Genomic DNA, 53,484 nt, shown 5'->3' on the forward strand with positions numbered 1-53,484 from the left:
TATGGCAGCATCCTCTTCCTCACCTGCTTGGCTGTGTTTCGGTATGTGGCTGTGGTGCACCCGATGCAAGCGGCAAGGGTTAAGAAAAAGCGATGGGGCCTGATTGCATCTGCAATCACCTGGATTCTGGCAGCTGCACAAGTGGTGCCCATGTTTAATTTGATCTACATCGTGGAGCAGGACAACACCACCTTCTGCCTCGACCTGGCCAGCAACAACCCACAACAAGTGTGGTGGTACAGCTGGATGCTAACGGCCCTGGGCTTTCTACTACCTTTACTAGTGGTGTCTGTGTGTTACACATGCATAGTAAAACAGCTAGCCACGGGGCCACACACTCAGAGCTGGAGCCATATTAGGGCAAGGAGGCTCATAGCACTAGTAATAGTATGTTTTGTGGTTTGCTTTTTACCCTATCACATATTACGCACACTCAGAATATACACAAGGCGCACACCTGATTGTTCCTGCATGATGATGAAGTGTGTACAGGCAGCTTATGTAGTCACAAGGCCAGTGGCTGCACTCAATTCTATCTTCAACCTTGGTCTATACACACTGGCAGGTGATCGCTTCAAGCAGGCACTTAAGTCTCTTTTGAGCAAGAAGGGAGACAACAACCCTGGCAACAAATGACCCAGTCACTTGTACTACACAGAGATCACTCGTACAACACAGAGATCAACCGAGCCCTTACAACAAAAACCATACATGTCCATTTACAGTTATTCCACATTCTACAAAACAACAGTTTAAAGCATTTGGGCAATTCTTATTTTTAAATGCCCATATGAATGACTTAAGGTAAGTCAATATAAAGCATATTTAGTATTTTAATGTAAAGGTTGTACGAATGTTTTATTGAGAATATTTCTCACATTATCTCACATTCTCACATAAGGCAGCTCTTCAATACATGTAAATATATTTTTATCCTAATTGCCTATAGAAGAATTTCTTGAACTCAAGAAATTTACACACGCATCTTTTAAAATACAAACCAGTGGGTGACCTTACCTGTCTCACTCTCCCAGACCCTGCTGGAGTACTTGGCCTTCATACACTTACTCAGAACACCAATGCAGTTTTCCTTCTCATCTATGGCTTCACAATGTCTTCATGATGGACTTGATCTGATACGTGTCATGATCTAATGTGTCTACGTTCTGATTCAGCCATAGAAAAATAGACAGTGTATAAAAACTTTATTATCTTTTAATTTTTTTATTATTGTATTATTTATTATTACATGTTATTACATGTTTTTGATGGACTTTGATATAAATATATCAAATATAATATATGATTTGGCTATTTTCTTATTTTTTTATTTGTGTCTTTGGGTTTCATGTCTAACCTGAAAAGGGTTAAAAAAAAGTCAAACTGATTTGGGGAAAATCACCTTTTTAAAAGCATATATGCACATTCCTGTGTTCTTTTTTTGTATCACACAACTTCTAGTAAAAAAGAAAAGAAATTAAGAGTTTTAGATATTGATTCTGGACTATAAGGGTTCATCTACTGTTTTGGTTTTCATTCAGGGGAGCTTAATTTAACAGAAGTATCAAATGGGTTCAGTGTTATCTCTCTTACAATAGTGTCTATTAAAAAATAAATTAAAAACAGATGAAAAATAGGTTTCAACTAATAAAAGGTTACATTATGATAGAAAAATCAAACGTCAAAGAAAAAACATTTAAAATATTATATAAATCATTCAGTGTTTAATGACGTTTCACATTTCTCCTGGTACCGGGGTGTTCACTATGGACGCTGGTGTTTTCTGTAACCTACCATACCTGATCTGTTTCTTACCCAACCCAACGGTTGAACAGGATTTCCTATAGTAGGGTTGAGACTAAACCCTGTGACACTATGGCACCTCAAGGCTGGAAATTGTCACCCTAGAATTTGGTAAGTGTAAAATGTTTTGTAGTAATGTGGCTACTCTGCCCTTTCTGTGCAGTCCTTTCCATTATGTTCTATCATGACAACACATGACACATGACATGTTTAAATCCAGTTGGGCATAAAGTAAAATCAGAAACATTATCTGTATAACAAAGGACACTATCAAAGTTACTATCACAGTTGGGCATGTAAAAAAAGCAAGAAACTTTCTTATCTGTATGTGGGAACTATCTTTTGCATACCATACCCATATACTACGCTTGGTTTTTGAAAAGAAAGAGGAAATAGTCTTGATTTACTGGAAACAGTATCACCCAAAGGAGTGTCTGCAGACATTTACTAAGGTTTGGTTCTTGGAATACCCTGAACAATACCTTGCAGAAAATTACTGGTGTATTTGATTCTGCAAACTGCTAAGGGAAAATTTTTTATGGCCATTTTACCTTGAGTCAGCTTAGTTTGCGTAATAGCATATAGTATAGCATATTTATTTACAATGTAGTGTAATAGTAACAACAACAGTAATTATAGCAATTTTGCTTATCGTATATATTAAAATGCATCTCATTACAACGAAGTTAAAAAACAGTCCACTTGAAAAAAGTTTGGAAATTGAAGAGATCACATTCAGATATAATGATTTTTTTGCCCATTTAATTATTATTATTTTTTAATCAGGTCTAAATGTCATCTTGAAAAAATATTATAACACAACATATATCATATATGCTATATATCAAGTACTACTATATCAATAACATACATCGTGTAACATATATCAAATACTAATACTAATGTCTGAAGAAGAATCCAGGTGAGAAACTGCCATCAAAACTGGGGAACACAAGGAGAAACAGGAGAAAAATACTGTGTTTCTCTGGAAACTGTGTATCATAAAAATCGCACTGTAGTACACAAGGTTTGCAGATATGTATATATATGATAAGTAGAAATATTAAAAATTGTAGTGAAGCACACAGAGTTTCCATAGAAACAGGATGTTTCGGAGAGGGCCCTCATCAGCTGTGCAAGCAAAGTGCTTCTGAATTGGTAAAAGTTCTGAATTCAGTGCTACTAATTCATCAGCCCTTTGTATGTTTCTGTTTCTCTGGAAACTGTGTACTTTACTACAATTTTTAATATCTCTGCTTACCTTGAATCTTCTTCAGATTTTATATATATATATATATATATATATATATATATATATATATATATATATATATATATATATATATATATATATATATATATATACGCACACACACACACACACACACACACACACTTTTTTTTACTGAGCATATTATGTATCCTTGCAACCGATGCCAACAAGGGAAATATATATTATATAATGCTTTCCTTAGTATATTGCTTTCCAAATACAAGGTGAAAATAATTACTCCACATAATGTTCATATGCAGGTTAAACGAATTCCCCAAGGAACAAGTGTACTATTACATGACAATCATGTTGTAGTATAGCATTTTATAAATCTAGAAAAAAATCATTTGCTTCAAAGAAATTTGTATTGTATGTGCACAAATCACTGTTGTTGTTTACTGACATGGTAACAAGGAAGTATTTTTTTTTTATCAACATGCAATTGCTCAAAGCCAGCTCACAATACTCATTTAGAAACTAGTATAGTTGTCATAGAATTTTAATACCATAGAGACAAAATAGTCTATTAAGTGATCATGAAGTTATAATACAATGTGAGGAAAGGTAAAAAGTGAAAACGATAGGCCTAAAATGTTGTATGGGTCCTATTCTGAGAAAAATCCCTACAGCAAGCAATCAGATCTCAGCAGGAAGAGGCCTTGGGAGCAACTTATTCTTAGGTATGTAAGTTATCATCAACTTCAGCCCCACACCCTCATGAAGAAACAGAAAAAACTATTTTAGACTAGCAGTGCTCAAGATCCTTTTACTTCTGGCATTAATTTAGCATTTAAAAAGTGTCAGCTAAATGCTGAAAAGGAAAATTTAATATTTGAAAAAGAAATTCTTTGCTTGTTTAATTCTTTAATTGTTTTTTAGTAAAGTGAGCAATGATATCAATAAAGATTTTGTATTTCAGTTTGGCACCTTCTGCATGTCATTAATGAAAAGTAATAGCATTTGTATACAGCATTTTGCATTCCTCATTATCATGGTTCTTTTATAATGCTGGCATGGAATCTGCTGCAACCCTTAAAGCTGAAGACCCTACTTGGGGTGACTCATTTCCATTCAAGTCATATATAAGATGGAGGTATTCCCATTGAAAACTGTTCTCATTTTAAACAGACAGAAGCAAATCCTGTTTTTATTTTTGGTTGATAGTTTTTTTTTTTACCCAAGTTTTCTTCCAGTGTTAGTATTCCATTGTATACTTTTTCAGTTTTTCAGTTGGTTTGAAAAGATAAGTTCTCTGTGGCTTCAGATTGCATCATTGAGTCACTGAGAATCCTGTTGTTTCTTAAAACCCCATTATACTTGTCATGTTACGGCCCCTCTCCCCAAACGTCTCCCTGTGTGTGCGTGTGTGTTCGTGCATGACCACACCCTCCTTGCGGTTCACACCTGTCGTTAGCGTGTATGTATATAAGTACTTTGTCTACATACTAGTTTTGTCATTGTTTGAACCAGGTTAGCTTGCTAACCACATCTTTGTCTATGTATATAATAAAATGTTTCGTTGTGTCAGACACAGCTCGTCCCCGCATCCTGCTTTGCCTCCGAACGTCACAATACTTCTGCACATGCCACAGGTGGTAAGGAGACATCTGTATAACATCTGGATACATTCATTGTTCTCATTTACTTGTCACATTTACTAAATGCTACAATACAGCCACCTACTGAATGATCTTAATAACTACATGTCATACTGAAGTGTTTGACACCAAAGCTTACTCATAGCAAAGAAGATACAAAGAACAGTTTACTTATAAAAAAAAGTAACATTTTCAATGTAATTTTAAAGATGATAGAAATATAAAACATTGAATTTACTTGGTGATTATCACTGATATCAATAACCTTGTAGACTCTGGATATAGTGTCATGTGAACAGATACAGTAAGCAATTTTGTTGCTGCGCTGGTTTAATCTTAGTCAAGCAGTTATCCTAATTTTGTTTTTTTTTTTGCTGAAGAGTAGGGTGGTTGTTGGTTAACTGAAAATAGCTAGCTATAATATATACAATACGATGTGTCAGCATTCACCAGTGGGATTAAAAAAACATATCAACCCACCCTTATAAACCACTATCATTAAATGTAATTAGTGAAAGTAACACTGTTGCTACTGAATTTGGTTTTTAGAAATAGATGAAGACAAGCTTCTACTAATTTCTGAAATAAATTTTATCAGGCAAATTTGACCCAATATCATAATGTTACTAGATGACAAATGGACTCAAATAGCTATTGTTAGTTAGATAGGCAAAAAGTTAAAGTTTACATGTTAATTAAACTAAGGTACCCTACATATAAAGCATGTAAATGTTATCTTAGGCCAGCTGGGTTTGTTGTACTTCACCAAGTACTTCGCTGATAACCTTTTTTTTTTTTTTTTTTTTTTTTTTCTTTTTTCTTTTTTTTTTTTTTTTTACGAAGAAGGTAATAGCCTCCCTAGTAGAGATTTAACTTGTATTAGGGTGGGTGATGAGGAGACCATTAAAATGTGCCTGGGGTTCATTTTGTGCATTGAAAACTCATTACTGCTGTCAAACCTCAACTTTATACCTACCTTCAGAGTGAAAATATTCTTGGCCCTGATTGTCAAATATCCAAGGAAGATCTGAATAATCTCTATTACCATTTAAGGGGTTAGTATGACTAATTGTGACATTTCAGCAAAGTCAGGAGAGCAAGACATGAGCAGTTGAGAAACTGAATCAAGGAAGGAAGAAACAAGGGGAAGAAATTAAATGGGAACTGAGGAGTCAGCAAACTGAGTACACAAATGCCTACTTATTTCTTCTTGGTAATTTTAAAATATATCAATAAATTCTTCATTCTCAGGGCAGTAGTAGCTTAGTGGTTAAGGTTAGGGTATTTGACTTGTAATAAGAAGATTGTTGGTTCAAGCCAACTGCTGCCAAGTTGCCACTGTTGGACCCCTGTCTAAGGCCCTTAACCCAAAATCAGCCACTTCAGAAAGTAGTTCACATCATAAATTATGCCTATGCTTGCTACATATGTGACTGGTGATGTAGATTAGCTAGCTGATGCAGATAACAGATCAGAATGCCTTGGTTTATTTATATAGAATCTGTTGTAACCAGTTCTCCTCCTTGCCTAGAGAAGTCTCTCACCAGAGTTTTAATTTGCTCTGCCTCCACTGTGATGTTTCCCTTATACATAAGGATAGTGCTATCTGCCCTTCATCGGCAAACATGAGTACACATATTGGCTAGGAGTAAATGGTTGTGGGTGGAGAAACAGAGACGTCTCCTGAACATGGACCCAGTACATTTGGAAGAATCTATAGCATGTTATGAACAATGGATGGAGGAGATACTTCATTTTTTTTGCAAGAGTTACTGATCCATTTTAACCCTCTAGCTCTGGAGGCTCAACAAACTATTTCCTCGGCATCCTTGACCTTAGCCCTAGCAGCAATCCCTGACACCACCCCTGCTCACCTCACTGTAAGCATAAGCTTACCTGAAAGGAATTATGGTTCACTGACAACTGCAGTGATTTTTTTTTTAATTAAATCAAGCAGTTCAGGTCTGAAGTGAATAAAATCAATTTTGGTTTATCTCTACTAGGTAAGTAGAACTAAACAGTGGGCTACCACTGTACCACTTTGTGGTCCGAAAGCAGAAGCTTTAAAGTCTGAAACTTAGTCTCTAAAATTGTGTTTGATTACTGAATGGTGGGAAAACGTTATCAGTTCATGGCTATGTGAGATTAAGCATAGCCAGCCCTTGGCCTTAGTATTCCTCGCACTTACTACTGGGACTGGATGGAGCAAGCCTGCCTTGCTTACAGTCTACAAGAGAGGATTGAAAAATTACCTTTGAGTAGAAGTGTTGTGTAGGGGAGAAGCTTTGAACGTTCAGTTCACACTAGTTCCTTCAAACCTGCTTCTTCCAAGGAAGAACTTTTGGTCACTGAACCCAATCAAGTTCATACTAGAAGTACCTGGCTGAAAGTGGAGGATGAACAAAGGAGTGTCTATGTCTCTACTGTGGTCAAGCTGGTCACAAGCATATCCCAGCTCTGCTAGGAGATGTAGTAGTACCAACACTCCGGGACTTGTGGGGCTTTGAAAATCATATATTTAATCTGGTGTAATGGGAGGCATTTGCTTCATTTGAAGAATGTTCTTGGGTTCTTGCTAGCAACATAGTAGACCATTCTTTGATTGTTGACAGATCCACAGGCAGGGGATGTGGGGCATCGTATGCTACCTGTTCAGGGGAGTGTTCTGTAGCATTTGTAGCAGCCAGTTCTTCTCCTCACCCACAGAGGTCTCTCTCCCCAAAGTTTTAATTTGTTCTTACCTGTATAAATTTCTCTACTTTTTATCTGTCAAACCTACCGTAAAAGTGTTTCTTTCTAGCAATAATCCCAGAATCCTGAAAAAGTGACTTAGAAAAAAACGTAGTTCTATATTTTATTATTATTAGTTACATTTATATAGCACCTTTTTCAAACTCAAGGATGCTTTACAGACAACTTTTACAATCGCTCACATACTCCGATGAGAAGCAGTAGCCAATTTTTGCACAGCGTTCTCTCAATCAAAAACCACAGCCTCCTGGGGGACTGCAGAGAATGGGAGGAGGTTAAGACCAGGACAGAGCACAAACATACAGACACTGGACATACATACAACACACATTCCATTCACATAGGACAATTTTAGAGTATCTAATCAACCTAACCTTGCTGGGAAGGCCTAGTGGAGAAGATGTGAATGATGACGAGGCTTGGGGTTGAAGATTGGAGCAGAGAAAACAGTGGATAGTAAAGAAATGAAAGTAATGTGCACAAGGGACACTGCTCGAAGGTCCACCGGCTGTGGGAGGTGGGCAGTGAAGGAAGGCCTGGGTGAGGTTGTGTATTGTGTCCGGGCGGGGCATCAGACTGTCGGTGTCCATAGGGACTAGCTCACTTTCACTGGCCAGGTGAGACTGTGGTGGTCCAGAAACCTTAACAGACTGTTGAGGTGCTCCGAGGGGACGGCCTTGAGAGCAGGCTAGTGGTGTCCTCTACCAAATGACTGTTGCAGATCAAAGTTGGTGGTACATGGTCCCTGCATACTTCAGGTCAGGTCGATATCAGTCCACATGAGAGTCCAATCAATAATGCCACAAAATCTCTCCTTCTAGCTGTCACCAAGTCATTTCTGCCACTTTAATTAAACTTCCTGGATCAATTATTAGATGAAAAAACAACCAATTAATCTGTTACTTTTAACCACATGTCCAGTCTGTGCCTACAAGCTCACACTGACACTCTAGTTTGTTGCATGACTTGCTTCTAGCAAGTGACTTGCTCAGATTCATAAAAGCTTTCTTAACTCTGAGTTGCAAGTTGTACCAAGACAAAATATTTGCCAGTAATATATCTGATGAAAAATTAATATTCTCTGTGTAAAACGTCTCATCAATGTTTAATCCAAATGCTTTCAAAAAGGCAGGTGCCCCTATTGAAAGTCTGCCCAACAGATGCTTCTGAATAGAATTTGTAAGTTTGGCACACATACAGGATTACCTCTTGTCCTCCTTATAGCATCTGATGATCCCTGTGCTGGAGCCGAAAAGCTGGTCTTCCCGCCCTCTGAGAAATCTTAGGCAGTCAGCCATCTTTACTCTACGTTCTTCTAGAAGGATGACTGTCCTTTGCAGTGATTCCTCCATTATGTTGACATGAAATGCTGAGACTCATGAATGTTTATACATCCTCTGGGGTCCAGGGATATTAAAAACAAACTGCCATGCTGCCATACTGTCATAGTCTGTACCCTGAACAAATGACATTAGATGGAGGATTTTGTGTTTTAAAGGAGGATGACTAAGATGCAATTAGTCATACTCTGAAACACTCTGGTCATACAGTATCGGGCCTTTTCCTGGCATGCCTTCAAAACCAGCTAGGCACTTGACATGACCTTGAGCTACTGGTTGAAGACTTCATTGACAATAGGCAATAGCATGTGGTCTACATCAAAGTAAAATATTTTTATTACAAGAAAAAGTGCACATATCACTCTTGTTGTGAATGTGAATCTGAAAGAAGGCTAGTTAGCTTTAATATTCAGAGGTTTGCCTATTTAATATGCCCAGGATGTTACACATTATAGGGGAAATACTTTTTTGCTTGTTTACACCAAAACTAATTTTTTATTAGTTGAAATCAGTTCAAATCACTTTATCCCGATAAAATAAAAGTTTTTCAATAACAAATCCTTAGCAGTTTAAATAAACATTTTAACTTGGCTTTGAAATTTTTAGAATCTTCGTAATGTTTGCAATGTTTACATATTTGTGTTTTTTTGTGTTTCCCATTTTATCTTTTCTTAATTATTATGCTTATTTTAACCGTTTCTTGTTATTGCATTTTATGGTCACGTCCACCAATTAAAGCACTATTGAGACTGTGATCTCAAATGAGATCTGCTGCCGTACACATAGGGCTTATAAACCATCATCCTTGCTATACCTTAGCTAGCTCATGCAGCCTAAAAATGAGTGCATGCCTATTATAATTTTTTATTGCTGCACCAGTGTAGTTAGCTACTCATCAAATCTAATGTGCTGCAGTACAGAAAATGCAATAAGACAACATACACCCCCCCCCCAAATGGATAAGAAATACTTACTATAACTACACGAGCTGTGTCATAGAAAAACAAATCTAATTGCAACTTCAGAAAAAGAAACATACACAATTTAAACTCATCTGTGCCTGCTGGCACTCATAATAAACTCCAAAATACTGTACAATGACAAAATACAATTTTGCAAATTCTAAAAAAAGTGCAATTAAAAGTAATTGGGGGAAAAGTGCCTTTAGAGGAATTTGATCTGGCCATACAATAACCCAAGTTGTATGAGGCACAACTGCAATCTCGCCATCCATTAACCATCGATCTATTGGTGAATGTTTTCAAAATGCTCTTAGTAAGATACCTACTAGGTTAGCTATGTTAGTTACTATGTGTCCATCAAACAGTATGCTAGCCAGTCAGAACGGGAGGTATTCAGCCTAGTAATGAAGGCCTCTTTAAATGATCTGTTTTGTTGTGGCTCCAATCCCACCTAAACCAAGTAACTTATGTTCTCCAGATCCAGATATCTTGAGAGCTCTGTATTAAGCACTGCATTGAATACCTCACATTTACTCCGTTGATCATACTAACTTATCAGTGCACTGTTTGTGTCATGGCACATGGGCAGAAATATCACTTTTAAAACCACATATGTTTAAATATGTTCAGTTAGTGTCATGTCTTATAAAATGATCAATCACATTGTAGCACCACATTTAATAAATTCATAGTAGTAATAAAACCTGGAGACAAATCTGTCCTTTGGAGCTAAATGTTATGTTGCATCCTTGTTCAGTATACTTGTTCATTATACACTTGGTCATTATACATTTTCTTCCTAATAGAAACTTTTGTAGTAGGTCCATTGTTCTCCTTGGGAGTACTGATTGGTTCAGTTATATGTGTATCAATCTATCTCCAGGTCCATGAGCTTGACACGAGAGCGTGGAGAGTGTGTGGTGTCTCTGAGGCAGCACTGTGCACAGATGAGTCCCAGAATGAGGGAGAAGAGTCCTACAAAGAGGGATGCACATGCTCCATACAGCAATGGGAACTTCATTGAATCCCAAACTGAAAAAAAAATCCAGACAGAATCAGTGCCACGCTAAAATTTCAATTTCAAATGGAACATTACCTGAGCATGATCTTGCAAATGTATATGACTGCTGCAGTCTACAGATGCTAAATACAAGTAGGTTTTTGTGGTGACATTCTAGCTGCAGGTATGAATGTGTGCTATTCCTCTGATCACAAAACATCCTGGTCCAAATCAGAAAAACCAGTGCATTAAACCAAAATGCCAACAACAAATGGGGGTGGGGGGAGGACACAACACTACTTACATGCAAACTTGACATGAAGGAAGACCCTCTTGGAGGTGACATCGAGCTCCCTGCTCCAGACCCCTGTCGTGGTTGATCGCATCCAAGGGGAAGCAGTGCAGAAGTACTCGCCGGCATCACTCTCTTGTGTGCCGTGAATGTTGAGGACAAACATTTCAGCTCTCAGTCGCTCCAAACTGCAGTCGCTGCTGTCGTTACGAGGGCTCTTCTTCACCACGCCCCAGCGATCCATACTGGCAAGCAAAGTGACGGTGTCGGATCCCCATGACTGATACCACCGTATTTCATATGCCACATCCTCTGTGCAAAGAAAGTGAGATTCATGAGAGATAAATGAAAAACACAATATGAGAACCATAATGTTCAATATATGTGTGAAGATACAGTACTGTGGTACAATTAATAAAAGGCTTCTTCCTCGAATACAATTCTATTATTTTAAGGTATGTAAATTTAAAATGTAAAAAAGTATCCAGCTAACACCTGCCATTTGGTTAATAACTAATTTATTCATGAAAGAGGTAGAAAAAGGTTGTATATAGGCTAAAGGGGCAATCAACTCACTTCAGAGTAAAATAACTTACAGCTGACCCTAAAATGCATGAAAAGCTATTGGGTACAAACGTTATAGTATGCAGAGCAAAAAAGTAATGAATCAGTGAAGTTAGCTGAAACGAGAGGTATTCATCATTAATCAGCATAATTAAATGTAGCAAACTTGGAGAAATATTTCACAGCAAAATAAACAACTGAGCATGTTGGGCTTCTCAGCAGAGGCAATGCTATCCAAGGCTATCCAAACCTATAATTTTTATTCTGCTGGAAGCTCTGGATTTCAGTTTTATGGGTTATGCCAGTTCTGAGCCTATATAAAGACAAATATGATTGAACATACCCTGTTATGAATAAAGAGATTAACTACAACATGATATTTTGATACATGGCCATGCAATGACATTAAGGTCAAAGTAACTTAAACATATTTTATTCCAATTTCAAATCTCAAAGTATAAGGAGAGGGAAAACAGCATGCTACCACAGTATGGTGTCAGTAATGAGGGTGATATAATATTTGTAATTGTGATGCTGCCCTCCATCCCTGCTACCACGGCCTCCTAACTCCCAGAATAGTCCAGAGAACCACCAGAGATCACCGTCTACAGAAAATTGATGATCTACACGTTCTTGTTTTAATTAGTGTATTTAATCAGGTTTCCAATACTTCCTCTTTTTGAGGTATTGCCATGTTTTTGATTGTGTAATAAACATTGTTTCTAGATTAGTCCCTCTGTCGCTTTGTTTTCGGACTGACAACTGACTGAATATGTTAACCCTCTGGAATATCTCGATACTGGATTTGACCTTCACCTGTTTTTCAGTTATGATTGGTTCCTTTCAAGGCTTCTTCCTTATGCTCTGGGGAGTTTTTCCTTGCCACTGTTGCCCTTGGCTTGCTCACTGGGAGCTGGGACTCTGACATTTGTTAAGCAGCTTTGCGACATCTGTTGTAAAAAGTGCTATATACATAAATTTGACTTGATTTGACCTCTAACATCAGTAAAACCCTTTGTCTTAAACTCATCCACATGAATCTGAGTAGTCCTGTCACTTTACAGCAACAAAATCCATATTCTAAATGTATTCTTAAAAGTTACTGCACTAAAAACCAGGCGTTTAAAATTCTTAACTGCTTAAACTAATAACCAATTGTAAATACACAAAATGATATTTGGGGCAAATCAGCTTGTCACAAAAAGGCAAAAAACCTATCATGGTTCAATATCCTTATGTGCTAATAGTCCTAGGGAGGTGTAAGACTCTTTCAGGCTTGTGATAAAGGAGTTGTTAACCATATTGATCTGCAGTGAAAATCATTTCCAAGAGAACCTTGACATTTACCACTTTGTAAAGCTTTTGGCATAAATCTGGGAGAATTTCCTAATCATTGTTTAGTTCAGTGGTACAAGCAATTTCCTAATTTTTTTTTCTTTGATGTCACATGTGAAATGATAATTTGGCTTTAAAAGTCTATAACAGAAGAGGAAACTCCAGTGATTAACACTGGTTTCAATTTCAAAAATCTTTGGAGGGAAAGAAAATGAGCAGTCTTCATTAGCAAGTAGGAGAAAGCTAAACTGTCATGAGAAATAAGAATAAATACTTATAGTTCAGCTCATGTAATAGCGAGAGCTGAACTATAAAGAGAGGGGCGTGAGATCACAGATTTATATGCAGTGGTGTGTCTAAGATTTGCCTGAAAAAAAATTAGTGATAAAATTGCTCTGCAGACCCTCCCCTCAGTGTACTGTAATAGGAAGCTAAGCTGGTGTCCATATTATGCAGGTAATTGAGTATTTTGTTACATTTCATTCCAGCTACTGATTCTTCCACTGGCACAAGCACATTAGCCACAAGCTCCACATTAAAGCAAACGTGCATGTACAAAGTGGTTAAGGTACTCGACTTATAATCAGAAGGTTGCCAGTTCAAGCCCCACCATTGCCAACTTGCTACTGTTGGGTCACTGACCAAGTGCTTACCCCTCAATTGCTCAAGTTGTATTCAGTCATAATTGTAAGTCGCAAAAAATGCTGTAAATGTAATGTACTAAGGCAGAGAAACAAAAGAAAAATACCCTTCAAGCATAAAGAATATCCATACTAGGTGTGCTAAAAGTGCCTCATCAGATGCCTGCCTCACAAAATCTGTGCTTGAGTGATATCATTACTGTAACCCATGGCATCAAGCGACAATTCTAAATGAAAGGTATACAGGAGCAATGTGGTCCAATGACCATCGTGTCCCATGTAACGATTAAAGAAGTCCATGCAACCAACAGGTCATCACAGTTGTGCTGTTCTGTGAGAGCATGGGATCAAATCTATGATGGATTTTTTCATTTATGGTCTGTCTTGCAAATATGACATTTTGGTTGTAATGTAACCCCATGTAATATAGGATGTTTGAAAGTAAAGGTCTGCTTTTGCAGATTTGGATCATTTATGAACATGAATTGAGCATTAAGGCCTATGTTTAAACACAGCCTTTGTGGGACCTTTCGCATAATATAAATATAAATCATAGAAATAAATCTTTGACAGCTGCCCCTGAAGTCTTATTTAACTATTTTTCCTTCATTTTGCGAATTTGGCGATGCAGGATATATAATAAATGAATAAGAAATTAATCTCCTCAGTGCATGTGGGCATGCTGAGACTAGTTAAGAAAACCATCTGCCTGTAACCCCAATCCCCAGAGAAACTGTAATGTCTAGCCCAAATCACACTAGTAAAAAAAACTCACCTGACATTTTTTCCCTTTTAACAGACATCCTGCTTAGGACTGGATCTTACTGCCACACACACACTTGTGCAAACTTGCCCATAGGGTTTGGAACTTCCACTGCTAGGTGTTTGTCATTCTTATCAGGAACAGGTGAAATGTTTCCACACTATCAATTAGTTACACTAAATAACTTGTGAAATTGTCATATGCTGATGGGATTTTTCCAGTGATTGCCAAATCAGAGAGATTCCATATCAATGTAAGTGATCTTAAGTGCCTCTACCAAAGTCTCCATATTTGTCAATTTTTCACAGTTCTTATCTGCTAATTACCTTCTTTATGATACCTCATGACAATTTTTTTCCTTATTTTTTAATTTATTTAAATTGACTAGATAATTGTGGAATCATTTGAAGCTAGTGAGAGTATTCCTTGGATCTCCCTAGAGATGTTTCTCTGCAATGTAGATTACTATATTACTGAGTCCTGTTTTAGAATCTCTTTCCAATAAAAAAAAGTAGAAATCTATGTTGAGAAACCAGCAGTGTTTTTCTGTGCAAAATCTAAAATCGTAAATCTCACTATGATAGAGTTACATGTAGGTCAGCATTGCCTGTTGAAGCACTATGTGTTGTTATAGCCACAGCTAAAGGAAATGGCTGTAAAATTGTGCAATAAATCAAGGTGTCTCAAAGGTGTTCTAGTAATTGAAGTTACTAAACTTAGCAACTGAAATTACTAAGTGTGAAGGGACAATGTACACTAAAACACAGAGACACAGTCAGGAATGTTCATTTTTCCTCCCTAGATAAAACTAGTGCATGCATTGAATATGAAACAGTTTTTTCAAATATTTTAGGTTTTTAAATAATCACACAAGACAAACATTTTGCTTATTTTATATATAGTTTAACTACTTTTGTAATGTGATTACAAAATCTAAACACACACACATAAAACCTATGTATGAGTAGAAAAGCTATAGCCTTTGGAATCACAGCCCTAAAGACTTTTGAATCTATACAATACAATTTTGAATCTCTCTCTCTCTCTCTCTCTCTCTCTCTCTCTCTCTCTGTGTGTCCTTCATCAGCTGTGCATATGTTCTGATTACAGACCCTTTGCATTGCACAGGTGATTCACAGACCTCTGTCTGATTCATCCTGTTTTTCTACTACCGTCTTACTGAGTACACAGACCAATAAACAAATAACTTTGCATGTAGGAACAGCATTTAAATTGATGATCAAAATGCAGCTTACACAAACCACATGGTCTGTAAAATCAGAAATTAACCCTCGTGCACACTTACCTGTGTTGGTAGGTGTGCCTAAAACACTCACAATACATTCCATCTTAACTGTTTCCCAGGGAAGAACACTGGTGGTAAATACATTTATGGACAGATCGAATATAGGTCCTGTGGAGAATAAGTAAATGAGTTAGAGATCAAGGATTGTTGTTTTTCTTTAATGCTTTGACATCATATGGTGGTCAATGGTTCGACAGACTAAAAATGTTTCAGCATTTATCCTGAAACATGTGCATGTTTCAAAAAAGTGAAATGAAAAGCAACCTATACAGACCATCAGTCTAACAACGATCTAGAAGAGATTAATTTCCGATAGAAAGAAATTCTCAAATTACTGAGATAGGCATGTTGCATACCAGGCAATAAGCTTTTTGAAATTTGTATAGATCATTTGCTCACAATCTAGAACCAAAGGTTTAAACATCTCCTGGTTTAAAAGTTCTAATTACACACCTGAATAAGTGCACTTCAACATCTTTGTAAAAAGTAGTCCCACCATTTACATGTAGACTCACACTATCTCTCACTGTGCTTGGCTGCTTCATTAGAGATGCACTCCACCTTGACTGAAAGTAAATGTGTCCTTTTCTATGTGCACATGTTTTATGTGTCCTTCTGACTAGAAATCAGATGCACATTTAAGTGGATTCAGTCATTAGACTTGAAATTAGTGTGTGTGTGTGTGTGTATGTTTGATGTGTAATGAACAGACTCAGTAGGGACAGACATGCATGGATATGATACTATATCAATGGTGGCTTGTAAAACATCTACTGGTGAAAATGTGCAATTTTTGTACTATTGTGCTATTTTTTACTATTGTGCTAAAGTCTCATTAATGAGACATATCTAATCCAAACATGCTTTAGAGCAAATTTCATATTAAGATTAGTGCTCACATACAATCCTCCCCTCCCCCAAAACCCCATTAAAAATCTACTCTAAGACAAGATAAACTTACTTTTGTGTTCGAAGGTTAGCTGAATCTTATTCGAATCTCCTTTCACCACCTCCACCCAGTTACTCCCATTTTGCATGATCCACGCAACGACCTCACAAGAGTAGAACCCGCGGTCAGTCGCCTGCACTCCCCGGATCCGGAACAGGAATTCCTCTCTGCCAGTCTTCACCAGGCTCAAGCTGTCCTGCTTGCTATGCTCGTGCTGGTCCTCCACCTTGAACACCAGGTCGGGACTGATGGAGGCCAACTTGTGGCTGGGTGAGCCCACGCCCTCCTGCATGGAAATGAGCACGGAGAGGGCTACACCCTCCTTGAGGTTTTTGGGCCTGGCTTGGCAGCTCATCTCAAAGGTGGAGCCACTAGATATGGCCTGCCGTACAGTGCGAGCTACCACGCTGAGGCCGGGGCCTGAGGGACAGATGCAGAGACTGTGAAGAGGACGGATACTTACAGAGGGTGGAGAATCAGTTATCAGCTAGCAGCTCATTTTCTTTTGCTCTATGGCTGTTGATATTTATGCTAGGAGATTGATTTTGTATGTACAGACATTTGTAGCTCATTTAGGGAAATTCTGTATTACTATCAGTTTATCAAACTTTACCTTTCAAGTCTGCATGTAAACATTTAATGCAAAATAAGTTGGAACCGTGCTTAAAACAATGACTACATTCTGTTTAAGCTAAGGCCTGTTAACTGCATTTTCTGACATCCTGCCTGGACTTTCCTGTGGAATTAAAGCACTGATATCATCAAGTGTACCATCTATTATTACTGAGAACTGAATAATGCAGCTATGAAAATAAGGACTCACTTTTGGAAGGCAGACTGACTTTCAGTGTGCGACTTCGATGATCTGATGACTTTCTCCAGGTGCCCTGATGAGTGGTTGTCCATGTTGTGATGCTGCAGGCATATTCGCCTGCATCGACATTTGTGGTGTGGAGTAGGCGGAGCTTGAAAGCAATTGGCTCCACCCGGCTCACCACAATAAGCCCCGCCTCAATGGAGCTCTGGTACTTCTCACCGGGCATAAGAGCTCCATTGGCATCCATCGAGGCAATAGCAAGTGGCTCGTTAGTGGATGATGAGTAGAACCAGGAAACACCCAGCCGTTCACCACGCAGGTGGGAAATGTTGCGCACTTGACACACGAGCTCTGTGGGATCACCTGGGTACTGGGCTATGCGTGGAGAGTCCAGAGTCACAGTGAAAGTGGGATCTGAAGAAGACAAGGAGAGAACAATATGGAGTTCCTCGTCTCCTTCTCAAGTTTTTGGTCTGAGATGTGAATTGTTGAAAACGTTCATTAAGGTAACATGAGTGCACCAAGCATGCATGGCATGGAAAGGAGCGTCAAACAATGCTATCATGAATGTAGGCACAAACACACTTGTGGTAATGATTAGGCCATACGCGAAACAATGTCAAGAGTATATGAAAAAATGTGGCCACAAGGAGCATGGTTGGAGGCTGAACCTTAGAAAAGTGGCTCCCTCTGTTAGCCTTTCCTTTGTACAGCTGGGACCTTCATGCATGGTTAAGCAGTGCTAACACACACACACACACATTTGTGAGATGTCTATAAAAGGGACACTACATATTGCACATCTAAATGCCCATAAAACGAGGCAATTGTCTTCACACTTGGAAAGGCAAGAGATCCAATGGAAGTGCACATAAGAACACAGAAACAAAACACTGACTTGCACACTCATGCACACACACACACAGAGCCCCCTGTGCTCCACTGAGCCCCATATGTAGCGATGAGTTTGTGATAGCTTTTGGACGTCATTATCACTGAGTCACTGGAACCATCTGTCTAGTGTGGCTCCAATCCTGACCACTTCCTGCTCGTCTTGAAACCTTTCATCTTCCACCATTTTCTTAGGCATAGTGGGTAAAACTTTAGCATGTGAAATTCATCTCTAAACTGAGCATGTATGATGTGTAAAAACAAACCTGGCTTACAAGATTTTTTATTTAAAAATAAATAATTTTAACAGTCTATACATTTATATCAAAGCAGAATGTAAAAAACATTTAGGGTCTTCATGTCACTCTTCATTTGCATGTGCGCAGCACATATCTGTGATGTCACTGTTTTGTTTCTTTGGCTGCAGGTAGAGTACTGAACATACACAGCAGTCTTTGGCACATAGCACAAAGCATGCAGTGTGCACAGAGATGCACTCAACTGGTACAATTCTGAAATTAAGCAAATACACACACACACACACACATACACACACACAGTCTGAGGAAGCCTTGCAGCAACTGCCCTTAAGCAACCATTTACTTCTACTCAGTAATTCAATAATTTATATAGTAATTGATTCAGTGGGCCTTTCCATTTTTTTCTAGTTCAGAAAAATTTTAAATGATTGTCCATGATAATAAGACAAGTACTTCATATGCAGAAGATAGAGATTAGGTCAGACTCCATTTAAAACAGTGTCAAGAGTAAATTTCTCAAGTACATATTCAACAGTATTGTTCAGCGTGGATGACAGACACTCAGTGAAAAAGAAAGATTGAGAAAGTAAGATGGAGAAAGATAAAAAACAGGATGAGGGAGTGTGTAATATACACTTATTTAGCCAGACAAATGGAACTGACAAGACAAATGTTCTTCAGCTGCCTTTTACACAGTTGCCCAGGACAAGAATGGCACACCCTGGGAACTGAACAAGAGGGCGTTGGGGGGTCTAAGAGTAGGTGTCAGTCAACCTCAGCTACTCTCCAACACTCAGTCCACATTATCAGACAGACAGACCTTCTGGCTCTTCTTTCAGCACTTGATATTCTCTTGACCTGCTGTGTGTGTAAAGAAGCTGTGAGGCTTAAACACAGCCTGACCAGGAGCACAGTGTACCAGACTATTTATCACATACCTTTGAGTAAGTCATAAGAAATAATAACTTTGACTCTTTGTTGGACTTTGACTCTTTTCCATTGCGTGGTTTGCTCAGTGTTAACAAAAAACCTGGATGCCAGATGATTAAAAATCACTAAGAAACTTAACATAGACAACAGAAGTGATTTTGTGGAACCTGAAAGATATACAGTGTTCAAACATTGTGCATAATGTAAAATGAGAGGTATAATTAAAAATGAGAGAACTGTAAAGATTGCATATTATGTAGTCCTGCAAGAATATTATAAATTAATTATTAACTAGGTGGATAGTACTACACAGTAGTATTGCCATGTTACAAGTACCACTGCCATCTTACATAAGCAAAATTCTTTGAACATTATAATATGTGGTGCTAAGTGATAAACATATAGCTAAGAAACAAAATAAACCCTAAAGTATACTAAAAAAAGACAAAAAAGGTACCATCAAGAGTATTGGCCTGCTTGTGCTTATAATGACAAAAATAATCAGAAAACAGCAAGTGCTCTGGATCTTATCACACCAACAGTCTGGTGTAAACAGAAAGACAAAATAAAGTAGAGGAAAAGAAAACAATTCATATCTAGTCTTCACAAAGACACATTTTGACAGACCCTGTTTGTCCGTCTGTCTGCCCTCACACACTATTGGGTTTCAAAGCCAAAACACCAAATAAAGCTTGCTTCCTTTTTTTGATGACTGAAAAAATCTCATTCCAAAGATCAGGTGCTTTTATTCCTTTATTCTTCAACACCAAATGTACCTATTTTTCTCAAGACATTAGGAGCTACATGGAAGAGTACTGGAATTCATTGCTTAGTGGTCCATGCTCTGAGAATCTTCACCTCCAGTCCCCACCAACTGAAGAGGAGCAGAGGAGCATACAGTGAGAAGTCACGGGTGGGAGTATCTAATGAAAACAAGGGTGGGAGTATCTAATGAAAACAAGGGGAATGATTGGAATGGGCGTGCAATCGTGAACAGTGGAGACGACACTGAGCAGCAGAGATAACTGGCTAAATGATGAGACAGAAGACGTGGAGCCATTAACATTCCAGCAATGGTTTCTTTAAAATTTCTTTTTTTTTTTTTTTTTTGGGGGGGGGGGGGGGGGGAGCAGTGATGTCAATGGGAACACTAACCAATCTCTGTGCAGTCTAAACAGAGTTAAATTAATCATAACCTTGAGCTGTAGACATCAGACACCGATTTGTGTTTTTGACAGTGCCTGTCAGTCATTTTAGTAGAGACTCCATAATATTTGATGCTGAGCAGGAAGCTCTTTAGAGGAGGGCTTTTCTCATTGTACACCTACTCAAATCAATACTAGCCTTAGTTAAAATTTTGTCTCTATTAGCTCAACTTTGGTACATTACTAGGAAAAATACTTCTCATTCTAGCTTTTTAGGCAGGGGAAGCAAGGGGATGGAGCACTTAAAATTAGTATTGTAATCGATAGGACTATCTAGTCAGAAACTTATTTTCATTATGAAAACCTTCATTATGAAAAGGCTTTTAAAATGGTACACTGCTGTTTAATGCATATAGGGGAATCACTGTTCCAATATAAGACACCCAAAAGACCACACTTGGTGTATATATGTATAGAAAAAACAAACTGGGAGAGAGATATTCAGTCTATTTTACTATTTATAGGAAAGTCTTTGAAAACAATTTTGAAAGAAACAATAAACAGTATTCACAAGGCCAAGGCATAAAAGGGGATTATTTGTAGTCCTGTATGTTGATATGTTTGTATAGTATACTACATTTTATAGAGAAGAGATTACTATGCCCTAACTCTTGTGACATAAGCTTAATACGATATGGAGACGTATAGTATTTTTAGATCAGGCAGTAGCCTTACTACCATTATAGAGGAGTAATTTTTGATGGTGATACTGCAATAGAAAATTGTATCAGCAGAGTGGGAACTGCTAGATAATTTCCCCATGACTGGTTTAGTCACATCTTCTTTTACTCATTAGTGTTTCCATAACAATGCAATATCAAAGTTTGACCTTTATGTCAGACATTGAGAACAAATTTGGTCCCTCATGACAGGAGCTTGGTTTTGTCTTTCCCAGACATTGGAGACAATACGTAGCAGACCCTGGTGTTACTCTGGGGTGTTGCATGGACTTTAACCATATGAGGAATTCCTTGCCTTCTGTCCTTAACTCACATAAGCATTTCAGTCCTTCCTGAGGATGCTTGAAAAAAGTTTGATGACAATGCAATGAAAAGGAGATGAACATAAGTTCCACTACAAAACAGAACAACAACAACAAAAAAGCATGGCACACCTACACACACTACATAAGTCTCACATAAATCTTACATAAGGCTCTTTCATTTCTACATTTTGCGCAACTGCAGAAGAAAATATTTTCTGGAAGCCTATTCCAGAGTAGGCTTCCAGAATTATTATTTGTTAGTTCTTTGACATTCCTGTGATTCCATTTATCTCAGCTGATGCATCTTTGTTTTTTAGACCATATAGCTCCTAACCTATATGGCCTAAAAACAAAGATGCATCAACTGAGATAAATAAAAAGAACAAACAAATAAGGCAAAAGACTATTAATAAAGTAATGGATGTGAAGTGTAACTACATGCAAAATACTCCACTATTTGGATATTTATGAAGATGCATGGAGCTCAAAGGAACCTGTCTGGGAATGATTTTCCATACACAGTGTGAAGGATATTTTGAAATCTCTAGCTGGATGCATCTTTGAGTCATTAAAGGCCTTATTTCAGTGATTAGTTACATTTATCTGACACTTTTATCTGAAGCAACTCACAATTATGACTGAGTACAACTTGAGCAATTGAGGCTTAAGGGTCTTGCTCAGGAGCCCAAACTGCAACAACTTGGCAGTGGTGGGGCTTGAATCAGCAACCTTCCAATTACAAGTAAAGTACCTTAACCACTAAATTACCAGTGCCCTCCAAAGCAGTAACAACTCTTACAATTATGAATACACCTTGAGAGTTAAGAGCCTTGCACAGCAATGGCAACCTGGTAGTGCGTGTTGAGGCTTGAACTGGTAACCTTCTGGTTACTAGATGAGTACCTTAACCACTGAGCTACTCCTGCACATACTGAGGAAATTTGCTTGTGCTGGGTGGAGTTTGTTCTTTTTTGTGACAGGTCAAGCAGAATCAGACGTTCACGGATATAAAACAGGAGCTTTTTTAGTGTTCAACTTGGTGGTAGCTGAATAAACCAGCCTCAAACCCAAAAGAGCTAAGTAAGGGGAAATCCAAATCATAGAGATAGAACAGTCCATGTCAAAACCAGAAGAGCAATCCAAAACCAGGCAGTGATTCCAAAAAAGGGGCAGGCAAAAATCAGCAACTAGAAATACAAAATTGGGATACACTGGAAGACGAGCATAGAAAACAATGCTTGGTATGCTTAGAAGGCAATACTTCACAATGTATGAGAGCATGAGATGGGCTTATATATGAAATCCTCTGAACACACAGGTGAATTCAATATTCCAGTGATGATTAAATGTCCCTGATTGGCTGGGCGAGTCATTGGCTGGGTGATGAACAGTCTGCTGGGTAGTGTAGTGTGATAGGGGTTGGGCGGTATGACATTTTTATGCTGAATTTCATGTTCTGCACAATGTGACACACATAAAAAGCTACAAAAATCTTATTTGATGCCAGTTTCAAATATGTAGATATATATAAAATAACATTTGTGTCTTGTTTATCTATAGTCTACATTGAAATGCAATTAACAAATATGAAGCATAAAATATATAATGTATTAATTCCATGGTGTAATGGTTAACATGCTGGACTCTGAATCCAGTGAGTCACCTCATGGTGGAACCTGTATAATCATTCCCGACCTCTATCAGGGCAATGGTAACTCAGTGTTTAAGGTTCTTCACTAGTAAGGAAAAGGTAACCAGTTCAAGCTCCACCGCTGCCAGTCTTGGACCCCTGAGCAAGGCACTTGCTTATTATGACTGAACAATTATTCAGTCATTATTGTAAGCTGCTTTTAATAAAAGCATCAGCTAAATGATGTAAATGTGATCTGAATAATGATTGTTTATTTATTTAGGATTAAATGCAAGGGCAAAAACAAAACAAAACTGAAAGTTCTACACAAGAGAAAATTGCATGCCTGATTTCAATTATCTAAATGGACAGCCCAGAAAATCCAGACAAGCAACTATTTAACACAAGTCTGAATATGCACAATTTCCCCTGCATATATGTTGACATACTTTTTTTTGTCTTAAGTCACCAACTTTAAATACAGCCTTAAATTGCCTATTTTTTGAAGACCTGCCAGATGAAAATTTCTACTTTAATCCAAATACAACCATAAATAAAAAAACTAAACTCATTGGAATGTTGATTTAATCAAGGTTCTGTGGTCAGGTGAGACCAGAACTGAGCTTTTTGTTAGAAATGTAGGAAATGCACATTGCATGTCACCAGTCTACTCACCTTTCAGAGTGACCAGCACCTGTATTGGGGTTGAGGTCTTTTCTGCTGCTTGGTACCAGTTTGCCTTGCTGTGTTGTACCCAGGCCCCTACCCTGCATGAGTAGAGTCCCATATCAGATAGCTCAACCCTTTGGATCTCCAGTGTGAAATCGCCTTCTCCAACTTGGCTCATGCTCAACACATTCGAGGTTTTGGTTACTACTCCATCTCGACCGAAGTGGGTAAGAATCTGTGTGGCATTTATCAGCCATGTCACCTCAAGACCTAGGACAGCAAGGTCATCTGCAGAAACCAAGCAGGTGAGGTTCAGAGGATCTCCTTGAGCAAGGATGGTGTTGTCCAGAACTTGTACAGTGAGGGATTTGGCTGAAATCAGACAATAAAGAAACAAATGGGTTAAGAATATTGTATTACTGATTTTACCTCTGTGATTTACAGAGAGGAGAATTGGCTTTCTAGCACAATTTAGAATTTCCCTCTAATATAGTTGTTTACTTAACATTGTTTATTGTTGTAGTGTTTGACTCTGCACAATAATTTACACAGATCTAGCTAATTCAAAATAAAGACTTTTATTCAGTGTGGTAAAGCTATTGGCCATACTGTTGCTTCACTTTCTGGTTGGAACACAGCAGACACAGGCAACCCGTGTTACGACGGATGGAAGAATGCAAGGCAATTATTATGCAATTGACAAAGAAACAAAATCGAGAGGTCCAAAACACATGCAGCATTAGTGACTCAAAATATGTCAACAACAAGAATGACTGCTACAATAAAATGGGGCAAATGAAATGAAAACGTAGGCAAATGGCACTATCGGCGCAGCCAATGGCACATGCGCGGGGCCCACCATAGAACAGCGCCCTCTCATCATCACGGAGAGTGACGTGAGGAGAGTGTTTAAAAGGGTGAATACCAGGAAGGCGATGGGACCAGACGGTATCTGCGGGAGGGTCCTCAAAGCCTGCGCAGATCAGCTAGCCCCAGTATTCACCGACATCTTCAATCTCTCCCTGACGCTCGGTATCGTCCCGTCCAGCTTCAAGCGGTCCACCATCGTCCCCGTCCCGAAGAAACCTCGACCCTCCGACCTCAATGACTACCGCCCTGTTGCCCTCACATCAGTCGTGATGAAGTGCTTTAAAAAGCTAGTCAGAGACTTCATCACATCTTCACTGCCAGCCTCCATGGACCCACTGCAGTTTGCATACCGCCACAACCGCTCCACTGACGATGCAATTGCACATCTGCTCCACACTACACTGACTCACCTGGACGAAGGGAGGGGAAATTATGTTAAAATGCTATTTGTCGACTACAGTTCAGCATTTAACACTATCATCCCCTCCCTACTCACTACTAAGTTGGGGGATCTAGGACTGCATACATCCCTGTGCGACTGGATCTCCAACTTCCTAACAGACAGACCACAATCAGTACGGGTGGGCAACTGCGCCTCATCCACCCTCACCCTCAGCACTGGAGCTCCTCAGGGTTGTGTCCTAAGCCCCCTGCTCTACTCACTGTACACCTACGACTGCACAGCCACTTCCAGCTCCACCATCATTGTCAAGTTTGCTGACGACACCGTTGTCGTGGGTCTGATCTCAGACAATGACGAGAGGGCCTACCTGGAGGAGATTAAACACCTGGAAAACTGGTGCCAGGAAAATAATCTCCTCCTAAACATCAGTAAGACAAAGGAGCTGATCGTGGATTGCAGCAAGAAGCAGGAGCGGCACTACCAACCTGTGAGGATCAGTGGAACCACGGTGGAGAGAGTAGATAGTTTCAGGTACCTTGGTATTCACATCTTGCAGGACCTGTCCTGGTCCCGCCATACCAACTCCCTGGCAAAGAAGGCTCGTCAGCGTCTTTACCACCTCAGACGCCTAAGAGACTTCAGACTGCCCTCCAAAGTACTGGGGAACTTCTACACCTGCACTATCGAGAGCATCCTCACGGGGAACATCACAGTCTGGTTTGGGAATAGCACCAAGCAGGACAGACAAGCACTCCAAAGGGTAGTGCGTTCAGCAGAGCGCATCACTCACACGGAACTTCCTGACCTGCAGACCATCTACTACAAGCGGTGCCAGACCAAGGCCAGGAGAATTGTGAAGGACCCCACCCATCCCAACAATAGACTCTTCTCTCTGTTGAGGTCAGGGAGGCGCTTTCGCTCCCTGAAGACCAAGACAGAGAGGCTGAAGAGGAGCTTCTTCCCACAGGCCATTCGGGCCCTGAATCAGGGAAACTGATAAACTGTGGGGACCACCACCACCATGTAACATAACTGTATATCTGTATAGATATATTTATATTCAATTACCTTGTTACACAACAACTGTAGATATGTTATTATACGAAATGGATCTGTACATTCTGTAGATTGTGTACATATATACACAACCATTTACATTGTACATTGTGTATATAATCATAATATACATATATTGTACATACATTGTTAATATATTTTGTACATACATAGAATATATATATTTATCTTGCATATATATATTTCACATATAGAGAATATCTATATTTCTCTATGCACCCCTGTTTTCTTTTCCTCAGTTTGGACAGAGCACTCTCCACCATTTCACTGCGAGTTATACTGTGTATGACTATGTATGTGACGAATAAACGAAACTTGAACTTGAAATGATACGAGAGGTGCACTCTGCACATGCAAAGATGTGACTGAAGATCAAATGTCTTTTTATAGGGCCAAATGTTGGGAAACATGGAAGTGCAACGAAGGTGTTCAGAACTCTGGTGAGGTGAAGTGAGACAGGTGGATGGAGCTTGGCATGCAGTGAAAAGAGAACACTTCAGTTGGGCTTAAAAAAAACTGGCATATTGGCATCGGATACTCTTTAAGGGTTAAATAACAAACTGAGATCTAGCTATATACGAGTTATAGCAAGTTCAATTATGTTAAATATACTTTTATTAGCTATTCTACCAATTTACAATGTCATTTAAAAGCCTTACATTTAAACCTGGACCAAGCACACAGCTAAACATATATAAACGTTAGAAACCTTTATTTACTACTAAAGGCTGAAAACCACTTTTGTAACAGTGTATCCCTCAAAAATGGTTATCGAAAATACTGTGTGAGTGTTTACTAGACAACAAGCTTCGCCTATGGATCAGGAAACAATGACCAGCAAAACAAGGTGTGTAAAATATTGAATAATCTCTCATTTGTTTCTGTTAGTTGAATACTCTGATAGTTGTATAATGTTAGTTGTGGATTTTATTATTTGTTTTGATTCTTTTTGCTTTAAATGTACAGGGAAATATGAGTATAATGATATGAATGATGCCAAAAATAGTCTGACAGAATGTGTCAGATAACATTAATTTGGCTGACATTTTCAGCATACCCATTTGCTCTCCTATCTCAAAGCTCTGTACTCCCAACAATACAGTCCCAGTTTTAATTAAATGCTGGGAAGAAGCAGTGCCCGTCTACACGGTAGCCTGGGAAGAATATCCCTGGTAACGAAAAGAGAGTTGGGCTTGTGAGAACGTTCTCAGACACTTGGCAAATAGTGTGCAAAAGAAGAGACCCCTGCATTTAACGGCTGTAGATATTAGCATTGAAATGCTGCAACAGACAAACAGTTGTAAAAAAAAAAAAGGAATGTCCTTTAAAATCTGAAATCTGTCTAAACACACACACACACACACACACACACACAAAACAAAAACAACACTAAAGCATCTGTCCCCACCTGTTGGGATGACGGTCACATCCCCCATAACTGCTGTTTTCTCCTGTATCTTTTTCCAGTCTCCTTGTTCTCTGGTCCACTGTCTGGCCGTGCAGACATACATCCCCTGATCTGCGGGCACTGCTCCAGACAGCATCAGGCTGTATGAGCCCTCGCTGTCCAGGTGCAGATGCATTTCATCTTCTGCGTAGCGTCGGCTGAAACTGCTACCAACAGTCACACCCATGTCAGGGCCGAAAGTCAGGAGGTCCTCTTGTAGTACCTCACCCTTTTTAATAGACCAGGTAACCGAGAGGTAAATTCCATCTGTGAAATTCTGGGAGACATTGCAGTGAAGACGGATGGATCTACCCTCCGTGACCAAGTTGACTGGAACTTGAGGGGCCAAGCTCAGTGTATTAGGAATTACTGCAAAGCAAACAATGAAAAGGAAGAGAGTTCAGAACATGCATCCATGCAGACACAGACAGACAGACAGACACACATACACTCACTCACACACACACACACACACACACACACACACACACACACACACAAAACCTTTTACCTGAAGCAGGGATATCCTAAATGCATCACAGATTGGGATGCCCATAATGTTCACATGTGAAATTGGACATATAGTATAAAATAATGCAGTTAATGATGACAACCTAACAACACAGTGACCAAAATTCCCAGATGACTCAATCCTCGAATTAATAAAATGGACATCTGTAAAGGTACATTTGTGTGTCTTGGATATTAAAGCACCTTTAACAGGTTAGAACAGACTTAACTTTATGCATGCAACAAATGGGCTACAATGTCAAACTGTACGCTTATAAAACACACCGCAGGCTATTTAATAAAATTGTCTATGAACATACAGTAGCTGTTTATATTGAATAGTTTCGTGAGTTTATGTTGTTATTGCAACAGTGTCTGCAAAGAAGGAGCGAGAGGCAAGTGAAAAGCCATGAGAATCTTTAGTCGCCATAATACGTGACAGATAGTCCAGCGGTATCGGCTCGATGCGTTGGTTAACGCAGGTACAGGGGTCAGTGCCAGGTGCAGAATGACTGCCAATGTGTAGCATGATGGCAGGTACATGTGGACTTATATGGTAGAGAGTTCAAAAGAGGGCAAACAAGGAACAGGTGTGTGCAGTAACTAATAAGTGGTTGATTGGGACCATGGCAGGTGTGGGGTGTGTGTGTGTTTGTGACCGGGCATGTGCTTGGTGCACCGTGATAGTTATCTGACCTTCAGAACTAAAACAAGTCTTGACAACTAATTAAATTATTCTGAAGCATGAAATGATTTATGTCAGGAGTTTAAATGCAATAATATCAGTACAAAACACTAAAGCACTATTGTGTGCTACAAATCTCTGGTTTTGGATTTCAGGTCAGTGCAGGATTATACAGAAGTCTCTAAAGCACTGAAGTTACTTGGGGCATATTGCCTTCCTAAAATCCTTTGTAAGAGCTCTATGAGAACCAGTAAAGGACTGCATTGGCAATTTTTGGATACAATGGAATTAAACCTTTTGTCCTATTGATAAAGCATACCACTTAAATACACAACACCATAATTCTGGCATTAAATGGACTTTGTTTCTTTCTCTACACTTCCTGCATGTTGCAACTAGTGAAGGCACTGCTGCCAAATTCATCTACGCTTTATGGTACCTGATGAGTCACAATAACTGATTGCTCAATATGATCCATTATAAAATAGACATGAAGAGAGACTTACAACTCTAAAATTTGAAAGTTTAATTGTTTTAATTCTAATTTGAATTGTAAAGCTTCAAACTGTGGAAGAGATTGTTTTCAATGAACTTTTCCTGCTCCGAGTGAGAACATTAGAGTCACTCAATGTTACAGCTTGACTCGATGGTATGATTGCACTTTTAATGGCCATAAGCAGAACTTTATGACGTCATGAAAAATACACAGACTGCCCAAACTAGATGCCAAGCACTGTGATACAGAGGTGACACAGAGTCGGTAGTGTGACAGCATGTGTGTATGTAAAAGACACTTAAGGGGAACTACAGTATATATGTAGTTGTTAATTCTCATTGTCATTGTATATAAATTGAAGAAGAATCTGCACATTTGGAAAAAAAAAAAAGATCAATGAGTAAAACTCATCATCCATCACATGCAGCATCTAATAACAGTGGTAATTTATTAGGTACATATAGGAATATCTATAGCTACACTGTTCAGATACTGCTATAAGCAGTTTATGGCCTCCTTAATCTTCTTCTGATTATGACCATAACCTGAAGGTATGGTATAACTAGAGCTGCATATATATGTTGCCAGTAAAATCCTAGATAATAGGTAATGATTTAGTCAGATGGCAGGAAATGATAACACCACCAATTGTGCAGTTTGTGCATTACACAACTCAAGGATCTTGAATTTACACACTGAGTGGCCACTTTATTCGAGAATTCCCTTTCACAATCTGAACTTCCCTTTACGTAAATTAGTCATAAAATCAAGTTTTCCTGGATCTGTTTCAGTGTGAATCCACATTAGAATGGGAAAATCAAGTCTGAGCAATTTAAAATCAGGTATGGTCATTGGTGGTAAACTAGCCAGGATCAGTGTTTTTAAATCTGGCAACTTTGTAGGGTTTTCTGGTGCAGTGTTGTCGAGAGTATACATGAATGGTGTGACCAAGGAAGAACATCCACTGAAAAAGTGAACATAAACATTTTGGTCATGAAAGGGATCAGAGGGGTCAAGCACAGTCAATACAATGCTGGTGCTACAACTGACGTCTCCAAACACACAACCCGTTTTTCCTTAGCATGGATGAGCTATAACATATGACCACCAGTTTGAGTACCATTGCCGTCTAAATGTAACAGAAATACAAGACTCCACTGAGCAAATTAGTGCAAACATTGTAGTGGAAAAAACATCACCTGGTCAGATTAATCCAGATTTCTGTTGCAGAATTCTGAAGGAAGGGTCAGAATTTGGGGCAGAACATTTTCTGTCAGGTGTAGGGGGAAACAATGAGAATGGGTAGGGGGAAATCTTTTACAATTTTTACATTTGTACAGTAGAGCGTAAATAAGCATTATGGCAAACCATGTTCAAACCTTCATGGCAGCTGTTTATCTTGGCAGAAGGACAATTTCAGCAGGACAATGCACTATGCCAGAAGGATTGTATAGTCATGAATTGGCTCCAGGAATAAGTCACTGAGTTTTCTTGCCTCCCTGGCCTTCACTGTCCCCAAATCTTAATCCTATAGAGCATGTCTGGGATAAGAGAGAGAAGGCTGTCAGTACTGCCATCTAATTTGGGGCAACTGCCAGAAGCTATCCTGTCCTCATGGGCTAAAATTCCAGCAGAACAATTTCAACATCTAGTGGAATCTATGCCATGATGAAATATTGCGGTTCTAAAGGCCAAAGGAGGACCAATGCGCAACTAGATGGATGTCTCTAATAAAGCATTCAGTGTATGTTTGTATATATATATATACAGACAGACAGACAGACAGACAGACAGATAGACAGATAGACAGATAGATAGATAGATAGATAGATAGATAGATAGATAGATAGATAGATAGATAGATAGATAAACGATTCCAAGAATTAACTGTGGTGTACTGTAATAAAAGATGCAGACAAAATTGCAGTGAAATTCACAAGGTTTCCAGAGGAAAGGGATGTTTCAGACAGATGTCCCTCATCATCAATTTGCTTGCACAGCTGAAGGACCTCTGTCTGAAGCATCCTCTTTCTCTGGAAACCTTGTGTACTTCACTGCAGTTTTGACTACCTCTCACTCTCTCCCTTTCCCTCTCTCTGTCTCTCTCTCTCTACACACATACACACACACACACACACACACACACACACACACACACACACACACACACACACACACACACACACACACACACACAAGGTGCCTAGTTATTGTACAGATATGGTTCTATTCAGGTCCTGCTTCTGCATAATTAAAGATAGTAAACATCAGTTTATGACACCATTAAATTCACAGACTTCTAATTCTAAAATGTTTCATATAAAACTAGGGGAAAGAAACAATTCGTTTTATTTCTTTATATTTTTGACCTCCTATTGCTACTATGGGCAATGAATGCAATTGAAATGTTTTGCACATTTTGTGAAAATTACAAACAAAGTATAACTAGGTCATAATACATCATAACTGCACATTATGTGTAACTGCACACTATGTTAGTGATTAATAAACATCTCCATTATTATACTATGAAGTTTTAGGATGCCATGATAAGGTAGGCAGCATATGCATTAGGTAAAACGTATGCAGAAATGTAATGCTGCTGTAAAAAGAAATGCTACTACATATCTGACACAAGGGTCTGGAACAAGTCTGCTGTTGTTGAAGCTAGTGGTTGGACAGTTACTAGATTCATTGATAAACAGGACAAAAAAGCCACAGGAAAAGAAAAGAAGGATAGGAAGAATGACTTTTTCTCTGCGAATCACATAACACATCTCAACACATCTACTCTGGGTACCTGAGCTCTAGTAGAACATAATTAGGTTCAACTTCATATTTCTGTTTGATCTTATAACCTTATAAAACACTCTACTATGTGACGTGCAACTGCTGGTTATGCTAATTGTTCACTGTGATCTGTGTGACTGCACTGATATCAAGCTGCACTAGTTATTAGCTAAACTGTACCCAGGACTATTTTGGTGCACATCAAGTTCCAGGTGCACACACTCACACACACACACACACACACACACACACACACACACACACACACACACACACACACACACACACAAACATACACATGTTCACACACACATTTAATATACAACATTGACCCAGACCTATTTTTGCACACATCTAGCTCCAAAATGAAACATGCAGGCACACACGCACATACACGCACATGTGCGCACACCCGCCCCGCCCTCCCCCCCCCACACACACACCCACCCACACACACACACACACACACACACACACACACACACGCAGGCACCCATACCCCCCCCCCCCCCCACTGCCCCAAAATAAATAAAGATGCACCAAAGATGCTACCTCTTAATTGCACATCAGAATCATAGTTTCCTCTCATGGTGGCGTCAGTGCTGGGGGTGCTGCATGTGTAGGTGGCGCTGTCAGTCACCCTGGCTTCTCGGATCCTCAGCTCCACCACACTGCCCCCCAGCCTGTGCACACTGATGTCTCCACTTAGCACACGGCCCCTTAAGGCCTGCTCTGGAAATGATGGCTCCCAGGTGGAGATGATGTTCACGGTTTGTGCCCCTCGTGTTGCCTTCCAGTCAAAGTCCTGCTCCTCAGGGCCCTCGAAGTCAGACACTTCACAGCGCAGAGACAACGCCTGGCCTTCCACCCGCACCAGAGTGCCTGATGGCACAGACACTCTTCGGCTCCAGCTGAAACCTGAGACATCAAGAAATTGAACAGGTTCAACTAATTTCTGAAGGTCTTTCAGGACAATTATTCTCTTTTTGAATTTGATACCTTAGGATGAAGCTTCATCTAATGAATCACACATAGGCATGTATGTGTGCATGCATACACACACACACACACACACACACACAGAGTTAAATAACACCCTCTCAGGACCACAAAAGGAGTCCTCTTTGAGGAGCAGGGTCACCAACCCTTGTATAAACAGAGAGAAGAAAAACTGAAGATTGAGACCAGGAGACTAAGAAGCAAGAAGGGTGATCAGCCCTAGAGTAATGCAAATATTCTCACACAGACTCTAACTTTCTCACATTGGCATGTAAGAGTGATTATGTGGGAACCTGAACTGGTCAGACAACTTGCTACAAGGCTTGTACAAACATAAGCCAACAGCAAGCTTACCCTAGAAAATGACCTGCATTATAAGATTACAATTTTTTATAACACTGAAACAGTCCAATAAATACTGAAAATACAACTAATCAGTATCAGGATCAAAATTAGGATAAGTTATAAATAACCAATTTCATGAACAGTAAAAAATCAAACTACTTGACTGCATAGCAAATTTATGATCGATCAAATAACAATACAATAACAGTATCATAATAATATAAATGAATAATAACTCATTGATACATTTATTATCACCTGAGGTGCTAAACACTTTTAAAAACACAGTGCAGCAGATCATACTTATACTAAAATATAGCATATAGTTCTAAGAAGAATGGGAAAGAGGATAAATATCACCTATTAGGTATTATCTCTTATAATAACCTTTCCTACACTGAGTCAAAAATATGTACACTCATTTTGCAGACACTTGGTAAGTGCTTCATCAGGCTTGCACACACACACACACACACACACACACACACACACACACACACACAATGCTCCCATTAATATAGCAAAATAATATTTAATTGTACACTAGGATGCTATTATTACAGGTGATGGACAATCATCTTGACCTCAATCCGGCTTCATGTGGGGTCGTTATGTGTCAGTATTTTTGGAAACAGAATTCAAAGGATTATGTCTAGCTATTACATGTTCTTTCCTTGTCATTCTTAGTCAGAGCTTTAAATATACTTTAACAACTATTTCTACGTTTTTATTTTACTGTTGTTTTTAATCATCTATTTGCAATCTCCTTTATTTATCAAACTGTAGTATTCGAAGACATGAGTTAAGACGCTGCTTAGTGACGATAAATGCCAAACACTGACGCTGTAACAGAAAGGTTATTGTAGCCTACTTCACCGGCCAAATGTACAATGCACTTACCGACTGTGAAAGATAAGATGGCCAAGGCAAGAAGCTTTTCCATGCTGGGGTTGTTCGGACGTCTTGCTAAACCTCCGACCTTCTCAGATACTGAACGACACAATCCCTATATTCAAGCAGCTGGCTGTAGTATTTTTCACAGACGAAGCGAACCCGCGCGCGACTGCTACCAAAGACACTGGAGTAAGGCTTCACGCTGCCGTAAGGGACGTGACAGGAGAGTCCACCAAAGAGCCGGGAATGCGCTCACGAATCATGTCGTGAAGGTTATCGACGTCAGGCTGTGACGAAATGTGACGAAAGTTTGTCTTTCGAATGGTGAACCTATATCTACGCTCAATTCAATGTCGGAATGGCATGAAGAGATTATCTAACCGGGAACCTCGTAAGGTACTGCATATGATACGAACGATACTGTTCATTTTCTCAGTTGTGCTGCGGTAATTTTAGTAGGTTATATTATACAAAATTACAAGATTACTATTTGAAATCCTGTCCTGTAGGAAGAGGTGCGCACCGCCTTCTATGTGGCGCTGAAAATTAGCTCAGGTGGGTTTACCATGTGACACATGCGGTGTGTCACTCCTAGTGTTCGCTCTTTTTAGCGTTTCCTTTTGAGGGTGCTGCGTAGGCAGCAGGCGCTTTAAATGACGATTTATAGGCACGTCTCTCTCTCTCTCTCTCTCTCTCTCTCTCTCTCTCTCTCTCTCTCTCTCTCTCTCTCTCTCTCTCTCTCTCTCTCTCTCATTAATCAAATGAGGACAATGTTTTATGCCCTCTAGTGTCTGAATCTTGAAATCCTCCAGATTTTATTACAGTCCTACCTAACCATAAAAACATACGTTCAACAGCACATGGCGTAAATGTAGGCTCCTGCGCGCACACACACACACACACACACACACACACACACACACACACACACACACACACACACACACACACACACACACACGCACACTAAATGTACAGTTCTGACCTTTCATCATATCATGCTAATCAGGCTGAAGCTTTAATAAAACTTTAATAAACAAGGTTCTCTGTGGTATTAAGTCAGATTAGCAGGGAATTTACAACACACACACACACACACACACACACAATTTTGTAAATTCCCTGCTAAAAAACAATGTCACTAGCCATAGTCTATACTGGCTAGTCCAAAGCTTATCAGCATGCTCACTCCATAAAGTACCCAGTGCCAAAAAAAAACAAAACTTTGGAAAGCTTATTCTTGTAGAAGTGACATCTTGGTGCTATTTATCAGTGGATTAGTCAATGTTTGTATCATATTTCGTAAGCATGTCTGATGGTATTAAATATTGATGACAGATTTTGGTAAAAACACTTATTACTTCAGAAAGAATATCTACGAATAATATTCAACACTCATCATTCCATCACTTTACATTCATAGTCTGTTTTGCTTATCTTTCCCTGGAGTGATATTAATCACAAAGGGCCAGTGAAATGAACCACTCAAGTAAAAGTAAAAAGTTATCTTGTAAATTTTTAAATATAAAATAATTTTGTAAATTAAAAAAAAAAAAACCATTTTGGATTCTGTAGTCTTGAAATGTAAAAGCATGTAAATTTGGTACAATAAGGAGTTCAGGAGAGACAGATAGCCATCATGAGTCATGTTATAAGAAAACAACTGACTTTTTGAAGCATGTCGACTTTCCCTGAAACTGCAGTGGTTCCTTAGCCATGGTTGTCTTTAGGTGAGAGGCTCCTCTGCATCGTGCTCCTGCACCTGTGCTATGTTTTATAGAGGCACTGGTATCAGCTGAACTAGCTCCATCACCTACTGGAACAGGAAGTGCTACTAAAACCAGGGGAGACCTGGATTCCACAGTTACATTCAAAATGTTGTCTATGTAAAAATTCTTTCTTGTGTGTCACATTATAAATACTGTTATTACTGTTATTTATAAAGATTGGTGTCACAATATGGAAATAATATAATGTACTGGACAATTCATTGCAATTTAGATTAAAATACTTATGTTGCTGTGTGACAGACTGTGCACTTGTCATACATCTGGGGGTGCTATTGTTAATGCAATGCAACACAGTACAATACAATGCAAGATTTGCAATGCAAATCCAAATTTAAATGTCTACCAATTTGGAATAGCACTGAAAAGAATGGATGGCTAGCGCATATGCATGTTGTCAGATGGATTATCAGTTAACATAATTTTCCCCAAAGATTAATCAACAAGGTATTACCGAATCTACTATTTTAAAAGCATACTATCATTGCATATTTCCCAAAATGTGGTTTCCATTATATTAATATGTTTGTGTAACAATTTGGTTATTAAATAGTGAAACTAAGTAAAATCCAGGACGACATATTTCTACGTGCAACAACAGAGAGGAAAAATATTTGCAAAATCACTGTTTACTCAATAGGACATAACAGGAAGAACCTAAGATTAAAGAAGTTATTCTTATATCCACACTTATATTTAGAGTAGTATAAAACAACCCTCAGCAATACAGTGCATTTTGACTCAGATAACACCAAGGAAACCTTTTGTATTAGACACTTCCTGAGTGGTCACAGGGAGTATCTTCTAGAAAACATTACATACCTAAAAGAGGAAAGTAGCCATAAAGGGCTATTTCAGTTTGTGAAGTAGTTTTGTAGCATTTGGTGTGTATGAAGTTGCATGCCTTTTTAGTGCTACATCATAAGAAGTTCTTTTTTACCTGTGAGTGTGCTTTCAGTGACGCTTCCTTTATATTTACCACATAATTAAATGAAGAGAGATATGTGCTATTTTAAACTCACAAAACCTATTTATTTGAGCATTAGCTATATGACTGATAGAAATAGATGTAACAGACTTTAACGGCAGTAATATCCCAGTGGGTAGGGCTTTGCACTGTTGGTCAAAAGGTTGTAGGTTTGAATCTTCTGCCATGCAGCTGTTGTGAGATATGAGTATGTTTCTTTAATATGCAGGTTTTAGAGATAATTTATATAGGACTAATTGATAAATAAGCATTAATGGTAATGTCTAGGTCCTTAAATGTAGACACAGAAAAACTGTCAATGTCAAAACTAAACCTGGCAATCAATTCTGAGCAGACCCTTTTAGGACATCAGTCCTTCTCTTTTCTACCAGTTTAGATTTCTAGACTCCTAATCTGTAATATGCTATCTCTGTGGCTGAACTGTGTGTGTGTGTGTGTGTGTGTGTGTGTGTGTGTGTATACACACACTGAATATAGTGTATTTATATTATTAGTTTTTATTTATAATAAATAAAATGAAAGCCAATATTAGGTGTGTGTAAGGAGGCGGACGCATGTGAGAAGAGCGAGATTTATTAGGGGCAAATCCAGATTCAGAGTCGTTATTACGGTCCAGGGTCATATTACCAACACGGAGAGTCGTAGAATACATGATAAACAAAACGAAGGCTATGAGACACAAACGGGAAGCACGTTATAACAAACTAGGAAGAAACACACGGAGGTAAGGAAAAACACGGCTAGAATCACAAAACAGGATAAGAATCGAAGGCTTCGAGGCACAGACAGGCATTCAAAAACTTTCAGACATGCATCCAAACAATGAACAGCCAACACAGAGGCATCAGACAGGGTTTAAATACATAAACTTAACAAGGCTATAAACGAGGAGAAGGTTAAAGTAATGACGGGCCAAAACCAAACGACGGGTGGAGAAAACGAAACTAAGGAATTGAACCAAAAAAATATATATGACAGGGAAACCATGCAACAAGGAAGCTAGGAGGGACTAACTGTGACAGTGTGCAAAATACACTGCAAGCAGGCCAGTTGGGACCTCTAATATACTCTATTGTAGGAGTCATCATGGCTGATAGTGTCAAATATGGCACTCAAGGCCAATAGTACCAATGGACACAAATCTACAATCCATCTGAGGTGAAATTATTCTAAGAAATTATTGCTATTACGGACCATGTGAATATAGAGTTCATTATTTATGCCAGGTTATGTATTTAACAACAATCTTACATTGGTCCTACAGTTTTAATAGTAAGATGTCACTGTAACAAGAGCCTGATAGCGAACAAAAGATTCTTCCCATGCCATATGAAAACCTCCATCTTATTTTAATGCCATCTTAACATGAATGAAATTGGTTGAAGGATGTATAGTGGTTTACACTACCATGGGACATATTTCAAGTGGTTATGTGTCTAAGAATACAAAGCAGTTCAGTCAAACTGGCGTGTGATGTTCATGTTCTTAATAAAACAACTACAATTTTAACCACTTCCTGAGTGACTGGCCAGAGGAAGTGGCGCTTTGTTTTTAACAACGAAGCATGTTAAAATATAGTTTCATGTAGGTTTTTTTTTAATGCTTGCATATTGTATTTATTGATTAAGTTCTTTGTGGTTTGCATGATGATTTGCATGATTATTATTTTAAATTAACTTACGTGATAGTTTACAATAACATCTTATTTATTTCAAGATTACCTTTTTTTTTCAGACTGAGAAACATGCTAACAAGGGATAAGCCTCAAATTGCATTATTATATAATAATAATAATGTTGGACCATTCAAGTATTTATTTTAAACACCAGATTAAATTTCTACCCTAATGGAAAAAAACTACTGCAAGTTTTAGAAGCTCTGTTTATGCAAATAAACATGTCACTGATCAAAAGAACAGAAAAAAGAAGAAAAATGCTGTAACAGAATCACAGCTAGTAACAACAAAGGGCTTTCTGAAAGAATCAGTACAAAAACACATATAATATCACTTTAAAACTCATCAGCTGTGCAGCACAGAACTATTCAAATTCAATGGATCCCTTTTTAGATTATTAACAAATAAGATTAATAGAGGCATTTTAATGATCAAGATACAAAAAAAGAAGAAAAAAGAAAGGTGAAGAGAGAAAAGTAAGTATATTTTGGAAATAATTTAGAATGTTTTGTACATGTAAAAAGTTTGTAGTTATTCAGTTTTATATTGTTTTGTAACCACTACGTTTATTTGTTCTATCACAATGATATAAAACAATGGCTAGATTGCAAGTTGCAGTTTCATCTCCTACACACAGGAAATGAGCCGACTATGCTATGACAGCTTGCTGGTATATGCTATGTGCTTTTAAACCACATCCCTAAACTGAGCAACAGAGGTGAGCAAAAGCTTTGCATTGCATTTTACTTTACATGTAAAATGTGGTGTTTGAGTAAGCAAGTCAAAGATGTGAAATGTAACGTAATGGAAGATATTCATGATATGAAGATATTCTCTTTTTATGGAAAAAAAAAACACAACTATTTGGTGACCCATTCATTGGCTTTTTATTCTGATTCAAGTGTGCCATTACAAAGCTCTTGGGAATATTTCTACATATACTAAGCACTAAATGAAAATAATAACCACTCGTTGGGGGTGAACATTTATACATTTCTAAAATAAATAAACTTAACATAAAGTATAGTAGTTACATATAAGTACATAAGTTGTAAATATATTCTTGTATAGGCGTCATGTAAAATAATATTCAAACACCAGTGGACCTGTTATCAGAAACTGACCAGTGAAGAAAACTGGACAATATTTTAAAAGCATGCAAATAGCTGCTCATGTACAGATAAATTAATGACAAATGATTGGCATAAATGACAGTCGGCCTCACCTTCACAGTGTAGTCTTGAAATGTCAAGTTATATCAACAATGACCCTGCAGAATCAGAGACTTAGCTGTTGGAGTACTCTCATTGCTGTAAGGACCTAGGTTCTTGACTCTTTCTGGCACGTGGAGCCTTTTTCCTAGGTTGGGGTAGTGGTGGAGGCTCCTCATCTTCATCTATGGGAGGTGGAGGGGGCCGACCACGGCCCTGGCCCTTGGTTTTGGTCTGGGTCTGAAGCAGGACTTCAGCTGGATTATTGATGTAATCATCTGCTTCATCCAAAGGGAGTGGAGGAGCTGGCTGACCTCTTGCAGTTTGCTTTGACCTTTGGTCATCATAAGGTGGAGGGTTTTGTAGGTGGTTCAACCTGAGCTCCTGTATGTCTGAATTTGGGAAAATATTATATTTCCTTCACTTATTTTTACACAGGACAAAGGAAAGATAAATATTTTAACAGACAAGCACAGTCTTTGAGATCTTCTTAAGAAGACCTAATGTCACGGACTAAATTATATAACACAGCAACTAGATAAGTATGGCAAGAACAGCTACAAATCCAAAAAATTACAACAATAGAACATCTCAAAATCCTCTAGTCTCAATAAACAACAGGCTTAGTAAGTTTGTAGCATCATAAAGAGATTTTTTTTATGTTTGGAACTCCAGCTTGTTCCATATTCACATAGCAATAAAAATAATTTTCAAGTAAGTGTGAACTTAAAATAGAATCTTTTAGAGAAACTACAGTTTTGCAGTCTGTTCTGAGTAGTCGGAGTACCATTCTGAGGATTTTGTTTATTCAACTTAACCATTTGCTTATATAGCACCAATACTGGAAAAAGTGTCTCAAAAAGGTTGCAATGCAATGTGGGGGCAGCTTTTCTACAGCAATTGACACTTTATCATAATGAGAAGCATTATAGCACAGGATGTTATGGGACCTAAAGTATGTCAGTTTTACTGAAACAACTGTTTACCCAAAAATGAGTCCATGCAGCTGGGTTAACATTTGGGGGAAGAAGAAACAGGTCACAGCTCATTGAGATGTAGATGGCAGGTGAAACATGGTTAGAACCATTTCTGAACATACAGCCACTTTAGGTTTCTAAAGTTTTCATTTCAAAGGGGTAAAATATGGAAGACTTAGTCAGGACCTCATTCAGCATTTATGGCAGTTCAGTGGCAGCATCCTCAAGATTCAGAGGAGCCATTAAGATGGTTTGAGCATCTCATAAGGATACCCACATGGTCAACTGCCACTACAGCTATTCCAATCATGTCCCACTGGAAGGAGGCACAGAGGCAAACCCAAGACCCATTCAAGAGATTATTGGTGTGTCCCAATTTCATGCTTAAACCTAATACTAAAACGTTTATGTGTACAGTGTGTAGTACAGTCACAAGTGCGTCACAAGTTGAGTATGCAAAAATAGCCACAATCCATGTTTAGAACCAGCCAATTTTTGAGTATGATGTATTTGTTTATTCCTGATGACCTAAAATTTGATAGCAGCTAGCCACTATAGAGTCACAGCTCTCCATTTTCACATGGACATGGGAGCTCTGAGGTGAGGGTTCTGCTGCCAAAGATGTTCTGATGTGATTATGAAGGGTAACGAACAAAATATATATCTTCTCCTGAAGATAAGGTATCTTCTAGTGAAGAATGTTTTACAAGAACCAAAAATGCAGAAAAAAAAGATGGAAAGAAAAAATTAAAGCATGCACTTTACATATCAGTGTCATGTGTGGATTTTTCAATTGTGATGCAAAATGAGGTCCCAAAATGTTCTGGTCACTGAGGTTTCATGGTACAATAAGTGTATCTGTAGCCCAAAAGTACTGTTGCATTGCCTTCTTAATTGAAAAAATCTAATTTCTCTTTGCTTCTGTTGGTCTGCCAAGTATGGGCACAGCAGTGTTGCTGCAGATTAAAACTGGATGGATAACACAATTTAATTTTGGTAGTGAGTGTACATATACATAACTCGGAAGAGCATGTAATCAAAAATTTACAAAAATATACAAAATTCACAGCAAGGAATCAAAAATTTAAATTTACAACTGCTTTCATCAACTTTTTTCCTTAAAAATAGCCAATGATCACAAAGAAATAATTGAATATAGAAATACAACTCCCTGATTATTAAGAATGCTTTGTTCAATTAATGAGACAATTTTAATTATTTTATTTTCAATTTGATTACGATGCTTTTTAAAAATTTGAACATTGCAGAAACTGAAAGGCACACTGGCTCCCTTTTCAAAGTTTGACTCAGACAACTGTGATTTTATTTATGAAGTTTAAAAATGTTTAATGTTTTAAAATTGTTAATACTGATAAAGTCAAAGACTGAGTTTACCTTGCTGACGTTTCTCTTGCTGTTTACACCTTTGCCAGGCACATGTTATCAGCAGAATTATCAGTAAGATTACAAGCCCTCCTCCACCTGCTAGAAGGGCCAACATGACCCAGAAGTCAAAGCCAAAGAGCTTATCTGATTCATTCGTTGAACCTGTGCAAAAATACTCTGCACTTATTCAGGGATAAAATAAACCAGTAAGAACATGTCAACTTCAATAACCAGTTAACAGAAAATGCAGTTAATAAAAGGGTATCCAGGAATCTTGGCACTGGACAGCTTTGGCTAGATGATTTATGTAGGCTAAGAAACACTGACTGCATTAAATGATTTTCCAGTATACTACAGCACAGTTACTCACTGGTAAAACACACATTGTGAATGAATTTGGGAATGAACACATCTCACAGATAGGAAAGAAATGTGACATTGTAAACACAATGACAACTCGGCTGGCACTTGTTTTCAGAAATTAGAAATTTAGAAAGTAAAATGTGCACTAAATTTGCAAATGCATGGAATTTCTTTGGCAATGTACTACTTCTATATGTTTTATTTTAATAAAAATCATATAAACACATTAAGAGGTAATCAATGAGTTTATATAGTAACTGTAAAACAGTGTTTGAAAACAAAAATACTTACAATCTGTTGTGATTTCTTTACTAGTATCATTGTGAGCTGGATTGCTCACAGTACATTGATACTTTCCATTTTCTGTTTTAATAACTTGTTCCTGATCTGATGTCCCCCGACGAAATTCTTTTCCATCTTTTCGCCAGATGATGGTTAGCTCTTTATTGTTTTTAAATTCACATGTTAATTTAGGCCTCCCTTTAGCACATGTGAAATTAACAGCTGGCTTAAGTATCTTTTCTGGTAAATATAAAAACACAGAGCTATGTTTATCATCATTATGATTATTGTGACTTTACTGTTATCTACCTAGGCATTTTGTAACAAACAAGCAAACAGACAAAAACAAACAAGAAATAAAAAATTTAACAATCTGATAGGTTGTAAGAAATTAGACATTCATCATCATAAACCAGTATAACTGAAATAGAAAAAAAAACTGTAAAATACAATTTTAGTAAATCAAAATAACTATAAAGTTTCTTACCATAAACACAGAGTATTGTGGTGGCTTTTAATAGCAGACTGCCAAATTCATCATAAGCGTCAACTGTAAAACTGCCATTATAGTTACGTTTGATTTGTTTGATATTCAGGGACCCATTTTCTGCAATTTCCCCCCAGACATTTGAGATTTGGCCTTTGTTTCTTCTGGCAACTATAGTATTACTCTGTTCATGTTTCCATTTTATGTCCTTCATCTTCTCAGGTGATTTATAGAGCAGTTCAAAAGTTACGGAATCCTCTTCTAATTTTGTGTAATTACAATTTTTAGAAGCTGTGGAAAAAACAAACATACCCTTGTAGAAGACAGTGTAATATTTCAGAAATGAACACACACGCACATATACAATTACCAGCGTATATTTAAAAAATATGAATTCCAAACACCAGCCACCGCCTAACCTTTGATTTGCAAAAGGAATGTGCTGATGTATTCAATATTCAAAGGGATTGAAAAATTTAAAGTTATACCAAACCCTACCTTTAGAGGAAATAATAAGCACGCTGTAGAAAAATATGACTATAACACAATCTTTGGACTTCATTGTTCTTGTTAAGTGTTTCTCTGAAAACTGGAGGAAATGATTTCACTTTCCTGTATTTCACTGGAGGAGGTCTGGTAATACAACTAGAATAGGTTGCAGATTGTCTCAGAAGCACTCATGTCAGCAGCTCTCTGCTGCCTCCATTAGATGTGAAAAATATTCACATCAGGCTTGTCTCATTTGCCAAACCTCATGTAAATGGTGGTTGGTATTAAATTGAATCAAATATGCGTGGATCTGTATGGAGTTAATTTGGTCCAAAGGCTTTTCATGTGACGCATGTATAAACACAGATTTTTGCCCATAGGAAAAAGTGCTTGTAAAGGTAAGATTCCATGATAGTCCAGTATAAGAGGACATGATTAAACCCTTTTTCCTCCCTCATTCCCTGAACCAGAACTATATGGACAGCAAAACAACCCCTCAACTACCTCCACAGCTGAATAACCCCTCAACCACAACTACCCCAACAGCTAAATCTACCCCCCTCCCCCACATCTTCACTCGCTTCGAGGATACATCTAGCAGCGCTAATGCTCAGAACGCTAACGCTAACAACGCAAATGGTGCTATCGGCGCAGCCAACGGCGCATGCGCAGAGCCAACCAAAGAAGCGCGCCCCCTCATCATCACGGAGAGTGACGTGAGGAGAGTGTTTAAAAGGGTGAATACCAGGAAGGCGGCGGGACCAGACGGTATCTGCTGGAGAGTCCTCAAAGCCTGCGCAGACCAGCTAGCCCCAGTATTCACCGACATCTTCAATCTCTCCCTGACGCTCAGTATCGTCCCATCCGGGTTCAAGTGAGCCACCATCATCCCCGTCCAGAAGAAACCTCGACTCTCCAGCCTCAATGACTACCGCCCTGTCGCCCTCACATCAGTCGTGATGAAGTGCTTTGAAAAGCTAGTCAGAGACTTCATCACATCTTCACTGCCAGCCTCCATGGACCCACTGCAGTTTGCATACCGCCACAACCGCTCCACTGATGATGCAATTGCACATCTGCTCCACACCACACTAACCCACCTGGACGAAGGGAGGTAGTATTTATGTTAAAATGCTGTTTGTCGACTACAGTTCAGCATTTAACACCATCATTCCCTCCCTACTCACTACTAAATTGGAGGATCTAGGACTGCATACATCCCTGTGCGACTGGATCTCCAACTTCCTAACAGAAAGACCACAATCAGTACGGGTGGGCAACTGTGTCTCATCCACCCTCACCCTCAGCACTGGAGCTCCTCAGGGTTGTATCCTAAGCCCCCTGCTCTACTCACTGTACACCTTGGACTGCACAGCCACTTCCAGCTCCACCATCATTGTCAATTTTGCAATGGGCCTGATCTCAGACAACGATGAGAGGGCCTACCTGGAGGAGATTAAACACCTGGAAAACTGGTGCCAGGAAAATAATCTCCACCTAAACGTCAGCAAGACAAACGAGCTGATCATGGATTGCAGCAAGAAGCAGGAGCAGCACTACCAACCTGTGAGGATCAGTGGAACCACAATGGAGAGAGTAGATAGTTTCAGGTACCTTGGAGTTCACATCTCGCAGGACCTGTCCTGGTCCCGCCACACCAACTCCCTGGCAAAGAAGGCTCGTCAGCGTCTTTACCACCTCAGACGCCTAAGAGACTTCTGACTGCCCTCCAAGGTACTGCGGAACTTCTACAACTGCACTATTGAGAGCATCCTCACAGGGAACATCACAGTCTGGTTTGGGAACAGCACCAAGCAGGACAGACAAGCACTCCAAAGGGTGGTGCATTCAGCAGAGCGCATCACTCATACAGAACTTCCAGAGCTGCAGACCATCTATTACAAGCAGTGCCAGACCAAGGCCAGGAGGACCAAAATCACCCCAAAAAAGGCCCATAAACTACATAATTAGCCTAAGTCTTCAACCACAACTACCCCAAAAATCTAAATACCCATCAGCCTCAATCTCTCAGCCAATTACCCCTCAATCTAAATTAGCCCAGAGTTAAATAGCCCCCCCCCCCAAAAAAAAATTTCAACAGTGAAATACACCTCAGCCAACCCACCAGCCTTTTGCCTTCAACCACAGCTAAATACCCCCCCAGACATGGCTACATCGCAGCAAATTACATTTAATTTTAAAGTTAAACAGCATTTAACAATATTTCAGGATTTTAACATGGAGCTATAAAATCATTCAGCCACACTCGCATCCCCCACGAAAGTGGCTGCTCCTGTAAGGAGTGGGAGATTGATGGCGCACACGCACGTTTCGCACGTGAGCTGAATCAATGACCTGGTAATTCAGAATGAGAATAACGAACAGACAAGATAGCATAAATGAATAAGTTTAATAACAAAAATTAACCAGAGAAACAATAAAAGGATGGAACAAAAGAAACAAACAGAAGACTTACAGGCTAAACAGGATGAGGATGATAACCAGGCAACAAAAGAAATAAACACTAAGGAATGACTAACGGAAGAACAACGATGAAGCGTAAAACTAGGACAAGCGGGGAAGAAAACTGACAAGTAGCCCGGTTCAGTGTATTCCCCCGTCTTAAACCAGATAACAAAAGACAAAAACAGGAAACACGGGGAATAGAGCTAAATGGAAGACTAGAGGGTTATAGACAAAAACCGAGCTGAAAAGAAAAGACTACACAATACTTCCGTCATAAACGGGGAAGTGAAATCAAAATGGAAACGATGCGACGTGAGAACAGAATAAGACTGGCGAATACCAACAGGGAACGCAACGTAGACGAGCGCACAGAGAGAAAGTACAATAGAAGGAAGAACACCTGACGAGGACCGATAACAGAACCACACTAGCGAACACGAAAATGGTAACTTGGCCTGTATCGCAGAGAGTACTTGCAACAGAACAAGAATAGAATGACTAGCAAACACACGATTAAAATAGAATCACTAACGCAGGATAAACGAGGAACAGCTGGAGCTAAAGGAGAGGAGACAGGAAACCACAGAAACAGATGAGAGTAGGAAAACAAGGAAGTGGTTTAAGTAGCCAGGGAAACTGGGAACGCTCCGGTATGTGAGCGTGACAGCCCCTGACAGTACGAGTTGTATGCCCGCTTCTGCTGAGTGCTGGCATCACCCTGGTGGTTCCTTGTGAGCTGGTGCACAGTGTGGAAGTTGTTGTGGAGGTCCTTGGCATATCCTGCCCCAGGCATGTTGTCCTCTTCTGGTCAAACACAAGCTCAGGGTGTTCTAAGATCAAGTCCGAACATCAGGGTAAATACAGTGTCCTCCTGCACAGCGGAGTGGCCCGCCAGCAGGACGAGGAGCAGATGGCAATCCCAGTTGCCCTGGTGATTGGCAGTGACAAGGGGCAGCTGAGTGATGATTACCCGGTTTATGTGTTCCACGAGGCTGTTACTCTAGGGGTAGAGCAGCATAGTCTAAGTCTCCCAGATTCCCAGCAGAGCTCAGCCATGACTCCTGACTTAAATTTGCTCACCTAGTTCCTGTCAAGCACCTCCAATAAAACAAAGAGAAAAAAAAAACCCTCCACCAGCCTCTCCACTATTGTGGCCACACTCTGGTTCAGAACTGCATGAACCTAGGACTTCTTTGTGAAATAGTCCATAGCCAGGAGGACATAGCAATTCCTGGCATTTTGTAGTGGGAAAGAAACCCAGGATGTTCATAGTGATCCTCTCCATAGGTGCACCAGAGTAGAGTGTAGTAGAACCTTCTTTGCTGTATAACTGGATGTAAAGGTGGCATTGTAGTTATTTATACTGACACATTAGGCATAAACCAGAATGTTGGTTATGATTTCGAGTCCTTTGAAATAATTTTTACTAGCATAAATTATGAAGCCAACCTAGCCTCTTCCACTAATTGGCATCTACAGGCCACCAGGACCCTACTCAGAATTTATTAAGCAATTTGCAGATTTCTTCTCTAATCTAGTCACTTTAGTGGAATGATCCATTATTGTTGGTGATTTCAATATTAACTTTTATAGTGCCCAACACCCTCTGAGATCAGCCTTATTTTCTATATTAGAATCAGTTGGTTTCATCCAATGTAAGAGAACCCACACACTCTGGTGGACATAGTACTGACTTATGGACTTAGTACTGACATATGGTGTAGACATAGAGAATGTAGTTATACTAACCCAGCTGGATGCCATCTCAGACCATTCCCTAATTTCATTTGAACTACTTATGAGCTACAATATAGTAGCTTGTTATCATACCAGATGCATGATCACGTCAGCCACTGCACCTAGATTTATTGCGAATCTCCCAGACTTATCATTTGTGACTAGGATGCCCTCAAACCCCATGGAACTTGATCAAATAACTGAATGCTTAGAATCAGTATTCCACTGCACACTCAATGATGTTGTTCCACTTAAGAATAAAAAAATTAGGGACAAAAAATTAGTACCTTAGGTTAATGATCACGTTCACAATTTAAAACAAAGCACTTGAAAAATAGAAAGAAAATGGAGCCATAGTAAACTTGTAGTCTTCCAGCTTGCATGGAAGGAGAGCTTTCTCAAGTATAGAAAAGCACTTATTACCGCTCCAACAGCTTATCACTTGACCCTAATAGAAAATAACAAAAATAACCCTAGATTTCTAACCCCTAACTAGGAATAAAACTGACACCAATGCTCAGATCACAACATCACACAGTAGTAATGAGTTTGTGAATTTCTTTAATGAGAAAATTAAGCACATTAGAAATAACATTAAGAGTATTATCATAACATTGGGCAGCTACTTAGAGATCAAAACAACCAAGCCAAAAATGACTCTTGAATCCTTTACACCTATTCAAGAGCCAGAACTTGCATGTCTGATCTTGTACTCAAAATCCTCCACTTGCTTACTAGATTCACTGCCCACAAACTTTCCTAAGTAAATTCTACCTGAAGTAATTAGTAATTAGGCCCAGAGACAGCTAGGTCCTCACTCTCTAATTACTCAATGAACTTCAATGGTCTCCCAATCACATCTTGTCTAACAGTTAAAGATCTTGGAGTTATTGTGGATCCCAGTCGCTTGTTTGAAGCTCATGTAAATAATATTTATAGGAATAAGAAAATTACCATAGAGGGCAGATCATTTTCCTATAAAGCTCCCACACTATGAAATAAACTTTCTGTAAATGTTAGAGACTCAGACACAGTCTCAATACTTACGGCTAGGCTGAAAACCTACAGTCAGGCATTTTATTAACTATTTCTCATCTTAGGTAAAGGTGTGGATCTGGGGGTCTATGGGCATTGAGTTATGGCAAACTGGGATGTTATGACACTGTCACTTCACCTCTCTTTTGTCACTCAAGTTTTTTGACTCTTTTTTTTTTTTTTTTTTTTTTTGAGAGTGGCAGAGTGCTGATGTTCCAGGGTGCTCTCATGCCTGTGTTTCCTTCTGGCTCTATCCTTTTAGCTGTGCTGCCATAGCTAGATCTTCCAGAGTCCATCTTTGCACATTATAGTTCTCTAATTTACACATCCTCATACCTGGACAAGCCTAATAATCTATTCTCTCTTTCTGCTGAGGTATACCTACCCCTGATGTCATGATGATACTGAGCCTCAACCCATCTCAGCTGCCATGGCTACTCCCACCACCCCCTCCTGTCCCCTGCTGTAGCCCACTACACTGCCACCCTAGCCAACTACTTCTCCCTTGCCCTCAGTGGATGTTCTCTTCTGGGATGGGTTTCGGACATATGCACCATCGGACACCATCGGGACAAGACCATGACCTCTAGAAAATTGGACTACATTTACAGTTACATTTCTGGCATTTAGCAGACGCTCTTATCCAAAGCGACTTACAAAAGTGCTTTGTCATATACTCATAGAATATATCCTAGTACAATACAGTACAGTAGGTAAGAGTCCAACATACCAATGAACTAAAATACTGTAGAATACAGGAAACAATGCTGATCCTAGAAGTACAAAATACATAAGATCTATCTTAAATTATGATAAGTGCAATAAACAATAAGTGCTAGAGTTTGATAAACAACACAATAAACAATACCCTACAATAAGTATTAATTTAGCCAGTCAATATTGGAGCAGGGTCAGTTGTCCTTTAAATATTATGCTAATAGATGGGTCTTCAGTCTGCATTTGAAGACTGCAAGGGACTCTGCTGTCCGGACAGCAAGTGGGAGTTCATTCCACCATCTTGGAGCCAGGACAGAAAATATGCTTGTTGATGCTTGTTGTCCACTAGACCTGAAGCAAGGTATTTCAAGCTGAGCCATACTTGAGGTTCAGGCTTTGACCATTGACCTCATGTATGAAGGGGCTGGTCCATTTTTGGCTTTGTAGGCAAGCAGCAAGGTTTTAAATCTGATGCGTGCAGCTACTGGGAGCCAATGAAGGGAGTGCAGCAGTGGCGTAACGTGTGAACTTTGTAAGATTGAAGACCACATAAGAGAGTTACTCAGAAATGAATATATAACTTGTTTCATTTTCCTGTGAAGCTTTCCTGTCCATCAGGTATCTTGGTTTAAATGTCATGTTACATTTAGTCGCATGTAAAGTAAATGAATGCTGTATACTGTCTTTATCAAGCAATAGCATGGCCTCCTTTATTGCCAAAGAGATGGCCATTCCCTCTTTACTCACAATGCATCTATGGCAATATAGCTATGGAAATATATCTATGGCATTTTTGACCATCTGAATGCACCACAAACTACTGGGATTTTATTTAAAAAAAAAACAAAACCTCAAAACATTTATTGTTAGCAGAATTTATGGCCCTTAATTAACCTGTTGATTGCTACTATTTTATGTTGTTTTGTATTAGGTGTTTTGTTTTCTTTTTGTAGTGAAGCTTTTACTGTGTGGTACTTGGATATTTTTAAAAAAATGTAATGTGCATTACAAATAAAATATTATTATTATTATTATTATTACATCTGTCTCACAGCAGTGAGGGCAGTGACGCTTGATCAGAGTGCCACACAACTGTGCATGAGAGGTTATTAAATCAGGGTTGCTTTGTCTCTGGCAAAATAAACAACTTTCAAAAATATGACGGTGTCCACAATAACATTGCCATTAAGACCCTAGAAGTTTTTGTGCAAGAAAGAAAGTTTTTCCAATTTTTCATTTTCCCCAATTTATGTATCAGAGTGTTGTGCCTTCTACCTTAATGATGTGCCTTCTACCTTAAATCATAAGGTGGCAGTGTTGAGCTACAATAGCTCAGTAGAATAAAATAGCATTTACATGAGCTGTGTTTTTTATATATATATATATATATATATATATATATATATATATATATATATATATATATCTATATATATATATATATAAACATTTGATGTCTTAAGAAGGAAGTCTTAAAGTACAACTTAACATTCTTAACATTAAACACAGTTGTGTCCTGAAGCAATCTGTAATTGCTTTCCAAAAAGTGTGTATTTGAACTTACTACAGCGTAGCCACAGCACATTGACATAATGATGACATTTCATTTTCATTGCCAAATTAGAGTCATTATTGTGTCACAGGGGGTTATGCAAATTATATGAAAGTCACCAATATGCTGTAAATAAAGAGTGCTTGGTCTAACATGTGTAGAATGTGTTAGTCAGCATGTCTGTGCCTGGTGGGTGTACACAGTATAAACATACTTGAGCATAAACATACTTTGCCCAGGCTAAGCCTTGTGTTATTTTATGTACTGTAACATACTTTCCTGTGTACCAATTGATTTTCAATTCATTTGTGAGCTTTGTTAGGTTCAAAGTCCCTTAAACTACGTCATACCTTGAACTGAGATGGACAAATGGAGGGAAGCCAAGAAAGTTTAATGATTAAGCTCTACAGAGAGAGACTTACACCAACTACACCTTCATTGAACTGATTACCTAATCTCTTGACAATGCATGTAATTATTGATTAAAGACTAAATAAACAGAAGTATTCACTGTCTGCTGTAATGTGTCAGTACAGTAATTCAAACTATAATATTTAATATGGCATAATATAATATTTAATATGGCATAATATTTAATATGGCATCTTACCCAAACCCAAAGTTTGTACTTTTGTTCTGTAAATGGCTTGTCATGCAGCAACCTCTGTCATATTTGCTTACTTCTCTTGGTCCTCTCATCTGGACACAAGGGCTGACATTTAGACCGGATCAAGGCTGTTATTATTGTATAGCTGTTCAAAGCTACGTGAGGGTGAGAAGATGACTACAGACACCAGCACAGATACTCAAAGTGACCAGAAAGAGGAGGAGGGAATATGTATAGAGTAGGAGGTGTATATATAGAGTATGTATAGAGTGAGGAAACTGGGAAGTAGCATCATGGTTGAAAACAGTTAGGAGTGTTAGGTGTTTAGTGGGTTCAGAGCACTGTGGGTCACCTAGGCATGAAGCCCAGCATGGTGGTCTGGGGAATATCGGCATGACAAAGCAGAGTGAGAGGGAGATTTGTATGGGACAGGCAGTCCGGCTTTGATACAATCTGGTCTGGAACAGACATGGCTCATCAGGAAACACCACACCTTGCGTGTGGATTTCTTCCTGTTGGCTTCCCCATGCAGTGACTCACCATTGCTAGCATTTCACTGTCAAACCACCACAATAGTTCCTCTACACAAGAGTAAATATGTACAGCATATATGTGGCATATATTAATGTTTTTGCCAGCTACGCTTTTAAGAAGACAAGATGTCTCCTTTGAAACAGAATTGTGCTTTTCAGCTATTTAGGAAATGAGTAAACAAACAAAAGAATTAAACAACCACACTTTTATAAGCACTTTATATTCCCCGTGCTTATGGAGGGCAGTGTGCATGGTGGGTGACCACGGGCAGAGGACAGGCCTGATTAAAGCTGCAGCTGCCCCATTAGCCGCTGAGTGATGGGACCGGCAAGGCAGTGTGTGGTGTTATGAGCTCGTGAATCACGGCCAGCCTGCAGTGCACTCCTCTGTCTGCGGCTCCCAGGGGACGGTGATGCTGGGGCCGTCGGCGAGAGGCAACGCCCTTCCCGCTGCCGCAGTGCACCAAAGTTTTAAGAGCCTGCAGGGGGCGTCGCTGGATGTGACGTCTGAGGAGGAGCTTTCAGAATCTGATTTTCTGAAGTATAGACTGAGTAGGCAGTCAGCTGAAATGCTTACTGCTATTAATTTAAAGCAATGGAGACTGAAAGGCATATAGTTAAATACCCCTGAATGATGCAGGGATTTTTATTTTCCTGAACTGGGAGATCGGGAGGGGGATTTGGCATTGCTTTTCCAGGGCTAATACAAACC

At 39.0% G+C, this 53,484-nt stretch overlaps 3 protein-coding genes across 4 annotated transcripts in view; 1 reads left to right on the forward strand and 2 right to left on the reverse strand.

The window, feature by feature from the left end:
* Positions 1-1,054, forward strand: part of LOC113574942 (2-oxoglutarate receptor 1-like) — a 1,388-nt gene extending 334 nt beyond the window's left edge. Inside the window, exons 1-2 of the mRNA XM_035535026.1 lie at positions 1-804; positions 1,035-1,054. The exon at positions 1-804 is cut by the window's left edge and continues 334 nt beyond it. Coding sequence (XP_035390919.1) covers positions 1-636 — 636 coding nt within the window. The 3' untranslated portion in view covers positions 637-804; positions 1,035-1,054. The remainder of the gene's footprint in view (positions 805-1,034) is intronic.
* Positions 1,055-7,988: 6,934 nt separating this feature from the next.
* Positions 7,989-35,075, reverse strand: si:ch211-132g1.7 (prostaglandin F2 receptor negative regulator). Its single transcript, XM_027006125.2, has 9 exons — positions 34,487-35,075; positions 32,795-33,160; positions 27,723-28,130; positions 23,971-24,336; positions 17,401-17,808; positions 16,590-16,997; positions 15,629-15,736; positions 11,032-11,331; positions 7,989-10,759 (listed from the first exon to the last, which is right to left on the reverse strand). Exons 1-9 carry the CDS (start codon positions 34,527-34,529, stop codon positions 10,596-10,598), a joined length of 2,571 nt encoding a protein of 856 aa, XP_026861926.2. The 5' UTR covers positions 34,530-35,075; the 3' UTR covers positions 7,989-10,595.
* Positions 35,076-39,781: 4,706 nt separating this feature from the next.
* On the reverse strand, positions 39,782-47,654 carry LOC113574910 (T-cell surface antigen CD2-like). 2 transcript variants are annotated; one of them, XM_027006134.2, is made up of 5 exons: positions 46,602-47,654; positions 43,637-43,927; positions 43,159-43,389; positions 42,514-42,666; positions 39,782-40,533 (listed from the first exon to the last, which is right to left on the reverse strand). In XM_027006134.2, the coding sequence occupies exons 2-5, from the start codon at positions 43,848-43,850 to the stop codon at positions 40,235-40,237; spliced, it is 897 nt and encodes a 298-aa protein (XP_026861935.2). In that variant the 5' UTR covers positions 43,851-43,927; positions 46,602-47,654; the 3' UTR covers positions 39,782-40,234. The 2 variants fall into 2 exon arrangements, with proteins under 2 accessions (XP_026861935.2, XP_026861934.2); XM_027006133.2 differs by lacking the exon at positions 46,602-47,654 and adding an exon at positions 44,135-44,553.
* Between the last annotated feature and the right edge of the window lie 5,830 nt (positions 47,655-53,484).

This window comes from Electrophorus electricus, chromosome 16 (assembly GCF_013358815.1).
Source record: "Electrophorus electricus isolate fEleEle1 chromosome 16, fEleEle1.pri, whole genome shotgun sequence".
Classification (NCBI taxonomy): Eukaryota; Metazoa; Chordata; class Actinopteri; order Gymnotiformes; family Gymnotidae; genus Electrophorus; species Electrophorus electricus.

What these genes read in the sequence shown, in the direction of transcription:
- si:ch211-132g1.7 (XM_027006125.2), bottom strand. Translation starts at nt 34,529, where the DNA reads ATGGAAAAGCTTCTTGCCTTGGCCATCTTATCTTTCACAGTCG. An exon ending in TGTGACCGTCATCCCAACAG is followed by an intron (nt 24,337 to 27,722) that starts GTGGGGACAGAT and finishes GTCTGATTTCAG; the next exon opens with CCAAATCCCTCACTGTACAA. An exon ending in AGGCACACCTACCAACACAG is followed by an intron (nt 11,332 to 15,628) that starts GTAAGTGTGCAC and finishes TTCTTTGCACAG; the next exon opens with AGGATGTGGCATATGAAATA.
- LOC113574910 (XM_027006133.2), bottom strand. Translation starts at nt 44,198, where the DNA reads ATGAAGTCCAAAGATTGTGTTATAGTCATATTTTTCTACAGCGTGCTT. An exon ending in GCTTATTATTTCCTCTAAAG is followed by an intron (nt 43,928 to 44,134) that starts GTAGGGTTTGGT and finishes TTTTTTCCACAG; the next exon opens with CTTCTAAAAATTGTAATTAC. An exon ending in GCAAGAGAAACGTCAGCAAG is followed by an intron (nt 40,534 to 42,513) that starts GTAAACTCAGTC and finishes TCCCAAATTCAG; the next exon opens with ACATACAGGAGCTCAGGTTG.